This window comes from Juglans regia, chromosome 3, assembly GCF_001411555.2.
Source record: "Juglans regia cultivar Chandler chromosome 3, Walnut 2.0, whole genome shotgun sequence".
In the NCBI taxonomy this organism is placed as follows: Eukaryota; Viridiplantae; Streptophyta; class Magnoliopsida; order Fagales; family Juglandaceae; genus Juglans; species Juglans regia.
In genome coordinates this window covers 9699215-9770890 of record NC_049903.1, presented here as the reverse complement: position 1 = coordinate 9770890, position 71676 = coordinate 9699215, and the positions used below count along the sequence as shown (strand labels likewise).

The following is a 71676-nucleotide window of genomic DNA, read 5'->3' as shown; positions in this document are numbered from 1 at the left end:
TCTCTTAACATTTGAACCTCTTATTTTTCATTTTCTCTTCCTTTATTCCATCCCTCCATCTCAACCTCAAGAGGTGACATGAGAAGTACCAAGTGAACTCAAAGTTGTCTGTACTATTTGACTGTGTTTATTGTAACCACTCCAGCAACATGATCTTTGTTTGAATGCTAATAACTAGAATACAAGTTATCAGCTCTACTGCATTAATGCTGGTGACTTCATCAATATTGAATAATTGGAGATATTTCTACAGTACAAGTACAAAACACAAAACCCAATCTCTGAATAAACTAAACCAAGAAATCAAATAAAGATATAAAAGTGTCCAAAAAGACATATGTGAAAACCCATACCAGGGGTGGTCATGGGTTGCTAACAGAGCAAGGGAGAGAGAGAGGGCTTTGGGCTGCTCGGCTAGGCGTGGAGGAGAAGGGGGCTCTGACGGAGGACTGTCGACTGCGCCGAGGTGTGGGTGGTGGCGAACAGCACCCCTAGCAGCAGTAATATAGAGAAATCCGAGAGAGAGATGAGGATAGATTTGGGAAAAAGGCAAGAGATCGGCGTGGGGGCTTGGGGAAAAGGAGGGGTTGGCCGTCGAGGTGAGGTGGCGGTGGCGTGGTGGGGTCATCGATGACGGCTGTGCATGGCGGAGGCTTGAAGGAGAAGAATGTGGGGAGAAGGGGGGCAGCGGGGGGGCAGTGGGGCGGGGAGAGCTCGAGGGAAACAAATGAGGGAAAACCTAACCCGCGGCTTTTAAATTTTATGTGCTTTTTTCTGGCGATTTTTATTCACCGCTAATAAGTTTTACTTGCCGCATATTTTGTTACGGCGACAATTTTCGCCGCAAATGTCATTAATTATAGCGAATTTTCACTTCGACGGAAAATTAACACTGCTTGTTATAAAAATTATTTGTTGCGGCGACTTTTGATGGAAAAGTCGCTGCAAAAAGTCAAACTAAAATTATATTACTCCATTTCCCAACTTTACACAGGAAATTGAGCGGCGACTTGAAAATCGCCGGAAATAACATATATTTGTAGCGATTTTTTTGGCGACGATTTTAAAATCGCTGAAAAATGCCTGATTTCTTGTAGTGCCTTTGTCCGGTTGAAAGAAAAAAAAATTCAGAATATAAACAATTTATGTTCGAAGCAGATATTAATAGTACAAATTAATAATAAATAAATATGTTCATTACATTCAACACAAAAGTGTTGATATTAAAATTTCTGAATTAAGCTGTAATAATTAAGAACTCAGCTGATGATTTCCGATGCTCAGAGCAAAAAGAGCCTCCATGCTTAGAAAGTTAATTAATACATGATAAGATACAGCTGAAAAAGCTAGGGAGGAAATTTATAGGTAGATTAAGGTTGCGGTTAGATAAGGAGGTAATATCAATTATTTTATAAATAATAATAAAAAAATAATGATAAAATATTAAATAATAGTAAGTGAAAAATAATGATAAAATAATAAATAGTAGTGTAGTCTTCTCAGAACACTCTACTATCCAAACGGAGCAGACTATAAAATATCAATGAATGATGTTAATTGTAGATGTGTTTTACGAAGTCTTTGAAGAAACAATATTAATAGTTTTCATGTTCATACCTAAACCACGAGCTGCATGCATGCAACATTGTTGTAGTCATTATATATAGGACTCTTGCATGCCATGCCAGGCTTTAAACTCTGAGAGGACCCAGTCCCTTTCTGCTTGACTTTTATGATCTCCATGAATTGAGAGGGCTGGCCATGTAACCATCCATGCGAAGCCGTAATTGAGTGATCTGATCACATCCTTTTTCAATATCCATGAAGATCAGTAACCGACTGCCATCCATGCAGATATCCTCCATCAACTAATTTATGATCAATCTTAATAAAAATTAAGTTTATCAGTACGATAAATGCTTCAAATCATATATATAATAAGACTTCAATATATCGGAATGTACAAGAATATAAACCAATAAGGCCTACTTGTTAATTATATATTTATGATTCTCATAAACGATATTAATTGATGTCCAAATGCTGGGGTATGGCATGGTTAGTTTTCAAGGTCGGAGAGCCTATTATAATTTATCACCTACCTACACATGAAAGTCCTAGAGAGAACTGATTGAATGCTCCAACATTTATCCAGACACAAACATGATCATGTCCCTCCCAAAGTTTATCAATTACAAACCAAACGCATATATAATTAGTTATTTAGAATGAAAATAATTATTTTTTATTAAAATGAATTTATTCTTGTGACGGTCGATTCGAGTGATTTTAAGTAGGAGGAAAAAGGGTTTTTGCAGTTTTGTCGAAGCATGCTACGTACGACATAAGTTTATCTTGTAGGACGGCTTTATGTTCTTCCTTTTTTTTGACCATTTATTTTATTTTTTTGTCAAAAATTTCTAGGAGTTTTTTTAGGAAGCTTACGTATATTAGAGCATCTCTAAATTTTAGTAAGAATTTTTAACTTTTTGACAAGATCACCCCTGTCTCCGGTTAACTATTTTAGTAGAAAGTTTATTCCTAAATAATTTTTTACAAATATTTTATTCTAAGTAATAAAATAAATTTTTCTTCCAATCATCCATACTATACCTTTTCTTATATTTATATTTGTTATAGTTGAAATTTGAAAAAAAAAAATGTTACAATTGAGATGATCCAATTTTTTTTTTAAATAATATAATTGACCATATGTGAAATATGATTTTTTTTTTTATCAATATTATTGTTATGAAAGTTCTAATTTTAAAAATATTATTGTTTAGAAAGATAAGTAGTCTTAAAAAAAATCATTACAAATGAAAAATAAAAAAATATGGGTACAACAAATAATTAAATAATGACAAAAATGTAAAAAAAAAAAATTAAGTTAAAAGATTTTCTTCTGCTCTTTCCCAAAAAAAAAAAAAACAAAAGAGTAGTTAAAATATGTACAAAGAAATGAGTAGAAAAAATAATAAAGAAATAATAGAAAAAATATTATTTTAATAGAATAAAGAAAGAATATAAAGTTTTATAAAGATAAGGAAAATTTAAAAAACATTTAAAGAAATATGATTTTTAATTAAAATTTAAGAAAAAACTTAATTATCGGATTGTGAATGCTCTAATAAGAGAGTTTGACAAAACGGGAGAAGCTAATGTAAATAATAAATTTTATTTGCAGTTCTGAGCAAGGGTTTGCATGTAATTTTAAAAGAGGAAAAAACATTATTTTAAAAATAATATTATTTTAATTTTAAAAATTATTTAAACATAAATATATGAGTTTGCATGAACAGTCCCCATTTAGGAACTGTATGCAGACTTGGCTGTAACATTTAGGCAGTGCTATTATGTCACCCAAGTTTGCCCCTTTTTTGAATTTTTTATTATAAATATTTTTTAAATATATTTAAATATTTTTAAAAAATATAAATATATTAAGAGTCACTTATTAACTATTAAAAATAAAATTAAAAATAAAATAAAATATACGAAGAGTCAAATTGAGAAAGCAAGTTCTGGGACATAGCTAGTATTATTTTCCAAACATTTACGTTATTTCGGACGAGGAGTACTGCTCGTTCTTATTAGCCCAACATGTCACTATACAGTCCATTATTGGGCCGAAGTAAGCCCATGAGAGCGGCCCGTTAAACTCAAATGTTAATTGTTAATTCTCTTTCCCTTAAGGGCAAATTCAGCCCATTAAGCCGACAAGTCCGTTTCTTTCACACACTCTCGTTTACTATCACAGATTGAGCGGTATCGTTTTGCACAAGAGAGAGAGGAGGATAGAGTGACATCGCAGAAGATGAACACAGACATCACTGCATGTTGCGAAGCCAGAGTACCCCGTCATAGATCGGAACCCTCAGCTTGTTAATGTCGTGTCACAAACCCTTAATTGATTTTGATATAATAATGCAGAAGGGAGGGTGAGAAGTTGAGAACCTCCGAGAAGAAGAAGAAGAAGGATGGATTAAGGAAATATATGAAACCTAAGCCCACTACGGTCAAGACACTGGCGCATGGGCCGATCCTGGCCCTTCCTCTAAAATAATCTTGACCATCCATTACTCCTCTTCCGTACTCCTCGACATCTCACAAGACTTCTCTCCATCACTTTGCAACGAGTCCCTAGTACTATTCAATGTGAAACGAAAGTGCACATACTGATCAGGATCATATTCAGCTCAGAGATCAAAAGGGTCTTATTAATTTAATATCCTATCAGCATCAGTCGGCAGCTCTTGCAAAATTCACGCTTCTCCATTTCACCTTCAAAGGGTGCTTTCATGCACAGTTTCTTCTTTTCTGGGTAAAGAAGCAAGTGTCATCATCCCACCAGGTTGTGTTCGAAGCTTTTTTTGCCCTTTATTCCTGGCAGAAAGTGGGATGATTCTACACACGTCCACAGGAAAAAGGCACTAAAGATCAATGGAAGCTGCTTTGCAGACAATGATCATATCTATATATATGTATAGGACCCACTGGGAAGTTTCTTTATTTAGGTAAGTAGATGAGGACAAATCGTGATTGCCGATCAATAAACCCCTTATCGGGGTTATTCAAGAGTTTTGACTTGGTCGCCCCTACATGACGTGCTGGATGACTCGCTCTGGGTCCCATGCTGGCAGTGCTGAATGGATATTTTGGTCTTCAAAGTTCCCCAGATGAAATCTTCATTTGGCTGAGCACTAATCATGTTGATTATGAAACTCTAGATCTGCATTTGGCTTTCAGAGTCAGGCAGGGTATAGAGATTCCTAGGAGTAGTACTCAACATTCAACAAAGCTAGATTTCAGCACCTATCTTTCCTGGATTCAAGTCAAAACTGGTCCTGATAATTATTGCCAGCCCAAGCTTGTTAATTGCTGCAATAGAGATTCTCAAATGAACAGATCTTATGGGTTTTATATTATTTATCTCATTACATTAAAACACACAATCTATTATATATGCGATTAAAAAGATGTTGGTGGCACGAGGGAGGACTCCAAACAAAAAGAAGTCTAAAACGAAATAAAGAAGCTAGGCTGCCAGTCATGAATAGGCAACCTGGAAATGATTTTCCTTCCAAATAAACGATGTCGTACTATGACTCTTGTTTGTCCTTTTTTCACTTTTGATCCGAAGCGTAAAGCATGCACATACAGTCATGAGTTACAACTGATCTACCTCTAGTGACAGAAAAGGGTGAAAGAGATAGAGGGGGGCCAGGCTTCTTTGGTTCAATTCTCAATCCGGCCAGTAGTTTGTAGCTTTGGCATACTTTGTAGCTTTCATCAAATGCCAAAATATCGAAGATAAAGCTAGGCCAGGCCAGGCCAAGGCCGGGGGGACGTACGTAGGATGGTGGTGCTCTTTTTTTCAAAAAAGTAAAAGTAGGGAAATCATCAAGGTTCTCCTTTCCTCAGATTCCTTACCAACATCATCGTAGAAATGGGGCAACTGCTTGGAAGGGATGTGATTGATCATGACCTTCACGATAACGATTATAATTTTGTTACTATCTATAAACAATTAATTATTGATATTTTGGAATATTATCGGTTGTCCAAAATAAGTTTGTTTTTGGTTTTTAAATATTGCATGATTTAAGGTGTGACTGCTAGCTGCAAAGGTGCATGTGATCGATGATCAGTCATTGTAAATGAATTAGTGAAAGGCCAGCTTACTAGTGGCCCTATATATGGGGTAAAGGCTCCACTCAACTTCCACATTCCTTCTCAAATCCCCTCTCACGAGTCACCATTTTTCAATTTTGTCGGTCTTTATTTTTTGTCTTATCAATTCTAAGAGATACAAAGACGGGGGAGTGAGATTCATTATTTGTGTCCGCTTGTTTTGATATATATTATCTACGAATCTTTTTTGGACTGGTAGAATATGCCATCCGACTATCATCTTCTTCTTCCTTTTTTTTTTTTTTTTGTTCTTTCCTCTAGGCAAGCTGCATTCATTAAAAATAAACATAACTACAAAAGTATCTTAATTAACATTACATATAGGAGGGTCTTTGCCACTATGGAATTGTAATAGGCAAGATGGAATACGAGTGAGGGGATGCTTCCATAAAATTGAGTGGAAGCTGCCCATTGTGCAATATTATGCGTGTATCGATTTTGGGACCGATGTTTTTTTTTTTTCTTCCCATTCTTCAAAGGAATGTAACATATGATCTATATCTCTTGTGATGTTTTGCATTTCCCAATCTGTTGTGCTTTTTGCTTTGGAAATTGCTTGCACTACCTGTTTAGAATCGCCTTCAAGAATAATCTTTTTTATCCTCTTGTTTGAAGCCTCTTGGATTCCCACTAGTGCTGTTGTTGCTTCTCCAACATTAGGATTTGTACTACTGATGTGGCTTGTATTAACAAATATTGAAGTTCCATTTTCAAATCGACATATTGCTATTGTCATGCTTCCATTTTTTCTGACTGCTACATCGAATTGTATTGAGTGGAATCCCTTTATAGTGGGATGATCTTTTTTCTTAGCTTGCTCCGGGATTTTTTTGACCCATGCTATTTTATGTTCTGAGAAAAACTTTTGACACTAACTACATAGGTGAAGGTGTTGTGAAGTTATGGATGACCTGATTTCTAAAAAACCAAATGGCTAAAGAGGCAAAAAGTTGAAATGAGTGAATTTCTTCTTCAATTATATTCAAAGAAGTGGAGGGAATGAGAAGAATCTTGATCCAATCTATAATGGGCTGATTTGCAAATTGAGAGATGTTTAGGGGCCATTTTGACCATTGCCAAAGGATCCTAGAAAATGAGTAGTTAAAAAGAAGGTGAGGAAGTGTTTCTTCCTCAGTTTGACAGAGGGAGCATCAAACTTGGTCATCATTGAGATTTTGACATCTTGAGTATATTATGAATGACTTTCTAGATGAGGAGCTTGAGTCTATCTTGAATTTTTAACTTCCAAAGCTTTTTCCAATTGACATCAGTGAGTTGTAGAGTGCCATTATTCTCAGTGTTGATCAAAGCTACATACACAAACTTCCCTGAGAAGTTCCTAGAGAATCCATTTAATCTTATCCTTCACATTTGTGAAATTTTAGTTCGAGAGAGGGATTTTTGAGATTTCATTATCAGTTTCAGGGGAAAAAAGAGCTTGTAAAAGAAGAGTGTTCAATCTTTTTGGCTCTTCTAGTGTTAACTCAAACACTTTCAGATTTGTATCAATCAGTGTGTTGTTCTGGTTTGGTTGGGGTATAAGAGAATGAAGGGTGGAAACTCAGGGGTCCATCCAAACTCTCGTAGAGATTCCATTATTAATCTGAAAGCAAATGCTAGATTTAAGGAGATCTTGTTTTAAGAGACATTTCCAGAACCAAGAATTTGTTGGTCTACCATTGATCTCCAGAAAGGAAGAGCTTCCCAGGTACTTCTCAATTATGAAGTATTTCTAAAGGCTATCTACTTTGTGATTGTTTTTGGCATCCACATCGTGGTCATAATGTAGGAAGGAATGGAGCTAGCTACAAATTTAGTCAGGGTTGTCCTACTAGCTTGTGAGAGAAGTTTTGATTTGCATCCCTACAATTTATTCTGAATTTTCTCAATGAGATCTTTAAAAAAAAATTCTTTGAAGCTCCTACGAAAAGGGGTAGGCCCAGGTATCTAATCTTGGAAGGACAGGTTTTATAATTCAAAATACCTCTTATCTCTCTTTTGATGCTCATAGTAGTATTATCACTGAAATGGAGTGAGGATTTACCATGATTAATACGTTGACCAGACCAAGAAGTATAAGCATCAGTGCAATTGGCAAAGGATTTTGCTATTTCATTTGCCAATTGCACTGATGATTTCTCAAATAGGATGAGATCACCAGCAAAGAGGAGATGAGAGATTAAAGGTCCCCTTCTTGAGATAGAGATACCTTCAATGTTTTGGAGCATTTGTTCTCTTATGATGAGTCTTGAGAGAACCTCACTACATAGGATAAAAAGGAGATGGGACAAAGGATCACATTGTCTTATTCCCCTAGATGGATAAATGAAACCATGGTAAGAGGCATTAATTAAAAGATAATACTAGTCTTCCCGTTGGGAGCTCCCGCTGGGATATTTTTTATTTTTTATTTTTTATTTCTTGATTAAAAAATATTTTTTAATAGTGATGTATTTTTTTTTATTTTTTAAAATATTTAAAATGTATATGTAAAAAATGAAAAAAAAAAACTACATATCAAATACATTAGCGGGAGCCCTTGCGGTGATTCTGGAAGGATCCTTAATTAAAAGGGAATAAGACACAGCTGTTATGCATTCCCCAATCCAATTTATCCAAGTTTTATTGAAGCCTAAGCATTAAAAAATTTTAAGGAAGAATGGTCATTCCATAAAGTCAAAGTTTTCCATGTCAATCTTGTTGGCCATTAAACATTTTTTTCTCCTCCTTTTTTTCTAGGTGATGAAAACTTCTTGGGCTAGAACTGTGTTTTCTTGAATAAGTCTTCCAAACACAAAAGCAGTTTGGTAAGGGGGAATAAAGCTTGGAAGGATGTTTTTGGGTCTATTTGCTAAGATTTTTTAAATAATTTTATAGCAGACATTTGAGAGGCTGATAGGTCTAAAATGGTGGATTGTATTGGGGGAGTCATTTTTTGGAACCAGAGCAATATTGGTGTGGTTCGTTTCTTTGAGTAGTTTCCCATGAATAAAAAGGGTGTGGTTCATTTCTTTAAGCAATTTCTCATGAATGAAAAAGTTTGTGACAGCTGCTATGAGGTCTTTTTTTATCAGCTCCCAGTAGAACTTGTAGAACAGCCCAGTAAAACCATCATAACCCGGGGCATTTGTGGGTGGAATCTGGTTGATAGTGTTTGTGATCTCTTCTTCGGTAGGAATTTTGCTAAGGAAAACATTATCAGAGGTTGCGATTTTGTTGAGGAAGAGATTTTCTAAATCTTTAGGGGTTTCAGGGTTCGAGGACATAAAAATGCTTTGAAAATGGTCCTGAAATTTTGATTTGATGACAGATGGATCAGAAGTCCATTGCCTGTTTTTTATTCTGAGACTGTCTATGTTGTTTCTTCTACATCTAATGGAAGTGGAGGTGTGAAAGACTTTGGTCTTGAGGTCAGTGGTGGTAAGCCATGTTATTCTGGACTTCGGATGCCAAAGGGATTCCTCCTTTGGGAGTTGTTCATTGAGATTTTCCTTGAGATTTTCTTCCAATATGATTGAGGTGGGGGAGGGTAGATTGGACTTAATATACTTGAGAGAATTATTGAGAGATTTGATGGTGGATTGAATATGGAAAAAGCAATTGGTGTTCCATTGATTTAAAGCTTTCTTTGTTGCATTTAATTTCTTAATTAGGATGAAAACAAGGTTCCCAGCGAAATGAGTGTTCCAAGCCTTCTTAACAATGTCAAAACTAGAAGGATCTCTGGTTTAGAAATCCTCAAACTTAAATGATTTTTTGTTGTTGCTTAAATTTGAGGTTTCCATGATGATTGGGGAGTGATCAGAAGCTATTCTAAAAAGGTTCTTGATGGAGGCATATAATGAATTCCATTGGAGATTGATTACTCCTCTGTCTAACCTCTCTTTGATATTGTGATGACCATGCCTATTGTTTGACCAAGTGTGTTTAGGGCACGAGGATTTCAAATCAATCAAACTGTTTCTTTCTAAGTAAAGGTGAAGTCCTTTTGGTGAGGATGAGTTTGCAAAGGGTTTGCCACTAATTCTTTCTAATTGGTTAAGAATGGAATTAAAATCTCCTATAGCAAGCATTGGTCTAGGATAGACTTCTTTGATTGAATTTAAAAGGTCTCAGAATTGAGGTTTTTTCGAGTTTTGAGTAGGGCAATATATCAGATTCAGTAACCAAGGGCAATGGAGAGGATCCGAGTAAACTAACATTGCAATTATATTACTAGAAATATTAACAAGTTCCACATCCAACCCAAGGCGCCACATAAACAAAAGACCTCCCCACTTCCCATATGGGGGAATATGAACAAAATGGAAAAAACCTAAGCTATTTACAACATGATCAGTTTTATTATTAGACAAGAGATTTTCAGATAGAAAGATAGCATCAGGATTATGAATCCCAACGTTTGCCCTGAGATTTCTACGGGGACGGGCAATTCCCCAAGAACTCCATGGCAAGAGTTTCATGGATGTTTCGGTGGCAGATTAACCCCTGCCATATCGGTCATTGGATTTAAAGGGAATAAATTCATCACTTGGGTCTGAGAGTTTTTACCCGGCTGCTTCTTCTTTGCCTACTTATAGGGTGAAAATCGAGTCATCTTCCTTTGATTTTTGGCTGATCCATTCTTCTTGATTGCAATTAGTCATGCGATCGGCATCTCGACTTGAGTTTTGGATTGTTGGACCCAATTCTTGGTTTCAATTGGACTATTGTTGCTTGCGGTATCTTATTCTTCGTCAGTTTCCACTGAGATGATAGAACTGAAAAAACATTTCTTTGGTGGGTTTGGCTGAGCTCTAGTTTCATATGAATTTTCCTTCCTTCTCTTGAGGGTTTTGGCTTTTGGTATCGGTTTTGCCATTGGGATTGGTTCGTGTAGGCCTTATATTGTTTCGGTGTGGGTCGCTAGGTCCTTTGTATTGGTTGGGCCTTGTTCTATAATGTGGATGGCGTTTTGGTCTTGATGGTAAGGGTTAATTGAAATACAGGCTTTTCCAGATGGGCTAACCTGAAGGGAGATCTTTGGGTTAATGGGTTGGACTTTTGTTGGGCCTTGGGTGTTTGAAATTGAGCTATTATTTGTTTAAACACTGATGGTTCAAGGCTAAAAAGGGAAAATGTATTATGCATTGGTTGTTTACGTTGGAATGAAGGGATTATCTGTGTAATTGTATTTGAATGTTTTGGCTGTGGAGGAACAGTGTAAGGGGTAATTTGATGGGATTCTGGGGGGTCTACTTGTTTGATGGTGGGGTATTTACCGGTTGTGAACTGTTGCTTGAGTTGACTGGACGGTTATGAGAGCATATGATTGGTTGATGACTAGGACTAAAACTTTACATCAATGTTGCGGCTGCCAATTAATTCTTTTGAACGCATTGTTTGAGACGATGGATGTCTACCACGTGGTAGATTTGATTTGCATGGGACTTGTGCAGTCTCGCAAGGTGGGATTCCAAGTTGCTGAAGAACAGTGTCGAACGTAGTTGTAGTATAGATGTTTCCTATGGAGCTAGTGAAATTTGTCGGCTTGAATTATTGTTTTTCTTTTGTTTTGAGTTGCTCAATGGTCAGCTTACATTTTCCTTTGATGCTTGCTTGTTGCTCAGTTAGATTCTCGGAAGAGAGTTGCACTTCATTGGGTTCCCTAATCCTAAACGAAGGAAGAGAATTAGGTTTTTAGATGAAATGTGGTTTCGTTATTATTGACTCCTGCATGTATTCATTGGCTAGAGCCTTTATCCTTTGCTCTTGTCCTTTTGCTCCCATCCCTTGCCCATAAGCGAATTCACTGGGTTGACCATGGTTTAGAGGACATGATTGTAGAACATGGCCTAGACTTCTGTAGATATAAAAAAATTCAGAAATTCTTTTGTACTTGAATGTTATTTTTGCAGGGGGCCTGTTATGGCGTGGTAGAGAGAAACCATCTATCAGTAGTCTGGTGATGTCCACTTCAACCCTGATTCTTAGAAATATTCTGATGGAAAAGTTTGAAGTTACACTTTGGTCAATTTTTAAAAGGTTTCCCATTACTTTCCCTATCTTGATTGCATTCTCCAGAATCATAATCTCTAATGGCAGCCCATGTATTTGAACCCAAAACGCTGAGTGTTTGAGGTCAATTTTGTTTAGACTTAGTCTTGGCTGCCATTATTTGAGGATCATATGAAATTCTTTGAAGTTCCATGGTCTCTGGTTGAAGACTCTTTCTTTTTCTTGCGATGTTGGAAATGTGAATAGGAAGGTATGGATACCTAGGTCTTCGATGGTGAGTCTTGTGATGAAGCTTCAAACTGCTTTGATGGTGGTTTGTGATGTATGTTTATTTAATGGTTTTGATGAGATTAACCTTCCAATAAGTGCATGGTTGGATATTATTGCGGTTGCTTCTGTTGTGAGTTCGAGAAGGATGTCATCCCATGAAAGAGCTTATGTTTGCGAGATAAAGAGATCTATGTTACAAAATTTACGTTCGAACGTATTTTGTATTTGAACACGTCTTTCGTGAATGGTCGATCGATACCAGTCTGTTCAACCAAATAGGCATAAAGAAACGTTCGAACAAACAATTTGATGGTTGAACAATTAGACGTTCAAACAGACCACGATAGGATCGAACGATTTCATCCAGTAGACGTTCGAACGTTTATTTCATGTTCGAATGTTTCTAGTTTCCGTTTGAATACTTTATTATACGTTCAAACATTGATAACTTATTATGTTAAACGGTATAGTGATATGTTCGAACAGTAAGTCAATGTCCCGCTAAATTTATTGACTTAAATCACCAATTTCTCTTTTGATCCTATATAATATATGTTCGAACTCTGATTAACTTAGATGTTCAAACATTGTTTTATGATGTTCAAATGATAAGTCAATGTCTCACTAAATTTTTTTCACTTAATGCGCCAAATTGTCATTTGACCATATATAATTTATGTTCGAATGTTTATTATATTTTGTTCGAACGTTTTTTCTGAATGTTTGAACGTTTATTTTATTAGGGATAAAAAAAATTTTGTCCCTACATATACCGTTCGAACGGTAAACACCTTCTGTCATTTTTTAGGAATGAAATTTGAATTTCGTCCTTAGATCTCATTTTTTGGGACGATTTTTATTTCGTCCCAAACAAAAATCGTCCCAAAATCGATTTTTTGTTGTAGTGTTTGTATTTATTGACCTGTTTTTGCATAGGATTAGTATTCTATTACAATTGCATATCAATATCCTATTATAATTGTCTAGCTCTGTACTCATCACAAGTCACAAGTCTTATTCTGGTCGTATCTTATTGTCTTCATCCTAATTATATGTTTGAGTTTTGGTTCCATTGAGTTCTCATACAACCCAATATCTTCTATATGACATATGCTTAATGAGATCAACCAAATCTTGAATCCACTTCATTTCCAAGTGCATTTTTGAGAAGATCGTGCAAGATGCATGGTAGGTGTTTGATTCATTACTAAAATGTTTTTTTTTCTTCTTTCTTCACATCCAATTGGATGTAATTAGTTTGAGTTCAGTTCTACTAGGAGTTGGATTTATTGGATTAGGAACACATCTCCTGTTTTTCACTACGCACGTGACTCGTGTCTTTTATCTAACGAATCTAATTTCAAGAAAAAATGGACTTGAATCAAATCCTAATTTTTATTCTATGTGTTTCTCTAATAAGCTAATAAGAGAAAATAAAAATAATTTTACAATCTTATGTATTGCATCAAGTCACATCAGTTTGTTAATTTATTTTTGTGTAGTCCATTTATGGTTAAAATATTTCTCAACTAATAAATATTAATAATGAAGAAAGAGGGAGAGGGTAGTGGCCCTTAAAAAAAAAAAACCATTACATATGCTATTGTAGCACAAGTTTTTTTTTTTTTTTTTTTAAGGAGGACGGCACCTCTGAAATTTATTGGAAAAAAATCATTCACTTATGGTAGAGGAATACCATAAAAACAATTAAAACAACCAATACCCCTAACTAAAACGCCAATACAAAGAATAAACCAAACATAAAAGGACTAAAGAAATAATAAGAGCTAAAGCATAGCTCTAAAAAAAACTACCAACGAATATAAGGCAAACCCAACCTCTCCAACTGCAAAATTCCCTTCAACTCTTTAGGAAGCTAGTCATAATCTTCAAACAAACCACTACAAACTTCCTCACCATGTCGAGCCAAAAAGTCGGCTACCATGTTCCCTTCCCTAAATTGATGAGAAATAGAGAAAGAAAGCCTAGTTGAAATTGCAAGAAACTCTCCCCAAAAATCTCACAAATACCAAATTGTGCATCGTCGATCTTTAATCCAATCCACCACAATTTTGAAATCACATTCAATTTTAACATGCAAGAAACCCAATTCTTTACACAGTTTCACCCCCTCTGTCAGTGCCCTTAGCTCGGCTTCATTGTTGGTGCCATGACCAAAATGCTTAGAGAAAGCAGCCTGAAAACTGCCATGGCCATCTCGAATAACTCCCCTCCACCAATACTCCCCAGATTATCCCTACAGCCTCCATCAGCATTTAATTTAACCCTGCCATCACTCAGTTTCCTCCAATAAACCAGATGAGGTCTACGTATGAAACCCACCGGAACACAATCTTCATGTGCATCCAAAATCGTCGCATCAGCAGAAGATGCCTCACCCTCTTTTTTCAATCTTTTCGAAATACTTTTGAGCCAAGCCTTTACCACTAGCCATACACTTTCTGCAAAAATCTATCGACCCTCCATGCGTGCCTTGCACCTGCGGATCCACAGCATCCAACTGATCACACATGGTAGAATGCCAATTAATATGCCCTGCCTGGATGATTTTTTTGCATAGGAAAGCCAATGAGAGACCTTTGTCCACCACGAAGCATGCTATAATTTCAAAATTCCCAACGTAGACTCCGCAAACCCCCAAATGTGTTCTGCAAAGTCACGAGAACTCAATACATGATCCCTTGTTTCATTGTGGCCTGAAAAACAACAGTCACACTTGGAAGTAAGAGGGATGCCCACAAATCGGATATTATCATCCACTGGCAAACAGTTGTACTTGGCCTTCCAGACGCGAAGTGACAACTTCTTAGGTAACAGACCATGCCAAATCCAGTCCATACCCTGAGCTGTAGGAGCTTTGACAACTTTTTCACGCTTTCGACTCGCAACAATACTTTGATAAATCTCTGTTGCCTTAACATCCCCACTAACTCCACCAACTGATCTTTATCCCATGTATTCTCAACCCACAAATCTTTAATGAACAGAGTGTGGTTAATATCAGAATGCACATGCTGACTAAGAGGTCCACTCGAGAGCCACCAATCATACTAGAAAGATCTACTCCCCTTGTTAACCTTCAACCAGACATTATCAAGAACCTCAAGCATAACACACAAGATGGATTTCCAGAAAGGAGAACCAGACGAATTCGAAGTGGCCAACTCCACTTGACCCTTCTTCAAATACTTGGCTCGGAAAAAATTAGTCCATAAGTTCTCAATAAACAATAAACGCCACGCAAACTTCATATGAAGAGCTCTTTGAACCTCTAATGAATTTCTCAAACCCAAACCCCCTTCCCCTGGTGGTTTGCATATGTGCCCCAAGCTTGCTATTTCCTTTTATGTCTACCATTCGAACCACCACAAAAGAAAGAAGCCATAATAAAGTTAATCTTTTGATGCACTGTGTTCAGAATATTAAGAACGACAAGGAGATGAATAGACATACTCGAAAGTACATGCCTTAGAAGAATAAGCCGACCACCTTGTGAAAGTAAATTATACTTCCATCTTGCCACTTTATTCCTGATTTTAGCCACTAAAGGTTCCAAATCCCAAGTCGTAAGCCATCCCACAACAATTGGAACTCCAAGATAATTCACCGGGAAGCTCCCCTCCCCAAAACCCAACATCCTCTTCAAACCAGCTCTTTGGCCCAAGGTAATATGTTTAGAAAAGAAAATGGTTGACTTTTCTTTATTAATCAACTACCCCGACCACCTCTCATAAGTCCCCAAAACCTCAATAAGTTATCGCAAGGGCCTCTTTTCCTCATTAATGAAAACCAAAAGATCATTAGAATAAAGTAAATGAGAAATCAAATGTGCTCCTGAGGGATGAGAGAAACACTTAATCCGACCAACCTCAAAGTTCTTTCTCAAAAGCTGAGACAATACTTCCTCTATAATGATAAATAAATATGGAGACAAATGATCCCCTTACCTAAAATCTAGAGTCGACTTAAAAAAATCCTTGTAAGAACCATTCATCATAATCGAGAGCCATTAAGAATGCACATAATTTCCAACCAAAGAACGGAATTGATCAAAAAATCCAAAACACTCAAGAAGGTGTAAAAGGAAATCCCAATCAACTCTGTCATAAACTTTGGACATGTCAATCTTGACCATAAGATTCCCACCATTTGATCTTTTATTCAACGAATGAACCATTTTCTGGGCCAACATAATATTCTAAAAAATGCCATGTTCAGGAATGAAAGCGTCATGCTCTTGAGAAATCATCAATGGAAGAAAAGTAGTCAACCTATAAGGAAGCAAACATAAACTTATAGGCCGAAACTTGTTAAAACTCTTTGACTCTTGTACCTTTGGAATGAGAACAATAAAAGTCGACGTATAAAAAGGGGGAAGGGGATTCCCTGAAAATAAATCCTTCGCCGCTTCTACTAGATCATCATTCACCACCTCCCAACAACTACTAAAAAAAGGGGATCCAAAACTGTCAGCCCAGGACTACTATGCATCGGAATAGACAATAAAGCCTCCTTTACCTCTATTTCCGTTGGCTCCTTGCAAAGATAAAAATTATCCTCAGTGGAAATCACCTTATCCAGTAACGTCGAAAGGTCAACCTCCTCACAAATCCTCTCCCTCGAAAGAAACTCTTGAAAATAGCTAACAACACATTGATGCACTTGTTCAGGTGAATTAAGGAGCGTTCCATCGGAAAGGGTCATAGGTGAGTATAGCATTGTCCTATTGTAGCACAAGTTGAAAATGAGAAATAAACAAGTAAAAATGTCTCAAATTTTATTGGCTTATAAAGTAGGACTCACTAAAAAACTTACTAAGAGTGGATACAGAATATGTAATTTTTTTTTATTGGTTTTTTCTTCAAGCAATTTTTAAATTATAAATTTATTAAAAAATACTTCTTTAATTATTAAAAAAAAACAATTGATACCGCACTCGATGAATTTTCTCAATAGGACTATATTATCCTATAAAGTATATATCAAGAAAAGACAAGTATCCCTCAAAAAATGCAAAATGCTACACGTGTTGGTGGGGAAAAGGAGTAGAGATGGCCAAACCTGAGGAAACTAAGATCAATAAATTTGAAAGATGGAATAGCATGAGAGTCAAAAGGTCATTATTGCGTTGCTTAGGTGAGATTTGGATAATGAGTTAATATGAGATAAATTGAAATGAAAGATAAAAGTTGAAAATTAAATAAAATATTATTTTTTAATATTATTATTATTTTAAAATTTAGAAAAGTTGAATTATTTATTATATGGATAGTCCTACTTTCTCCCCTCAATTTGCCCACTTGATGTGCCCTTATTACAAATTGTATTTTGTTTTTTTACTTTTCATTTCAAATATTTTTTAAACTTGTTTAAACATTTAAAAAAAAATCATTACATAAATAATCACTTTCTTAACTATTAAGTAAAAAAAATTAAAAAAAAAAATAAATATATGAGCAGTCAAAATGAGGGCATACTATAGTATTCTTTTGTAAATCAAGCTTCTCAATTAGTGGTATGACAATTTTACCTTGGAGATCATCCATAGTTATGGGTGGCAAATTGTATTTTCGGATCATATTCGTGTCGTGTTGATGGGAAAGGGTTCCAAGCATTTGCTCGCTACTTGGAACCAAGGTTTAATATTCATTCTCACCACACGGTGGCAAAAGATATAAAAAAATATTTTTACACTAAAAAAAAGAAGTTGATAGGTGAATTGGTCGGTTAATTTGTTTGCATTACCACTGATACTTGGACATCAGTCCAAAATTTTAATTATATGCCTTTAACTGTACATTTTGCTGATTGTAATTAGACATTGCATAAGAAAATTATAAAATTTTGTCAAATCACCGATTATAAGGGTGAGACAATTGGGAAACCCTTAGAGGCCGCAATAAAGGAGTGGGAGTTGACCCAAGTTCTTACAGTCACAGTTAATAATGCCTCGTCTAATGATGTCGCATTGGGGCATCTAAAGACCTATCTTAAAGAGGCAAATAAGACAATCTTAAATAGTGAGTGTCTGAATGTGAGATGTACGGCACATATTTTGAATCTTATTGTTACTGATAGTTTGGGGGATCTTCATCACTTGATTGCTTAGGTCAGGACTGCTGTGAGATGGGTGAGATCTTCTCCTTCGAGGTTGGAAAAATTCAAGATTGTTTCAAGATATGCAAGCCTAACATCCGAGAAGGGCCTTTGTACTGATATGCCTAAACGATAGAACTCAACATTTTTTATGTTGGAGGCGGCCCAAGAATATAAGCTAGCATTTGCACTATTGGGTGATGAATACATCCAATATGTTAAATATTTTGATGATCACGAAGGATTGGAGAAACCCATAGATGATAATTGAGAGATTGTATCTATTTTTGTGGAGTTTTTTAGGCTTTTTTATTAGGTCACCACCACGATATCTAGAACTTTATACCTTACATCCCATTAATTCTGTCAACAAATATGTAGGATAAAAGAAGAATGAGATGACATGGTCGTGGGTGGTCACTATAGGCTGCAGGAGATGGCATTGGTTATGAGGTCAAAATACGACAAGTATTTGAGAGATTTTACTAGGACTAATATTTTGTTATATGTAGTTGTCGTTCTTGACTCGAGGTTTAAGGTGGATGGCATAGTATTTGGATCGGGCCTTGCGTACGGGTAAGCATAGCCAGAGCTTATTGCAGCAAGGGTTCAAGAAATCCTTAGTAAATTATTTGATGAATTTACCATCCTGCGGGTGGTAATATTGCAGCAACTACACCTAACCTCCCACCAATTCAAGAAGTCAATAGTGAGAAAAGACATAAATTTGATTGGGGTGAGAAACTTGAGCAGACCCCCTTAATGCGGAGTTATGTAGAGGCTCAGTCAGAGATAGACAAATACTTAGCAGCGGAGGTAATACCATTTTCACGAGATTTCGATATATTAAGTTGGTGGAAAGTGAATGCCGTGAAGTATCCCATCTTTTGAGAGAGCCCACAATTTTTTGGTCATCCTTATTAGCACCGTAGCCTCGGAGTCGGCCTTTAGTACCGAAGGACGTGTATTGGATTCATTTCGGAGTTCATTAGCTCCTACCATTGTGGAGACTTTGATTTGCATGTAAAATTAGATCAAGATAATTCCAATTCATGTTCCGGATGTTCTTGAGTATGAGGAGGCCGACATCGAGGAGGAGGATGGTGATCAATCTGGATCTGGTGTTTATTTTAATTTCATTTTCTAATTTCTTATTAATTTATTTATTTTCATCTAATTGTTATTCATTAATTTCATTTCAAATTTTATTGTTATAGTGATACATGAGACGGCGTTTACGGCTACTTCCGATGCAGTATGACTTTGTATTGGACCCACCATTGCCATGGTTTGTACAATTTGTCCTTTATTTATTTTTTGCATTTATAATTTTATATCATATTTTAATATCTAATTATTTTGCTTGTATGTTTTTTAGCTTTTATATTCTCAATATACACATGTCGAATCCTAATAATCGATCTATGCTCATCTGTCTCATCTTCATCTCAAATTCTAATTGACCAATATCAATCTCATCTTGGTTAGTAATTTTAATATTTTGTATTTTAATTTTTTTAATTTTTTTTTTCATTTTATAACTTTATAATTCTAATTTGTTTTATTTTTAACTTATTAATATTTCAGGTTTTATAACTTATTAATGTTTATGATCTTGATTTTCAGTCTTACAGCAATCGACATAACTCACCACTCAGTGAACTCACCGCCATAGCGCCATCCCAAATTGATCAAATTGAAAATTTATTAGTTATAATTGTTAATTTACAATTGAGTGTAATGTTGCTACAATAGTTAATAGTATAATTTGTAATATTTAATATTTTTAGAGAAGTTTGTAATATTGTAATAGTTTAAGTTTATTAGTTCTGTTAGAGTCTAAATTTGTATAATTGTAAATTGTAATTTGTAATAACTTAGTGATAATTATTACTTAATTAGTTAATAATTAAAATTTAGTATATAGTTAATAGTTCTATCTATATATATATATATATCTTTTTTTTTAATTTTTAAATATATTTATTTATTTTAGTTAAATTATGGATCCAAAGTGATCCAAAAATAGATTATGGGCCCAAATTGGCCTCAAAATAGATTCTGGGCCGCGGGGTACGGTGGAAACTTTGACACCCCTGCTCATGTGGGGGTGCGGGGGGCAGGGGCGAGGAAGGGGTGGCCCCAACCTATAGAGGGCGGGTATCACCCGTACTAAAAAAAATTAAAATAATTGTAGTGAGGCTAGCGATAAGATATTAAACTAAAAGTAAAGATATATATATATATATATTTACTGTCTATTATATAATTATATTTTAAATTGGATATATTTTTATAAAATCCTGTTATTATTTTTAAAACATATTTTTTATTCAAAACAATATTATGTGAAAAAAAACATACGTGTTTAATTTTTCTTAAAATTCAATCATACCAACAAAGGCGGCAGTTAGTTTTAGATACAAGAAATCAATGTACGTCTATCATGTGTCTGTATTTAGTACAAACGAAAAAAAAAAGAAAAAGGGTAGGAAATCCTATTATTTGTCTAAAAAATGATATATATTATATATATATATATATCTATAAGTAAAATTAGGTAAAAGTCTAGATAAATTTTATTAATAAAAATATAATTTTTTTATACTTTTTAAATTGATATTTATTTTTAAAATGATTTGTTTCAATATTTTTTGTTATGAATACTGCTATATCTAAAAATAAATTATATAAAAATAATTTTATAAATTAATATATTCGTCTGATTTGTTAAATTTATTTTATAATAAAAATAATTTTTTAATAAATTGTAATTAAAATATTTTATTTTTATATAAATAATGACGTGTACACGGTCTGACATTTCGTGGTCGGTGATTCTAAGTGAGATGCGCGAGTGGTCTCAACGTGTCGTACGAGGGAAACGCGCCGAATAACGTTGTCGAGCACCTGATCCCTTTCTCTTACCCTTTGCCTTGCCATACCGAATGGAAGAACTTGAGAAGACCGTGTTTCCTACGTCAGCGCGCGCACATAATTTTTTTAATTATTATTATTATTATTATAATTGAAAAAGGATAGGATGCTGCTTCGGCGAATGTGAGAACGGCAAACTTCCTGGTAGAAGGTGTGGTTATCAAAATACCCTCTATCTTTCCCTATTTACGAAAATGCAGTTTTGACTTTTGTTTTCTGAAAGTTAATAGTAAACGAAACCGTGTGTCAAACAGGCACGTGGTTTCGCTGTCCCGGGTGGAGTTTGCACGCTACTACAGTTCTTCCACAACAACTACCACTTCCAGTAGTCAGTTCTACTGCCTGTCTCATTAATTAAAGTATCAACATACTATTTTGTGTGATTCGTTCGGCAAACCTTTCTAAAACGATTAGGTCGGTTTAATATTATTAGAAAAGAAATTAAGATTGCAATCGTCTGTAAATATCGTATAATTATTTTTTAAAAAAAAAATTTAAAATTTATATTAAAAAAAATTAATTTTTTAATAATAAATTATCTTTTTTTAAGATGATTATACGATATTTATACATTTTATAATTATATATAATATTACTCCGATCTGAAACGTGTGAGCTTGCATGCATGGCTGATCTCAACTGAATTAATCCCAAATATATGATGATTTGATGATCTACATGATGACGATCAGGGCGTAAAAGGCTCGATCGGATATATATAATATATATATATATATATATATATCTTTTCAGAATGATTTTAAATTACTGTTTTCAATTGACTTTTTCTATTTTATGGGAAATTTCCATTTCTGTGGCTGAACCCGATCGAGTACCAAACGGCAAACTACTTTACCGTCATTAATGGAATTAGATAATTAATGCCCATAAAAAAATCCTGCAAATTGAAACATAATTGTAAATATTTAGTTATTAAACACATGTTGTATTTAATTGTACAGATTAATAATGAATTGAAAATACATCTATTTTAGAATATTATTAATGGTATACTTCAAATATTTCCTTTTGACCGTGTGTATATATATATATAGAGGTATGCTGGACATCAGTCGAAAACCGCAGCACACTTCATATATATATATATATATATTTTTTTCACTCAATATATTGAGTGTGTTGAACGTCCGGCTGATGCATAAATTAATTCATATATATATATATATATATATATTATTGGGCAATAATCTTGTCTGCTCACCTAATTAACTCTTGACTTTTTAATACTTGGGGTGCGCTGCAATGCGTACGTACGTACGACTGATCTTTTAACTTCATGACTAATTAATTAATAGATCATCTTAAGATTAATGTTAGAAAAGAAACATTATTTAAGTCTCGTGATCATGTTTCATTAGTAAAACGCTCACGAAAGTTATTCAATTTTGTTTTACAGTCTTATGTGTCAATTAATCATCTATATATTAAATTATGTAATTAATTAAATGCACTATATAATCAAATTAATCACGTGCGTCAAATGAAAGTGAGCCTATCTTAAACTATATATGGTTGATTGGTCCATTAGAGAAATTTGAAGTTTTCAACAAAAATTTATTTACTTTTTTTAATTGAGTCAGGGCTTTGCACATGTAATATTTAATGTTATTTACATAAATAAGAATCCTTTTTTAATTCTTAGCATTTGTATTAAGGTATGTTTGAGAAGTATTCTCAGATTATTTTACTATTATTCATATTAATTTATTATTATTCACAGATAATTTATTATTATTCACAGATAATTTAAGATACTCTTAATATCCAAACATAATCTTAGTTTATCTTTATTTTTTTTTTCTTGAAAGGATTAGTGGATCTTTGTTGTTATATAAAATGAAATCCATTAATGCAATTGAGAAACAAAACGATGGAGGATAACCGCCCAGGAAGGTTCCGAAGTTTTGTGTTCCTGAAGTCTACAAAGTACAGTGGTCAACCTCACCGGGCACGAGGGTCTTCCGCCTGAATAAGGCAACCGCAGGTTGTGAATAAAGTTAATAAACAAATGGTCACTCGCTTACAACATGGTTTAAACTTCAAAGCCCCATCATTTTCTGAGGTGGCAATATTGTCATTAGAAGAACAGTGGAGGGCACTTGTTATGCTGATGTTTCCATAATCCTTCTATAAACTCTCCAAATGCATGATTATTATCACACGAGTCGACAGAGCTGCTCATTCTGTGGTGTTGACTGAGTGATCTGTAAGAGACAAAGCGAGAGGCTCGGCTGAGATTTTGGGGTTAATATCTAAGGTATGAATAGTTGCTAAATACTCGTTGATTTGTGATTAATATCTTATATTGGTGTTGGCTTCGGTGTGGGTTTTTGGGTTATTTTTTAAGTATTTCGATTGGTTGGCTACAGAAGTTTCTGGGTCGTTTTTGGGTTTTTGTGGGCATGGGTTATTGTTGTTTCCGACTTTGAATTGATTTTTTTTTTCACTTTTTATTGATGTTTCGTGATTTGGGTGTGTGGATTTGTATTTGAATTTGAATTTGTAGAGATGGATCTTTTTCTCGTTTTCTGTTGGTTTGAATATCTAATTTGCGTTTTTTCTCATCCTTATTTGTTTTCATATATTGTATTATTGGTGGAAATTTGAAAAAAAAAATTAGTTCCTTTATTGAAAATTCTGTGATGGCTAATCTTACATATTATCATGGAATTCTAGGCTGTGTGAAAAGCATGCTTGCTCTTTTGAGGAGATTTTGATTGCTTTGAGATTGTTATATGTTTCTTAGCGAAAAATTGAAACGTTTTGGTTCGCAAATGAGGTGGATCTAGTAATGGACTCATTTTGTTTGACTCGAATAAAATAAATTCCAATTTCTTTTCAAACTTTTTTTTTTTTAAATCAATTTCTTTTCAAACTTGATAACTTCTGAACTTGGAGATGGAAGTATGGTCCATAATTTTTCCTAGATGTTAAATCTGATTTCCGTTTGTCATCCAAGGTCGTTTTTTTCCCCTTTCTGTTCTTTTTCATTCAATTCATCTGCACTTCCTCACCAAGGTTACTTTTATGTTAAAAGTAAAAGGTGTGCTTTTCATAGGATGGAAAATAGACGTATATAGAGATTTCTATGGTGAGATTTTATTCTTTTACATTAAACTCTTGAACTCACCGACATATATGCACTCACTGATGCCCAATTCATTGTTTATTGTATACTAAAACAGGTTAGATTTCATTTACGCTCATCTGATAGTTAGGTTAATGGAGTAGATTTAATCAGAGTTGTCATTCTATTGTTTTGTTCTCAACTTACAAAGTTACTGAGATAGGTGTAAAACATATAGGTTTTAGGTGTTGTTTATGTGTAAGATCAAGTGAATCGAGATGCATGTGTTGGATCTGCTCAAATTTCTATTTAGTACCTTGCGTAATATGTTGGAAACTAGTGACTACGGTTTGAAGGTGTAAGGCAGATTTGAAGTTATCACAGTTGTAGATTGTGGCTTAGTTGTGGGAGATTTCTATGGAGCACCAGTTACGCTTTATCTTCTGATCCATAAGTTTTATAATATTCTGTTAAGTAGGTGTCAGAAACTGTCTCGTGCATAGAAACGATCTTCTTTGGATAGATGTTCCACAAAACTAAATCCATTTTCTACCCTTTTTCTTCAGTTTGGGTTATCGATTTTCAATTTTCTGCCCATTCTAGGGACAGTCTATCATCTACACCAGCTAAGTCAATCTCAATTGTATTTATCCTACTACCTATATTCATTGGCGACTTCTTGCTCAAATGTTTAGTTGCTCTTAGCAACTCCTATCAAATACTTGACTACCCAGCCACAAAATCAAAATAAGAGAAAAGAAACGAGGTGAAGCCCTTGAGTTGTAAGTTGCCATCGTATCTTTTTATGAAGATTGGAAAAATAGAGTCAAACAACCTACTAGCAATGTGATTTAATAACCATGATCATGAATGGTTGCTTAAACTTCTAGGGAGGGGTTGGCCTGGCAATTATGCATGATCATCAATGGGACTTAAAGTCTAGGGAGGGCTTGAACCAGGGCATATAGAGTCTGAGCAGGAAATGAGAGCCAAGTGCTCCTGGTGCAAGAGCATTTATTTATCCTGGCACTCAAATGGCCCAGTTGCAATGTATTCATTGCTGGCCCAGTTTCTGTCCAAGGTATAATTTCGTTGGAGAGGCTTTTGGCCATAAGAAGTCTAAAAACAAGCATAAGGGCGGAGGCAGAGGTGACGGAGGTGGTGACTCAGCTGCAGGGTCATAGAAACTGTATATTATCTCATACCTTAAATCACAACTGGGTGTTACAAATTTTCCTCCCTGCTTTCGATTACAACAATTTATCACTCATGATCAACTTAAAGTTGAATTTTAATCTTGTACTTTTTGTTCTTAATTTATTCATATTTTTTGGTCTTTATAATTGTCTTCTGTATTGCATAAGCAGTGATTATACATGTTTGTCTAATAATGCAGCTGTTTGAGTGACTTCACAGACGATATTAATTGTTGTGGGCCTTTTACTTTTTCAAAGCTTTATTAAATTAATAGGCAGAACAAAAGAGAGCTATGTGCTACATGCTTTATAACAAAAGCTCCTGGATATTGCGTTTGAGTCAGTATTAAGACCTTTTCAGTAACTCAAACCAGTTGTCCATGATATTACTGTTAACATATGTTGCATGCACAGCAGATACAAAGTTCACTGACCCAAATGTTCCCCTTTTCTGGGACGTAGTACATCAATATCTCTCTTTAATATTTTACAGTAAATAAAACTGCCATCTCCTTTTCTTGAATCATTGCCCTTGGGTGATTTGCTTCTTTTTAACTCCTTTACAGCACAATAGTTGGTTGATTTGTTTCTTGTCAAAAAAGAGAAGGGGAAAAAAAAAAAAGCTTATTGACTTGGTTGCTTACTGGTTTCATCATTTTCTGTATGTTACCCTTCTTTTGATCCTTGATTACTTTTTTCTTGAACAGCTTTCTTGGTTCTTTTGTCCTTCAATATTGATGTTGCAATCATGTTTAATCAATTTCCTCGTTTGCAGATAATATGGTATGAAAATTTACCTCTTGCTCTAGCAGAAGTATTCGGTGACTGAGGTTGTTCCTGACAAGCAAATAATCTACCTGTTTATCAAGTCTTGCCATTTATTCTGTGACTGTCATGTTTTGATGAATGACTGATATAACCAAGTCCTGGAAACACTTATAGTGCCACCAGCAATCTTACATTTGTTTCTTGTATAAGTTGGTGACGTATCATTTACAGATGCAAACATCCCAGGAGCACCATAGTTCAGCTAGTTTCCAAGGGTTGTACCATCAGCCTTTGCAAGATCCCTATCGTTTGTCTCATTTCCAGATTTTGGAAAACAATGTCTCTGCAGATATGGGCAACCAAGGAACAAGTATTTCCTTTGAACCCGAACAATACTTCACCTTGGAGTCATCTCCAGCTACTGATGGTTACATTGTCTGTGATTCCCCGTCTATTTCTAGTGGCTTGTCTAATAGAAGTCCCTTTTCCCCCCAAGTTTCTCAGTCATATATGTCTGATCCACATCGTTCTCCTGAAAACAACTATGGGTCGCCAGCAAGTGGCTCTTCTGTTGCTGATAACGGAAATGAAATGAGGCACAAGCTCCGGGAAATCGAAATTGTTTTGCTGGGTTCTGAACCAGATATTGGCAACAGCTGCTATAACTCTCTTGATAGTGGAATCCACCAAGTCACTTCCACATCAAGGTGGGATTTGGATCAATTGGTTGAAATGATCCCCAGGTTAGACCTGAGAGAGGTGCTCATTTGCTGTGCAGAAGCAGTATCCAATAATGATGTATCAACTGCGGTTGCTCTAATGAAAGTGCTGGAGAAGAAGGTATCCGTGTCTGGAGATCCTATCCAACGTTTGGGTGCTTACACGTTGGAAGGGCTTAGAGCAAGGTTAGAACGCTCAGGGAGTGTAATCTACAAATCCTTGAAGTGCGAGGAACCAACAAGCTCTGAACTAATGTCATACATGTCTATCCTCTATGAGATTTGCCCCTACTGGAAGTTTGCTTACAGGTCTGCAAATGCTGTCATTGGGGAAGTTATGGCAAATGAACGCAGAATCCACATCATTGATTTCCAGATTGCACAGGGCAGTCAGTGGATGCTCCTCATCCAAGCGCTTGCACATCGGCATGGTGGGCCTCCCCTTGCCCTCCGCATCACCGGTGTTGATGATTCCCAATCAGCTCATGCTCGAGGTGGGGGACTTAATATTGTAGGGCAGAAGCTGTTAGCATTTGCTAAGTCATGCCAAGTACCACTCGAGTTTCATGCTGCTCCCATGTCCGGTTGTGAGGTTGAGCTAGAAAATCTGAGTGTTCGATCTGGGGAAGCCCTGGCTGTTAATTTCCCATACGTGTTGCACCACATGCCAGACGAGAGTGTGAGCACACAGAATCACAGGGACAGACTATTGAGGCTGGTCAAAAGTTTGTCACCCAAGGTTGTGACTCTTATTGAGCAAGAGTCCAACACCAACACTTCCCCATTTTTCCCAAGGTTCAAAGAGACAATGGAATATTATACAGCCATGTTTGAATCGATTGATGCAGCTCAGCACCCAAGAGATGACAAGCGGCGGATCCGTGCAGAAGAGAACTGTGTGGCTCGTGACATAGTAAATATGGTAGCTTGTGAGGATGCTGAGAGGGTGGAGCGTCATGAACTTCTGGGAAAATGGAGGTCAAGACTTTCAATGGCGGGTTTCACTCCATACCCATTGAGTTCTTCTGTGGCTAATGCTGTTATAGATCTACTTCGGAGCTATAATGAGAATTATAGACTCGCGGAGAGCGGTGGGGCTCTCTACCTTGGTTGGAAGAACAGACCTATGGTTACCTCGTCTGCCTGGTGGTAACAATGATTGCTCTGAAAAATCATGTAAATCTTCATTCTCTCTTTTCTTAACTTCTGTAGCACGAGAGACAGTAGTTTGTGTAGTTTTATAGAATCGAGAGTAGCAGTCTTCCAAGAACACCTATTTTAGGGCATAAAGCTGAATCTCTCTGAATTCATTGTACAAGTCCGCTAAAACTGAAAGAAAATATGTCTCATTATACTGCACTTGACGTGTTCTTCCTTTTGGCTGCCATAGCGACAGGTCTACATTTAGCTTGTGGCTTTAGTGCGTAGATAATAAAATTGAGTTCATGGTAGAGATTTTTCCATGCTTCGATCAGTGAGTTCATGCTGCCTGAACTGATTACAAACAGACCAAGCGTATACTAGCTGTTCCAAAATGGTAGCATTCCACGACCATAACCAACGTCACTGATATGCCGAGTCTCGTTTTTAGGAGCACGATATCAGCTTGGTCAGATAAGCTTTATGATCCCAGGCAGCCTCCATTAGAGGATGTTTTTCACCTTGTAGTTTGAACGTGGATTTAACATTAGTATGAACGTGTATTTTTTTTCTCCATACCCTCTAATTTATTCACGTCAGTGCAAAAGTCAGTCGGACGACGAATCAACTCAAGGTGAAAGTACATACCTTGGGATGAAATCACATCATTTTAGAAGAAGACTCCTTTAATAATAAAGTCAAATATTGCCCCACTCATTAAAGATATAATGATGAACTTCATAAACTGACTCCTAAAAGGTCTGAAAAATTCACATAAATGAAAAAACTACACCAAATGGGCCGCTTTCCAAAATCAAGCTAGAATCATTTCCATTCAAAACACTCCCCCTTGCATCCTTTCCCCCCTACTTATGACCCCCATGACCAAGTCTCTGCACAACCAAAAGAAAGATAATAATATTATCATGACTCGGGACCCAAAGAGACCTGGCATAATCACTCTTTTCTTGGATCTTCCATCACCAACGGCTCACACTTAACAAAATTTCCTTTATATGGCACAAAGAATATACTGCAAAACCCTGTGGTTGCCTCAAATGGTAATTGCCGTGATTTTGGTGGTATACTCCCTCCAAAGTCAAGTTTAGAATCAGAATTATGTTTTTTTACCTTAAATTATTCAAGGAGCTCTTGCGGAAAACTTATTGTCTAGGGTTTATATACTCCCGAGATTAGTTGGGACATTGTTTTGGACACCCGGTGCCAATAAAAAAAATACATACAACAAAATACCCATAAAACCACCCAAAATCAAATAAGATAACAAGTAAAGTTAAAAACATCCTATCTGAATCAATTTATGAAAATAAGCCTGGTTTGGATAGTGAGTTCAGGTGAGATGAGTTGAGAAGGTTTGTGAATAGAAGTGAGATACTTGAGTTGAGATGAGATGAATTAAAAATGGTTTGAGTTAAAATGTTTTATGGGGTTTTGAGAAATGAGAGAGAAAAAATTGAATAAAATATTATAAATTTAAAATATTGTTATAATATTATTTATTAATATTATTTTGTTTTAAGATTTGAAAAAATTGATTTTTTTTTTTTTTTTTACTTTGTTTGGAAGTTTGTAAAAGTTGTAATAATTAGGTAATAATTAGATGAAAAAGTTAAAGATTTGAAATTGAAAAGTATTTGTATTTATAGTATTTAAATATTAAAATGAGATGAGATGAAATCATCTCTAATCAAATTAGGCCTATTCTACTATATGAAAGACCATTTTTTGGGAGCCATAATTACAAAAAAATAAAAGGTAGAGAAATCTCATGAATGATGGTTTAGGAATTTTAGCTTCATATTATTGGAGTTTTATATAGTATCTATAGCTTTTCAGAATTTGGATCATTTTCGAACGATATCCTTTATTCTTTTCTCCGACAAAATTCCCTTCTTTATATTCTGCATTTTGCCTAGGGGTGAAGAAGTTTCAGTCTGGACCAAAAACATCGATCGGACCGATTGGTTTGGTCTGGACCAGACCTAAACTCATGCAAGTGGTCGGTTCTGGTACCACAGATGGTGGATCGAATGGGCTTCAATCTAGTCCCAGGTTATGTGATTTTTTAACTGAACCGAACCGAAACCAACTTAACTATATTTATTTTCTTAAAAATATTTATATATAATATATTCTTTTATATAATAATTTTATGAATTAATTATGTAATTTTCATCTAATCTATTATCATTGATTATATAAAATGTTAAATAATATATACTATTAATTAATAATATATAATAAATCATATGATAATTTATGTCATTATATGTAGATACACTCATGCATAATCTATTATTTACCAAAATTTTGAATACGTTTCGGTTAAGGCATTAAAACGAAATGTTTTGGTATCGATACCGTTTCGGGATAATCTATTTATAAATAAATTAAATACGTATAAATTATATTTCAAAATAACATCAATGCAAGTCTTAAAAAGTTATAACACATATTTATAAAACTCAATAATAGCTCTAAGTTCTTACTGCAACTATTAAAAAAAATAATCACTCATCTTCATCATGAAAATGGGAGTAAGGATTTGATTTTCAGTCTTGAAGAAAATGAGATTAAAAAAAGTTAAGAAAATAATTTTCAAACGTGAGAATTAAAGTGAAAATTACGAAAAATTCAGAATTTTTACATTAATTACAAAAATTTATTAGTTTTGGTTGGTACATCGAAAATTGGCCGATATTGACCGAAACGCATCGAAAACTGGCCAGTATTTGACTCGATACGAAACACCTACCTCCTCCGTGCCAGTTATTGTTCCAGCACGATAAATTCTTGTCGTACCAACTGGTACAATACGGTACTCAAAACATTAATATTTACACTTAATTAAAGTAATATTAATTAGGTATTTTTTTTTAAATACCTAAGTTGCAAGCAAGAATGAATTATTTATGTACAATAAAATTATTTGACATACATTAACCATATATAAAATGCAAGACACTGGACATTATTAATAATTATGCATACTAAAAAGTAGAGTCTAAGTTAGTAAGTAGTAACTATCAACATCATAAATATAATTATAGTAAAATATTTTTTTAAAGAGTTAGTTGCATAATTCATATTAATAATTCACTTAATTTTAATTTTACTAATTTAAATAATTTTTTTATCAATTTATTTGAAAAAAATGATGAAACAGAATAATTGAGCTGAACCGAACAGACCGACTAGACCGATAGCTACTAGTTCAGTCTGGTCTACTAGGAGTGATCAGTCTGATCCGGTCCAAAAAAATGATGGATAAAAAATTATCCCCCATCAGACCAGACCGATTTACACTTCTAATTTTGGACAAAAATTTTGCCCAAAAGAAAACTTCGGAAAGGATCGAATACAGGAGAAAATTAAGGGTGGCAATATGTGACAAGACCCGTTAACCTAACATGAATATGACACAATAAAAACGAGTTTGAGTTTGGGCTTAACAGGTTCGAGTCAAAACGGATTGACTCGTTAAGACACGATTATTTAACGGATCACTAATGGATTAACCTGTTATAACATGCTATGACTAATTAAGAAAATTGAATTTACATTTATATCATATTTAAAATTATAACATTAATATTTTACAATATGTGTTTATCATATTTGAAATTGTAACTATAATATTATGACAATGCATGTTTATCATATTTGTATAATTGTGTGTTTATCATATTTAGTACTGTTGAAATTTTAATGTCGGTATTTTTATTGTTTAAATTGTAATCTTGAACTTGTGGTTAATTTTTTATTTTTTAGATATTGTTTATATTTTAATATTTATATAAAATTAATCAGGTCAAACGGATTGAAACGGGTCTGTTCAACGCATTAACATAAACGAGTTGAAACGGATCGGGTCAATCTATTTCGTATTTAGTCACAGGTTAAAATGAGTCGTGTCGTATCAATCCGTTATCTTAATAGATCAATTTGGGGTTTAAAATTTTGATACAAAATTCTTAAGGAGTCATGTTTGGATTAATCTATTAAATATAATATATATATTTTAATACGATATGAATACGATTTAAACCCCGTTCCGAAAAAACGAAGTTTTGATGCATTTCTGGCTCGTTTGTTTTCAGAGATGAGATGAGATGAGTTGAGATTAAAGTTAAATAGTTGAATAAAATATTGTTAGAATATATTTTTTAATATTATTGTTGTTTTGAGATTTGAAAAAGTTGAATTGTTTATTTTATTTTGTGTGGAGATTTGAGAAAATTATAATGATGAGATGAGATGAGATGAGATGAGATGTTTTTGGAAAACAAACAAGGAGTAGGACGGTAATGTGGATAAAGTTAAAGTACTCGTATTTATTGTTCGCCGATGAAATGAAACGCACTTAAATTGGCATTTCACGAAATTCTCCCCCCTAATCAGACGCGAAATTAGGTGTCGATCACTGATTAGGCGAAAATAGCTGATGAATCGGTTACAAAAGGTCCGCGAAACGTACAGGCTATGTTCAATGAGATTCATATGACGATGCAAATTGCTCGGTCGCCGACTACCGAAGGCCACAGTCGGAGAAGTCGGAGGTACAACAGCTCGATTCTCTTTCGATCCCCCCAAAATATCTGTTTTGTAAAACGGAACAATTCTTAAGCTGAAGCCTTTTTGTTTTTGCTTGATCAAATTTTCAACAAACAAAATGTCCCCTTAATTTTTTTGTTTAAAGATTATTTGTGGGTTTCGTTTATCTTTTTTTATTAGTGTTGTAAATGGGGTTCGGAGGCGAAAGGCCAGAACTTGGAACTTGTTGAATCGTTGGTAGGTTTTTTGTTGCTTTTTATCGATAAAAAAATTATTCCTTTTAATTATTATCTTTGAGAAAATGAAACGAATATAATTACACTTCTTGACATTTAAAACTGTTTTTTTTTTTTTTTAATGTTTATCTAGAAATGCTGTGTTTATTTTTGTGTTTATGTTAATGGGAGATGGCTTTGTTTGCTTGAAATATGGTTAAGGTCAATTGGGTTCAGTGTTTCTTTTCTTTTTCGAATTTGGAAGTTGATAGACAAATAAAAATTCTGTAATTATGTATTTGTGTTTTTGGATCGCCATAATTTTGGGTATGCTTAAGGTTCTTGCCACGCTTGTTACTTATCTGTTTGGCGTTGGAGCTGTTGAGTTTTGAAGGTTCAGAGGGATTTGGGAAATACTCATTCTCTTGTGTATTGTGTGTGTTTTAGGGGGTGAACTCAGAATAGGGACCTGAATGTGAGGCGAATTTGTGAAACTTCTTAAGTTTTCAAGTCTGGGTATGGAAGAGGTATCAGAAAGGTCAGAGCTGCGCAGAATGCAAAGGGAGCAGGAAAGAGAAAGGCGCCGGATGCGGGACAGGCAAAGAAGACAGTCAATGACGCTTGAGCAGAGGGAGAAACATCTTGCCAGGCGTCGTAGAAACTATCAATTGAGAAGACTAAGAGCTGAAAGTGCAAGGTCAGGTTCTCAAACTGGACAAGCCGGCATGGTGAGTAGAGGTGAAACAATCACAAGCGATGAACATCAAGCAGTAACTTCTTTTTCAGGACTGAGTGTCAAGTGCAATGGTGTCACTCATGTTGGAACTAATAAAGATGAAGAAAACCTAACTGTTGACTGCAAAGAGTCCGAGGGTGAGTATTTATGCGTGACTTTGGGACATGGTTAGTCCTTGGAAAGATACATGCATAGGCGTTGCTTCTGCATGAAACTGATTGCATATTCACAATACTTCTGCAACTACTTCTATAGGTTTGGAAGCTCTAGCTTACAAAGGAACTAATTTTCCAAGAAGGCTACGGCTAAGTCATATAAGACATCTTGCAAGATCATTGAATAATTCTATGGGTGAGCTTGGTGGCAACCACCAAATGGTGGAGGCAGTCATAACCAAACGGGATGTTGCTAGTAACTGTAAGTTATTTGATTTAATTTTACATATTGATATTGATAATCCTAAGAATTTTTCGCTCATAATTTATGGTAAATATTTTTTAAAAAATGTTGGAGAAAATTTTATATCGTGGTGCTCAAAATTTATTGATTATCTCAAGGTGGATTATTAATTGGATTGGAAAAGAACTTATATAGAGTTCCTTCTCCATATTATAGGTTTGCAAGTTGGACGTTCTGATTCTGGCATATCGCCACAAAGTTTACGTTTGAATCGTGTCAAGCGTCTTGCTCGTACATTCAACAATTCTGCAAATTCTGCTACAAGAGAGGCTAGTGATCAAGACCACAGAAGTGCCACAGAAGGTATAGGATAATCGACATAATTATTTTTGCTTGCAACTATATTAAAGACTTGCGTATACAGTTTTCAACAACACCTTTTACTTTCTGTGAATTTGTCTAAATGCATAGCCAATACCCTTTGTTTTCCATGATTTTGTTTCTAAGCATAGTAGATTTACTCCAGTGGAACAGAAGCTACCATGTGGAGAGCTGCAGCTGATAAGCAATGATGAACCAAAACTTGTATGACCTATTAATGTTAAAGGTGAATATAAACGAAGTTGGTTGAATGGTAATGGCTATTAACTGTTTGATATTCTTAGACCAATAGTTATTTTTATGATGCATTATTGATCGTTTTTGTTTTTTGTTTTTTTTTTATGAGATTATCTACTTCAATATTTTTTTGGTATCACATTTCAGGACAATCGTCTGTCATTGGCTATCGAAGAGAGGGAACCTTTTACTTGGTCATGTGCACAAATGATGTTTTCTTAGCTTTTCTTAACAGGTTCTTGATTGTAGAAATGTAAGTTAACAAAATTATTGTTAATTTTTTATTGGCCCTCACGTCTAGTGATAACCATCAATCCATGTAATTGGCTTTAGAACAATCAAATAGAATCTTATCCCCACTATTGAGACACAGTTGCAGAGGATAAAAAATGGTTTCGCAGAACATGTATATAACATTTAGACACGGTTTCATCAATGAAAGAAATGACAGGTTAGAGTGTTAAAATTTAAAACTTCAAATGGATTCACTTTCGTAAGGGTACAGTCTAATGCTTTATCATGCTCATGGAAACCTTTGAATACATAGATAAATGGTCCTATCCTTCAAAATCTGAGGGATTGGAAGCCCAGGAGAAGCGAAGCATGTGCATTTGAGTTTATCGAAGGGGCTTGACATTTTATGAGTTTTCAGAAAGTTTTTGCCTTGAATTAGCTTAATGATGACAATAGCTCTGTTTGGCAACATTCAGTTATGGAATTCAGAGCATGTATCCAGAACTAGTTGCGTGGTTGTTATTTTAATAGTTAAGCTTTCATATTGTTTTCTTTAATTCGATAGCGAAAATATATTCCAAACCACCCGTTGATAGCTGTATGGTTCTTTAATTGGCTCAGGCTATTATGTTAATCACACAAGATTTCTCATAAATCTTCATAAAACTCATTTTCCTTGAAGTCTAACTTCCAGAGCACATTTCTTGAGAATGATTCCTACTAGCCAATGGCTTTTCTTGACTTTTTTGGTCAATACTTGAACACCTTTAATTTATCAGCGCCTCTTACTCTGGGTGATGGTTGATTGATTTTTTTTTCATTTTCCAGTGTTGCAGGACAGAGAAAACAAGAAAGAATTATCCGCGGGCATAGATTAATTGTTGGACAAGTCTGCATGATGTTACAATTACATTGACTGTAGGAAAAACCAGAGACTGAAAGCTTTGATACTGCCACCCAGCAGCTGGGTGAATTGTTTCGGTTTCTTTTAACAAATCTAGGAATTTTGGGTGCATTGATTTACACAGATTTACTGATATGCCAATGTTTAATTGGTTTTCTGGGTTGATTCGTGCTCTTGGATATGCTGTAAATGGCTTACTCTCATCAGCTGTATGTGTTGCCAGGCCTTGAACCATATCTTATCAGTGCCCCCCGCCCGCCCCGCCCCTACCTCCTTTAGATTTCACAATTATCTGTATTGTATTCTAAGATCATCTTTTCCATATACTTCTGGGTCATTTATTTTTCCACATTTAACCTATGGCTCAAAGTGAAGCGAGTATTGACCATGTCAATGTATGTACATGATATTTGATTAAAACAGCTTTTACCTACTTCTTTTCCATTTTTTTGAACTGTTGTCCCTAAAACCTCTTCACTTATCTTGTAAGCTGTGGAACTTTCTGAGCTGCGATTCTCTCGGTAGAATTATGGGGTTCAAAGGCCTGTTTACAAACATACAGTTATGAGAAACATCAATTTGCTGATTTGGGTGGCAATCTAGATTAAGATCATCAGCCTCTGGTTTGGGTGGATTTTGTCTTCTTTGGCATTGAGGAGGCTGTGTACCCATAAATATCCTTATCATAAATATATTAAACAATTTTTAGAGGTCCAAAATTCGTATCAGATCATTGACATTCTGAAAATTAGCCTCCTTAACCTGTCTGCTCATGTCTGGTTCACTAAATAAAGGAGCTGATGCGGAAAAGCAACTGTAATTTTGAATTTCAGTGATAGTGTAATATTTTGTAATATTTAGATTGTTGAAGTCTGCATATTGTCGGTACGTAAAATGTTCCAAATTACAAGAAAGTTGAATGAAAATAATTACTTGGTTCCTTACTAGAATTTCGCCAAAGTGAACACCAAAGTGAAAAGACTTGTATTAAAATTCTAGGATCTGAATTGAGAAAAATATATTGTCTCAAAAACGTAAATGGGCAACAGCAAGATTTACACACTGAATTTATCTCTTTCCTAAATCAAAATGTCCTAAAATTACAATGATTCATTCTAACAATCATATTTTACAAAAGATAAGCCACAATTTAATTTAAGTTTCAACTTTTTTTTTTCTTTTTGAAAGGAAGTTATAACTTTATTCAATCAAAATCTATATCAGAGTAGCAATACAGTTGGGAATTTCCTCTAGCTCAATAAGAAAACCATCAATCTCAAGAGCTTTCTTAGCAAGACAATGTGCTATCATATTAGTTGCCCTCTTAGTGTGTTGTACAGACCAGTACTCAAACCTAATCAGAATCTTCTTTCACGTCTGTGATGATCAAACCAATTTGGCCCCAATTATCTCCTTTTCCCTTAATATCATTCACAACCTTAAGAGCATCACCTTCAAGAACTATCTTTTTTAAGCCAATATTTGATGCCAGTATTGCAGACTAAAGAGCAGCATAAGCTTCTGCCAAGTAAGGGCTAGGAAAGAGTGATCTTTTCATTCTCATTGTGGCAATTAACTCACCCTCCCAGTCTCGGATGATAGTACCTATGCCAATTTTGCACTGTTGTTTGTCCACTGCAGAATCCCAATTGATCTTATAATAACTATTGGAGGAAGCTTCCCATTGGACCAAAGTTGTAGAGTCTGTCGATGGGATACCAGGGCTCTTATGGTGCAGCAGCCTTAATTCCTTCAATTTTTGTGTGGCTTGTTTCAGTAGAGAGTTAGGACTGATGAATTCTTGCTGAAAGACAACCTCATTTCTTCTCTTCCAAATTCTCCAAGCCACCACAGCCATCTCTTCCAATACCTCCTTATCCAATTCATCAAGCATTTTGATCATAAGCTCTTTAAAAGTCTGTTGCCTGATGCTTCCCTTCTGCAGCTAGATAGAACATTGGCTCCATACATCTCTCACAGATTCACATTCCCATAAAGCGTGTTCAACACTTTCTTCATACTAAAAATAAATAGGGTAGCTAGAGTCTGCTACAACCTTCTCTTTAAGCAAATTAGCATTTGTAGGCAGTTCATTATTACAAGCTTTCCACAAGAAAAGCTTCTCAGCATTAGGAACTGGCAACTTCCACAATCTATTCCATCTTTCCTTATGTCCAGCAGGGTTAGAGGGTTGGCCCTGAGCCCTCTGTTGGATCTCGAGTTGCAAGTGGTAAGCACTTCTCATAGAGAAGATGTCATTTGTTGTACACCTCCAAGAAATCCTGTCAGAACTGTTGCAAGACTAATAAAAATTTGACTAATAGTAGCAGCTTCTTTTTCAGAGAAAGTTTCATTGATTAGCTCAATCCTCCATGAACTTATAACTGGATCAATAAGAGCATCCACAATTGCCTCTGGTTCAAGATTTTTCACTGGACTTTAAACTTTAAAGGATGTTGGGCATGGCAGCCATTTGTCATGCCATATTTTAGTACTGCAGCCATTCCCACTATGCCAAAATAAACTCTCCTCAAGTAAAGGCCTAGCAGCCATAATACTTCTCCAAATGAGAGAAGGGTTTCTGTTAAGACTAGCCTTTAAGAAATTGCAATCAAGAAAGTACTATGTTGAGAAGACCTTTGCAGCTAGAGAAGAAGGGTTCTGAATCAGCCTCCATTCTTGTTTGGCTAGCATAGCTAGATTAAACTGCTCAAGATCTCTAAACCCAAGCCCACCACTTGCTTTAGCTTGTCTCATCTTTCTCCAAGAACACCAACGAATCCTCTTTTCTTCAATTTTCTGACCCCACCAATATTGCTGCATTAATCTATTGAGCTCCATTAAAATATTTTTGGAAATCTTGAATACTCTCATGTTGTATGTTGGGATGGCTTGGATAACAATCTTGATGAGAATCTCTTTTCCAGCTTGGGATAGGTATTTCATTTTCCAATTGCTAATTCTATCTCGCACCCTATCAAGTATATTCTTGAATCCTTTTGATCTAGACCTACCAACTAAAGTTGGCAAGCCTAAATACTTTTCATTAGGCTGTGTGGATTTGACCCCAGCAACTTGTATGATAAGATCCTTTACTTTTGCTCTTGTGTTTTTGCTGAAGAAAATTGAGATTTTGTCTTTATTAAACCTTGACCAGATGCTTGCCCATATATTTCTAGCAAGTGCAATAATCTGCTCCATTCCAAAGGGTTGGGATTACAAAACAGTAGGCTACATCTGCAAAGAAAAGATGGTTGATGTGCAACTGGTTCCTAGCTAATTGCACCCCTGTGATGGCACCTGAAGCTTCAACATTTTGTATGAGATTGCTTAGTGATTCAACACACAATATAAGGAGGTAGGGAGCGAGAGGATCACCTTGTCTGATACCTCGAGAGGGAGTAAAAGAATTTTGAGGGATGCCATTGATAATAATAGAGTATGAAACTGAAGACACACACCTCATTATAACCTCGACCTAACTGTGTGCAAACCCCATTTTCACCATGACAGCTTGCAAAAAGTCTCATTCAATCATGTCATAGGTCTTGCTCATGTCCAACTTCAAAGCCATGCGTCCTTCTTTGCCTTTCAAATGACTGTGTATAGTGTGCATTGCCTCAAAAGCCACAATAATGTTATTAGTGATTAATCTGCCAAGTACAAATGCACTTTGTGTAGAGGATATAATCGCAGGAAGGAAAGTCTTCAATCTATTGGCCAACACCTTAGCAAGGATCTTATAAATGACATTGCAAAGACTTATGGGTCTGAATTATGTGACTTTAGTAGGATTTTTTACCTTAGAAATTAATGCAATGTGAGTGGCATTAAATTCCTTTGGCTAAGAACCAGACTTAAAGGCTTCTTGGACAACAACACAAATATCAGGTCCTGCCACATTCTAGTGGTTTTGGTAGAATGCAGCAAGAAAACCATCAGGACCTGGAGAACCTAGAGCATTCATTTGAAAAATAGCACTTTCCACTTCAGAGGCAGAGATGTTTTGGGTCATTGAGGAATTCATCTCATCAGTTACTATAGTGTTTAAATTCTGGATACAATCCTCAATCTTATTAGGGTTAGAGGATGTAAAGAAAAACTGAAAAAAATTTTGAAACATGAAACTAACCTCATCTGGTGTATCAGCACCCTTCCTATCCTCATATGAAATTTTCTTGATTGAGTTAGTTTTCCTCCTCTGATTGGCACACATATGGTAAAATCTAGTATTTCTGTCACCATCCTTAAGCCATTGTTGCTTGGCTCTTTGCTTCCATTTCACATATTCCTCTTCAAGCAAACTGTTCACCTCCTTCTTGAGTTGATGGAAGCCCTCATTACAATCCCCTTTATTAATCTCTTGCAACTGTCTAATCTGAGTTAACTTTGTGTTAATAAGCCACCTCTGGTTTTTAAAAGCAGCTTTGCTCCATATCAAGAGGTTCTCCTTGCACCTTTTCAAGCTATTGGTAGTTTCTTGTATCCTAGGCAACTAGTTCAGTGTGTTGCCTAGGCTTTCCTAATCATTTCATCACACTCTTCTCAAGTATCCCAGCATGCTTCATATCTAAAAGGTATTGTCTGCTTCCTTACTATATCCTCCCCACAACCTACAGTAAGTAGGATAAGAGAGTGATATGGGCTCTGAGCTGCTAGTGAAGTAATACAGCTACCTGAAAACAAACTGAACCATGCTTGGTTTCCCAAAGCTCTGTCCAATTTTTCCTTAGTAAAATAACTTCCTTCTCTTTCATTGCCCTAGGTGAAAAAGTCCACATGAAAAGAGATATCACTGAGGCCACACTCTTCAGAGGCTTCCCTAAAATTCTCCATCAATCTATAAGGTCTCTCTACCGCCCCTTGTTTTTCATATTGGTGTAATATCTTATTAAAGTCACCAATGCATATCCAAGCAGTGTCATCATGAGGCTTTAATCCTCTAAGGAGATCTCAGCCGGTTGCTCTTTTTGAAGCTTCAAGGTGTCCATAGAAACCAGTTAGAAGCAAATCCTAGCCAAATTCAAGTAGAGTCACTTTTATAGAAATATGGTATCTAGTGTAAGTCTTCAATTCAACCTCTTTATTATCTTTCCACAAAAAAGCAATGCCACCACTTAGCCCCTTACTGTCAACAATAAAACTGTGCTAAAAACCTATCTTGTTCCTTATAAACTCCACCTTATTTCTGTTACACTTTGTTTTCCATGAGAAAAATAAACTTTGGGCTCTTAACACACACACACCCCAAATGGTGCAGTTCACGAACTATTCGAGGCTTTCCAAGCCCTCGACAATTCCAACTTAAGTAAATCATTGTTATTGGTGGGGCTGCAAAGCAGCCTCCACCTTAGAAATGTTTGTATTGCATTCATCAGAGCTGATTTGAATCTTTGGTTTTTTAGCACAGTAGGGTGATAAAGGTCCTTTCAAAGATGTGCTAGAGTCCCTCTTTTTAGTCCCATCACTTTCCACAAAGTGTTCAATAGGCCTTTTGTGAGACGCCTCTCTGGCCCTCCTTTTCCAGCTAGATTTCTTCTTAGGGAGTACTTTCTTTGAATTTAAAAAAAAAAAAAAGTTGTTAGAGACAGCACCACTAATATCAAAGTTCTTTTTTGATCCTACCATGTGGTCCCCTCCACTATCCACTGCAGCAGTATCATCCTCATAATCCATGTTAACGCCTGGTAGTTCACCTCTAAGAGTGGAGATTTCCTTTGGAGATATCAACTGAGCTGGCACCTGACTTACCTTTTGAGTTGAAAGACTTTCTTTGGAAACTACTTCTATATTGGACTCGTTGCCATTCATAGGGATAAGTTGACTACCAGCCTTGAATCTGGTAATCTTAGAGATACCAAAATTAATAGCATGATCTTCTACTTCCAAGTCCACTATTTTTTCCTATGATTGTGCCTAAAAAATCTCCTCAATATCTGACTTTCCTTTTATTTTCTCACCACCCTCCCCCACCATGGCATGGTGCAGATGTCTGAACTCTAGCTGCTTTGATTCCAATTTGCCACCATACTTCCTGGACTCATTCAAACTGATTCTGGTTGGAGATGCTCGCAAACCAAGGCCCAAAATAAGCTGAGGAATCATGACCTTGTTTCTATAAGGGACATCCTCTCCCTTTGTGCCTCAGGACACCACACTTAAAGCAAAATTTGTAGCCTCTCGTATTTGAAAGCAACCCAAGTCTGTTTACTCCCCCCTTTGATCCATCTACCACGAGCTAGAGGCTTAGTAACATCGACTTCTACCTTCACTCTGAGGCACCTTCCCCATCCCATCCCTTCTTTATCTATTTCCACATTTGGAACTTTCCCTATAATAGAAGTAATCAATTCCCCATACTTTTTGTTCATGCCTGCCAAAGGAACATTATGGAGTTGCACCCAAAATGGTTCATGGGAGAAAATGACAGCGCTTAGGGGGAGGCTACCATCAATCTCTTGAAGGGCTATCAAGGATCTATCAATGGTCCAAGGTCTTCCTTGTAGAACCCTTTCTTTGTCTGTAACTTTTTGAAACTCTATAATAAACTTATTGTCACCAGCATCAATAAAGTGAATCCACCCTTCCAATTTCCAGACTTGTGGCATCGTTGATCTGAATGCCTTTTTGTTAAAGTTTTTTTTTCTGTGATAATCATAGCCATGAGACTATTTTTCCCTCTTGTATCAACCCCTTTAATGGATTAGTCCGTTAATAGAACAACATCTTCTTCATCCTTAGTTAGTTTCAACCCTTCCCACAACATAGAAAGGTCTTCCTTAGCCACGCATGCACTCCACAGGCAAAGTCTGAGAGACGATATTCTCTGTCAAAACAGAGAAACCAGCCTTACTCCTCAGAGAAGGGCCATTTTTCATAAAATTTATAATTTAATTTCTATAAATACACCCCTCTTATAATTTTATAATTGTTAAATGAAAAATATTGGATTTAGTTATATGGACTTTAATATTATGGGTCCCAAGGTCAAACAGACATTATATAATTAGTTTTTTCAATGATTGATCATATATACAAATTAAAATGGTTGAGATTTATCCTCGAGATTTCATTGAAGGAAAAAATGTATATATTTTTTAGATTTCAAGAATAGCATTATGAACTTATGTTCCAAAATATCTAGATTTTATATGTAGTTTGTAAAAACAAGTAGACAAGTCAAAATGGAAGATGGTTTTTTGAACGATCATTTGATTGTTTATAATAAGAAATAATTGTTGAAAGTTTCACTATATATATAGATGATAATGGATGAATTTTATCATTCCAACACAAACTATCCTACGTCAAGCATAATTTGAAGAAAATGATAAGTTATTTCTTTTTGTTTCGGAATTTTGTTGGTCTATTATAAACTAGAACAGTTTTTGTATTTTTTTTTAAAAAAAAGCTCTTTTAAAAAAATGAATTTAGAGAATAATTATAACTTACTGTTATGGACATGTTTCACACTGCCACACACACAATCACATGCAACCAAAGGGAAAAGTGGCTTGGGAGTGCATAGAAACGCCTCTAATGCTTAAGTTAGAAAATATAATAGGGATCTCTTAGGAAGTAGAAGATGATCTCATTGTCATACCTGGGCAGGTATAAATAGAACCTCACAATGCCCACTTTTAGGTGTAGTAACTGCCTGATCTCTCATTTGAAATTCAAGTAACAATATAGTTATATGAACTTCTCTTGCCTTTTGGAGCGGTTAACAGATGATAGCTTATTCGAAATTTTAGAGTGATTATCACCATATTATCTTAGTAGGCTGACTTATTGGCTCAGAGCTTGTTGACCTAGGCTTGGGCTTAGGCCCAAAAGGCTGTCCAATGGGCTTATGAAAAGAGGAAGGGATTAAACCCCTTCCACTTACTATTTAATTTAATGTAAGACTTAATTAATTATTTGTTTATATGATCTTTTATAAATATGCAAATTAAAATACCATATATATATATATATATATATTTAGGTGGCTAGCTTACAGGTCTCCAACACATAAGATCGTAGCTATTTATGCCCTTGTTAATGACCATATATGCGTAGTGCTGATGAAACTAGCTAGGGAGTAATTAATTAGGATAATAAGCTTTAAATTAAGGAACTATATTTAATTAAAAATGAGTGCACAACCCTAAATATACATGGAAGAAACAGTAAATAAATTAAACATCACTTATATATGACTGATTGGTAGACATTATTGTGAGTTCTTATGACAAGTGTTAACGCCTAAAAATAGTGCAACAGTCCGGAAGGGAAGAGAGATCCATTCCCAGCCCCGCTGAGGTTGTTCTGAGCCTCGATTGATGTTGTGTGAAGCCCCCGCGGTGGTCCAATCAGGTTGTACGGTGTCTGTGCGTTCATCCATGGGAGTGAACAATGAATGAATACAGAGAAAATAAATAGAGAGAGATACAGAGATTTATGTGGTTCGGCATTGGGCCTACGTTCAAGAATGAGAGAATCCACTATAATATGTTTGTTTATAGTCTCTCATGGTCTCTCGTCCTCATTGTACAATGACGATCTCAGTTCTATCCTCTCGATGTAGTCTTTGTAGTGAGGCTGAAGAAGGTGAACTCTTGAAAAATCCTGGCCAAAAGTCCTTGAATTTGTATGTGTTCGTCCCTTTTATTCTTGCCCCCTTTGTTTTATGTTACTTTCTTTTGCTTTATATCACATCACCATTTTTCCCTCTTGACACTCTGCACTCCCTCAACCCTTTGTCTCCTCATTCCCTCTCTCTTTCTTCCCTCCTAATGAATCCCCCTCATTGGACTAGGCTTAGAAAATACCATGGGCCCGTTATATTTTATTCCTTACAGTTATCTGTGTTTCTTAAGGGAAGTTTGCTCCAAAAAGAAGATCTTGACTATTTTTAAAGATAAAATAGGCAATCGAAATAATCTGCCAAAGTCCATGGCGAAAGAAATTTCGGGTGCGTGTTCCTGGTTATTCGTTCCTCTCGCGTTGAGCAATAAAGATTTTCGAGTGCGAGATTAGGAGGGATATGGGCTCGACCGCATGAAGTACGGGCGTGGGACTTGGCTTGGCAAGGTGAGCAAAAGATAGGCTCGACCGCATAGAGTGGAAGTGCAGAGAGCTCGTCTCGTCTTGGCGAGATAAGTGAGAGGTTGGCTCGACCGCACTAGGTGCGAGCACGGGATTAGGCGGGAGATGGGCTCGACCGCAGGGCTCAGCTTAGCGAGATTAGCAGGAGATAGGCTCGACCGCATAGAGTGCAAGCCTGGGGCTTGGCTTGGCCAAGTGAGTTGAAGATAGGCTCAACCGCATAGAGTGGGAGTGCGGGGCTCATCTTGACGAGGTAAGTGGGAGATAGGCTCAACCACATAGAGCGTGAGCACGGGGCTAGTCTTGACGAGGTGAGCAGGAAATGGAGTCGACCGCATAGAGTGCGAGCGTGAAGCTCATCTTGGTGAAATAAGTAGGAGATAGGCTTGACCGCGTAGAGTGTAGGCGCAAGGCTCGACTTGGAGAGATAAGCAGGAGATGAACTCGACCATATAAGGTGCGAGCGTGGGGCTAGGCATAGCAAGATATGTTCTCTACCGCGTAAGGTGCAAGCACACAGCTCGGCTATGCCGGGAGATGTGCTCAATTGTGTAGCTTAGCTTTGGCGAGAGATGTACTCTACCGCGTAAGGTGAGTCTGTAGCTTGGCTATGGCGAGAGATGTACTCCACCGCATAAGTCGTGAGCACGTAGCTCGGCTATAGCGGGAGATGTACTATAATGCATAAGTTACGAAGGTCGAGCAGTAGAGTGACTTGCCCGGTCTATTGGGCACTAGAGGGGTCGAGGGCCAGGGGAGGTGGTTATGGCTCGAGTGTAAACACTCTACATTTGCTGGAGGAGATGTTGTCTCTAGAGTAATTTGGGGCAGCCGAAAGATTGGACCCTTACTTTGCCGTGAGGTAGGCCAGGCTGCCTTAAGGCAGGACCCACCTGTTGATCCTCAATAGGAAGGTAAGTAGGAGATGTTTGACCATGCTGCAATCAAACCAGTCAATGTAAATATTCTCCAATTACAAGTGCAAAATTCGCAAACCTGAATTGTTGTCCTGGTGTGTGGCGAAGGTCAGAGGCTTGGGTCAGACTGGTGCTAATCCCGCTTTTTACAGTGGCAGAGATCGGGGTAAGTTGCTTAACAGCCGAAAGGCTGGACCCGCTCTCCTTCGTGAGGGAGGTCGAGCCACCGACGAGGGGCTAGACCTGCCTATTGACCCTCACGGGGAGGTAAGTTGCTGGGCAGTTTGAGACAGGCCTGCCTGTTGACGCCACAAGGAAGGTAAGTGTTGGGTCAGACTGGTGTTTATCCCTCTCTCCACCGTGGGAGGGATAAAGCAGCCTTAAGACGTAACACACCCATTTGGATCTCGTGGGGAGTTAAGTAGGAGAGGTGCTTGTCCACGTTCACGTGAATGCCAAGGAGTTTATTCCGATGGAGGCATATTGAGACGTCCGAACGGTGTCCGAGTGTGGTGGGGTGTTTAGCCAATGTTTTGCACTACAAAACTCAATTATGTTAGTAAAAATAAACTCCACATAAGTTTTGAGGGAGACAAACCGAATGTTTCAGTAGCTATAGCCGGGTCCTGGCTTGATTGAAATTGGCACTGTTGGTTGTAGTTTCTTCCCTTTCTTGCCTTTCTTCTTCTTCTTCTTCTTTTATTTTTTTATTTGTTATTTCTTTTACACAACTTGCCGGCACAAGGTGTGTAACTTTGAGCACCCAGGTTTACTGTTGCATGGGACATGCAACGCGTGACCATCGTTGCATCTCCATGGCCATGCAATTTCATGGGAGGGTAGTCTTGATAGTGATGCCGAGGGTCTTCGTGTTTGGGCCCTGTCGTTGTGGAGTTGTGGCTGGAGGACTATCGACGTCGGGGAGGATGTGTTCAATCAGCGTGCAAGAAGTTGTGACGGGGAGTGGTGGCCGAGGTGTATATGCGCGAGATGTTGGAGGCGGAGAGGTACCAAATTGAAATTCTAATAAAATATTAGATTAGTGGACAATGGACATATTACTGTTAAGAGATAATTAAATATTAGAACTATAACTGACATTATTGATTACAAAAACTAAGATATGGTAATTTGAGAGAGAAAAAAAAAAAAGCGAATTTCCATTGAAAAAAAAAAAAAACGCAAGGTAGTATGGATTGTATTGGGAAATCTTGTACTTATTTAATTGTTTGTTCAAGTCCTCTCCTTGTTTGAGGAGGCTTTTGCACTGCTGATCCTAGTCCTACTATACTAGTTCAAGTCCGCTCCTTGTGCAATAATTATTATAAATATAGCAGAAAGCTGCGTTTTTTTTTCCGAACAACTCTTCCCCACCTTCGAGTCTTCTTCTTATTGTCGTTCTTGTTTCGTACGTTTCGCTCAAGAGTTATCATGGAAAAACACGTTAATATTATAGGTGATAGAGATAGAACTGATCTTCATCTCGATAACGAACTAGCTGCCATCTGGGGAACAATTCTTCCCAACAATGGAGGTATTGGTATGTCTACATGCAATAGCTATGTTTTGTGTGTTTTAAAACGTATTGTGTATGTTTGTATGCGTGATATATGAATTATTATATGCAGGAAATTTTCTGGATGATTGCAATGGTACTACGAACAATCAACAAAGCTATGATCTTAATGTTGAAGACCTCAGAGAAACATTAGCAAATGCTTCTTTGGGTGCAGCAGCAGCAGCCTTCCCAAATAATCCTACTAGATTGAATGCAGCAACTAGTCCAGTGTCAGATATTGGATGGAGAGAGACCCTGAGAGAAGCAGCTACTGATTTTGATGCAGCAGCAGCAGCCACCCGAAATACCCCTGCTAGATGGAATGCAGGTATTCGAGGGTTACAAATTAGAGGGGGAGAGACCGTTAATCGAGAGGGAAGAGTATTCCAGTTGATGAATGACTTCGATAAGCATCCCTTCTTTAATAAGCTAATCGAGTCGGCCGATGTCTCTGAGTTGCGGCGGATTGTAGCCAAGATAGTTTCGCAGCCTGAATCACTTATCAAGGCATCTCTTAATCCACATGGGTAATTTACCCTTCATCTTTAACTTGTTTTTTCTTTATGTGGCAGCATCTGTATGTTTTGTGCTTGTCATTTTGCGGAATTGATTGTCATGCAAATTTCATCGTTTGGGCAGCATAAAATTAGTTCGGAAGCTTATCAAAGTGCTTGGAAAGACAGGCTTGGTTTCTGATATGAATACAGCTATCTGCACTGGCAATGGATTCTATAGATTGATGATACATCCAATCGGATCTTCTGTTATATTTAGGTGTCTTGATGTAGCTAGTTCTGAGCATAACAAGGTAATTCCCATTTATTATTTGTTGAAATTACTGACTTAGATGCTATATATATTATATACACTTATTTATTTAGTTTCTTGAGAAAATAAAGAAACTTGAAGTTTGACTGATGAAATTCTGTAAGGATCTGCAATATTGTGTTCGAAACATTTATTCACTACCCGTTGCCGTACTTGTAGTGTTTGAGAATTTCACATCCCAGCTAGTTACTCATCATCGCCAATACTCGTGAGTTTTATGAAGCCATACTGCATAATTTGTTCTAGTTTATTTTGCATCAATGTGACTTCGTCTTCCCTGTTCAGTTGCTATACGAAGCAGCCATAACGTACTGTTTCGAGCTGGCCAAACATGAAAGAGGATGCATAAACTTGAAAAAGTTCATCACATCTTGCAGAGGCCGAGGCAGACAACAACTCCTAGATTTTATTGCAGAACATTCGTTGTACCTCTCTCAGGATCCCACTGGGTACTTCCCATTAATCACTCATCTTCTGATCTATTAATCCTATTTTGAACATAATTAATCTAGGTTATCTAACCCGGATTTTTGTGCATTAAGTTCTGTGCTTTTTTTCCTATTGAGTTGTTTAAATTTCGAGTTTTTCAGGAACTATGTGTTGCAGCATGTCTTAGCATTTCATGATCCTGCCTTGACCGATAAGATCTGCTCTGTTTTGAGCGGCCACTATTTACAAATTTCTTTACAGAAAGGTGGCAGTCATGTGGTAGAGAGATGCTTACAATCTCTTGGCATGGAACATGTGCTACAAGAACTTCTCAAGAGTGACAATATTCACGAACTCTTACAACTTGCTCGAGATCGATATGGGAACTACGTGGTCCAAACAGCGCTGACGGCTACCAAGGTATTATACATTTCGAATTGCATAGTCAGGGATGATATTGATGGTGGTCTTGCACCTCTTTCAACTCCAAAAACTAGCTCAAGAGGTGAGGCTTTCCCTCACACTTATAAACTGACCACTAGTTCATTGTACAACTGTTGTGGGACAATTTCAATAATCTCCCCCTCACACATTGGGCCTAGGTCGGAGAAGCGACAACCCGTTTCTCCCGCGGACTGTTGGGCCCGACTATTGGTAGGCCTCTGATACCAGTGTTGGGTGGTCATAGGCCTCCCTCAATCCCGAAAGCTAGCTCAAAAGCTGAGGCTTTCCCTCACACTATAAACTGACCACCAGCCCCTTCCACAACCGATGTGAGACAATCCCAACAATCTCTCCCTCACACATCTGGCTCTGGGTCAGAGCAGAGACAACCCGTTTCTCTCGCACACTGTTGGGCCTGACTGTTGATAAACTTGGGCTCTGATACCAGTGTTGGGTGGTTAGAGTATTTTCTCAACCCCAAAAGCTAGCTCAAGAGGTGAGGTTTTCCCTCACACTTATAAACTGACCACTAACCCCTTCCACAACCGATGTGAAACAACCCTTACAATCTCACTCTCACACATCGGGCCCTAGGTTGGAGGAACAACAACCTGTTTCTCCCGCAGACTGTTAGGCCTGAGATTGTTGGTAAACCTGGACTTTGATATTAGTGTTGGGTGGTCATGAGCCTCTCTCAACCCCAATAGCTAGCTCAAGAATGAGGCTTTCCCTCACACTTATAAACTGACCACCAACCCCTTCTGCAACCGATGTGGGACAACCCCAACAGATATTACCTATTGAGAAATGTTTGTTTCACAAGGAGATATCATAAAAATAAAGTTTACAAACTGATATAGGGTCTGTTTGGAGTTGCATTAGAAGTCTTAAAAAGTGTTTAAATAGATTTAAAAGCTCATTAATAACAAAATTGGGTTGTTTGGGTATTACATATTAAAGTACTTTTTAATCTCAAATAAGTCAAAAAATACGTTTGAGGAAAAGTATCAAAATGACATGTTTTTCCGGATAATGCGAAACGTTATTCAGATTTTAAAAAAACTATCAATGGGCAAAAATATTCATACAACTTTCAGATAATACAATTTTTAAACTTTCAACATATAATATGTTTGAAAGTGCTTTAAACGTATAATTATCAAACAGTAAATAACTTTTTAGTAGTTGAACTTATTACTTAACCTATAAGTTACAAGCCCTAAAGATATCAACTATATTTTTCACCGCAATCCAAAATCTGCACATGGTATATCATGATACATCAAGTTGTAAAACTCTTATTGAAGTAAATCAATAATATAATGTATCGTATTTAGTATAAATAGCTTCCAAATTAAAGTTGTGAATTTTTCCATTTTCTGTCCTCCAGCGTGCAGGTAGTCCCTCCCATGGAAGTCTTGTATGGCTCCTGAAACAGCATTCGAATGCTCTCCAGTCAGGGTACGGATGCAATGTCATGAAGCTGATTTCAAGTGGGTTTCCTTCAGATGACTAAGCCTGATTTGATTGCAGAATAAAGATACAACTTTGATCGTGAAAGTAGTAGTGTTCTATTTTTGTTGAGATTCTCTGTTATTTGGAGTAATGCTACATATAGTCATAGAGTACATAAGCGTCGTGCAGTCGCTTTGAAAAAGAGTGAGATCTACTATTAAAAAATTAATTTCTTTTCATGTAAGTCTCATATTTATTCACTTTTTTCAAAGCGACTGCACGGCGCTTGCACACTCACGACTGCAAGTATCATTTCTCTTTTAGAATTAGTTGAGTTGCTTCTTTGTAACTGACTAATATTTTAGTGTGAATACTATTAGTATGTCTGCGTGCTCTCAAGGGGACTGTATAGGTTGAAAGGTCTCTCAAGTGTCCATATTTTTTTTTATGTTTCTTTTCTGTTATGTATTTGCAGTAAATTTGGGTATAAATATATTTCAAGATGTTATCTTTAATTTTGTTATGGATATAAGATTTGTTCTCCTCTGATTGGGAACATGAGAGAATTTTCAAAGATTAAGCGTGGAAATCAGATTATAAGAAATCCTGTTATATATATCAAGCTATCTCCAAACGTGAATTTAATCATGTTCTTACAAATTTAGATTCCCAAACATTTATATTAATGTAAATAGCAAAGAGAATGTTGGATTTAACTAGCCAAACTAGGTGCACCTAGAAGGTTGAATACATTCTTTCCGAGTATAAAAAGTTGGGCCCCTTTAGCGGCAGCACAACGGCATAAGTGACATTTTTACTAGAAAAAGTGATACTGCGGTAAAGAAATTTCATAAAAATAAATTTATTAAAAAAATTATTAAGTAATTTTATAATATGTTATACCATATCAAATCATATTAATTTTATTATATTCAAATCTTTTATGGCTCCTCAAACAGCATTTGAATGCTCTCCAGTACTATTGCGGGATATTAACAAAAGAAAATTGTTAAATATATCTAAGAAAAACTTACTCATTCACATGTCAGTTATTGATATATTGAGAATCATGAAATTTGAAATTCAAAATTCAAAATTTGAATTTAAAAAAAAATTAATAAAATAAATCTTGTAAGTAAAAATATAAGTATATGTAGCACTATTCTTAACGAAATGATTCGGAGATTTTGATTTGTTGAAGACATCAAGAAGAGAAGAATAAATTGATTGTGTCGATCATTGGGCGAGTAGGGAAAAAGACACAGATAGTTGAGGTCTCGGATTCAGGTATGCGCAAGTTTTCAGCCCCAATATTTTGTGGATGGTGTTGGGTGTATTTATGGAAGCAAAACTTGGTAATTAAAACCATCCTACGCAATGAGAAGTGTCTGGGGGGAGCATATATAATATCTTTTGAGAGAACTGAGTACTGATTCTAACACCAAGAGCTGGAAGGAAATTAATTGATTCACACCAGATTTAAGAAATCTAATGCCACTACAAAAAAATTAAAAAAAAAACATTTATGACGAGTTATTTATGACGAAAATTATTTGTAATGATAATAAATTCATTTTAATAAAAAATAGTCATCTTAATCAGAAATAATTGACAGCAAATAAGCAGTTTTCTTATAACGTGCAATATATTAGGTCACCTGCATTCCACTTGTAAGTTTACAACCTTTTCAACGGTGAAGACTGCATGGGAGTATGGAGAGGAACGGGGAATTGAGTTTTCTCAGTAAGAAATGCGTACATGATCCACAAAAATAATTGCTAGAGAGAGATAAATTCAATAGCAAACACAGAGATGTTTGGAGAACAAAATGGATAGAACATTCTCGTGAGTGTGGTAAGAATTTTCATGTGGAGAGCCCACGATAACGCTTTGCCAACAAAAGCTAATTTGGTAAGGAGGAAGGTGGTGGATGACCATCTTTGTCCGCCATGTGGACTTTGAATTAGTAGAAAAAGCATTTTGGACAAAGATGTGTGTGATTCAGGCTGCAAGAATATTGGCCTGGAAAAGAGTAATGTTCACGGACAGTCTCCATTTGAGGATCTTGCTAAAAAATTTTATCTTTAAAATTTTTTAAAATTACAAAAATATCATTCCTAAACTGATATTTTTTTCTCATTTAATAAAAGGTCTGCACATACAATCTCCAAGTGAGGATTACAAATAGAATTTCTCAAATCGAAAGTATGTCATGTAGATAGTGTGTAGTGTAAAAGCCTTCAAATAACACTATTCTTTTAAAATGTAAATCTTACCAATCAAATTATACCATTTGAATGATGTGTAGTGTGAAGATCTTCAAATAACATTACTCACAAAACCTGATCATCTCTACTACTCACTAGAATTCGACTTGTTCGCACCCCTAATTGAGAATACAAAATGAAAGAAGCTGATTGGCACAGGGCCGCAGTTAGAAATAGTGATTGTGGATGAGACTATGGTTGCACCTAAATTGTGGTCTTTTATCGTCATGGAGAGAGATGCCTTAATTGATTTTGGAGAAGTTACTGTTGTCTTGCTTTAGCATAATATATAGGAAAATGCTAAATGTATTTAAGAAAAATTTATAAAAAAAAATTTACTTCTCTACATATCACTTATTGATATGTTGAAAATCATAAAATTTAAAATTTGAATTAAAAAAAAAACTAACAAAATGAATTTTTTAAATAAAAGTGTAAGTAAAATTATAAGTAAAATTGTAATTACATATAGCACTACTCTAATATATATATATATATATATATATGTCCTACTTGTAGTTTAAGAAATATCTGGTGCATCACCTCCTTAGTGATAGAGGTGGCAATTTGTGTTGTATTATGTCAAGTTATGAATATTATGTTATATATATAGGTTAAAGAACACGATTCATTTAATTAAACGGCTCAAACCCTAAAACTCTATTACGACCTATATAAACAATAGATAACATGACACGACATGCTTAACCCATTTAATAATTCACTTTTATTGAGTTAACATGAATACCGTTCAGCCAATTTAACCCATTTCATATAAACAGATTGAATTGACCCATATATTTATTATTTAACCCAACAATTAATATAATTTCATATACCAAAAATTAATATAATTTCACATACAATGCAATGATAACTATATAAATTATTGCTAATTACAAATGGATTCACGATAAAATATGTTACAATCAATATCCAAACGAATAATATATAAGAAAATGAAGATTTTTATAAAATAAAATTACATATTAATAAAAAGATTTAATAGTTTGAGATATTAATTAGTCAATACTAATATTAATATTACATGAAAATAGATTTTATTATTGTTACACGGCTTGATTGGAATTAGTTTTGCAAGTTGACTCGTAATTGATCCGTTTATTAATCATGTTTTATTAGATCAATATGTTTTTTACTCAAACTCATTAATTTAACTCAAACTCAAACTCAAACTCATTCCTTTGTGTTAAAATAATTAAAAGAAAAAAGAAATTGAGGTTGGAACTCGGAATTCGTAGAATCGTAGATATATATATATATATATATATATATATATATATGAATGAAAAAGTACTATAAATTTATTAATTAAGAAAACAAAATCAGCTGGTAATTAATTAAAATAAATTTTATATATATATATATAGAGAGAGAGAGAGAGAGAGAGAGAGAGAGTTTCCCTTTATGAAATCGAATTATGATTATATATGCTAAATTAATGGTTGAAGAGTCCTATTGGGACGCTTATATATAATATATATATATATATATATATATATATATTACCACGCGTAGAAGGATTAATCTCCAAATGGCATGCATAGTACCACGCGTACGTACATGATCAGGCGATCGAACGAAGTACGTACTACAGATACATTTGAATTACGTTCAATATATGCATGCCAGCCAGATCGATCATTATAACAAATTCTATACATACCTGCAAAATCAATCCCTCTAAGTAAGGATCGAAGATCATCATGATCATGATAAGATATATCATACGATAAGTTAGAACGTATTCAAATCTTAAGTCAGATTCTATTGCTTAAGTTTAGCAGATCCTCCCAACTGTCCAATATTATCCACCCACTCCCCCCATTAAGCCTTAATTTCCCTTCTCGAATTCTAATTATTATTCAATCTTTCCATCTGAATCAAATTAGATTTCGGATCTTCACCAATAACGAATTAGTAGATTTCTCAAAAAGGAAATCCTTGATTTATTAACCCTAATTCTTTTCCTACTAGAACTGGTGTGTTTGTGTGTGTGTGTATATATACATATTCACGAGCCTTTAGATCTTCTTCCTAAAAGCTTCAATCTCCATTGTTTATTCTGGTCTTTTGTTCATTCTTTCGCTTGATCTCTTCGTTCTCTCATTGATCGATCTCGTAAACATGTTTTGTCACCGTCTGTATCTGAAGGAAGCTCGCACTGCTTACTTCTTAGTGATTTGTTCTGCCTCAGTGTTCATTTAATACTCGCGATCATCAGACTCACACATATTCCCTTTCCTCGTTTTCGATCTCCTCCATTCTTAAACACATAAGATTTCTTGCCTTGTATGTTTTCTTCTTGTTGTTTGTTTTCTTGGGCTTGACGGTGGGTCGAGTTTTTTCTCATCAAACATGCCGTACGTTAGATCAGATCCGTCCGACAAAGACGCCGAGCCGTTCGTGGAGGTTGATTCAACGGGACGGTACGGGAGATACGGGGACTTGCTCGGTGCCGGAGCGGTGAAGAAGGTGTATCGAGCTTTCGATCAAGAAGAGGGAAGAGAGGTGGCTTGGAACCAGGTTTTGTTGATAAGGTTCTTGGATGACAAGGCGATGTTGGACAGGATACGCAAGGAGGTTGTTTTCCTGAGAACTTTGAAGAACGACAACATTATCACATTGTTCAGTTCATGGATCGATCAAGAGCACAAAACGTTGAACTTCATTACCGAGTTTTGTACATCCGGAAATCTGAGGGAGTATAGGAGGAAACATCCGAACGTCTCGATCATGGCCCTGAAGAAGTGGTCAAGACAGATTCTGAGGGGTTTGGAGTATCTCCATTTGCATGAGCCATGCATAATTCACAGAGATCTCAATTGCAGTAATGTTTTTATCAACGGCAATAATGGGGAGGTGAAGATTGGAGATTTGGGGTTAGCAGCAGCGACGGGGAAGGACCATATGGCACATTCCATTCTCGGTACGCCGGAGTTCATGGCACCGGAGATTTACGATGAGAATTACACGGAGAAGGTGGATATATACGCGTTTGGGATGTGTGTGCTCGAGTTGGTGACAATGGAAATCCCGTACAGTGAATGCGACTGTGTGGCCAAGATATACAAGAAGGTGACTTCTGGGGTGAAGCCTAGGGCAATGAACAAGGTTAGAGATTTGGACGTGAAAGGGTTCGTTGAGAAGTGCCTTGCGCCACAGTCTGAGAGGCCATCTGCCTCTGAACTCCTCGAGGATCCCTTCTTTGCTGGACTTGATGATGAAGAAAACTAATGATATAATTAGCTTTAGATTTTTGCTTTCAAAGTGTACAGTATAGTCAGACTTTGTAGCCGTTCCCTTCATGTTCATATTTAATTAATAATAAATTAAAGTTTGATGGTCTCTGTACGTAATATATAATTCCTGTTGCAAAGCACAGCTCTGCTAGATTTCAATTGCGAAATCTATGAAACGTTTCACTTATTGCAGAATGTAATTGGTTGGTTATTGGTCGGATATGCAGTGAAGAACCGAACATATTTAATGATCAGGCGCTTAACCAGTTGTCACCAAAACCTTAATCTATAGTTCTTTTATAAAAGAAAACGTGAATTTCATAGACAGACTGAAAGTTTTGCATGAGCTCATAAAACTCCATCTCTCAAAGGCACTCTCATTTTTTAGGACCAACAGATATTGAATGATCTAACTTATATAATTAGAATATTATATATAGTTCCAATGATTATGAGGAACTTATTATGTGATGGATCTCAACTTTAATTTCACAAGAACTCTCTCTTTTCAATATATGTTTATTGATGGATGTCGGGGTCTGAAGGGAAAGAGGTTGAAGGGGACTTGGAGAGGGTGGTAAGGCAAGCTGTTGGTGGGTACTGATTGAAGATGGACTGGCTATCTTTTTAGTTTGAATTGGTGATGCACAAGCGAAGGCCGGAAAGTGGAAATCCTCACAAGGTCTTGAAGCAATCTGGAACAGAAGTATGAACTGTAACATTGATTAATATCATAAAAAAAGACAAAAAAAAAAGAAAAGAAAAAGAAGAACTTAAACATGAATGTGAAATAAAACCTGATCGTTTGAAATCCACATTCACCAGAATCTTCAATTTCCCAGAACGTCTATTGATGGTAGTTGAAGTTTCAATCAAACATTCTCCACATGAATAGATTTAAACATATGTACATCCATAGTATGTGCCTAAGAAATAACGTTCTTAACGCCAATGTAGTTCCAGGGTCTAACAAATTGTGAAGACTACTTGCGAGAGCATATTAGGAAATCCCGATTCCTACTAAGTAGTTTGCACTACGCAAGAGAGACGCAATCATCTTTCCGAGATTCCAGCACGGTCCTTGCAGCTTCGATGACTACTTGTCCACTAACATAATGCTGTCGACAAACAGGCATGTAGACATCAGCCCCGCCAATCAGTTCTGTCTGTTTCTCCTCTGTTTTCCTTAAGGTGAAGAAAGCACGTTTTTGACAAAGTTCACAACGAGCAGTTAATTTGGTCACAGAATCAGCAAGGGGAATTATATCTAACACAGAACCAAAGCTCCTCCTGCCAACAATATATTCATTCACCATCAAAGAAGTTTCAAGCAATGTAATTTACATGAAAACAAAAAAATCGTATGAATGTTGGTGTTAGGGTTCCTTAGGGAAGAGATAGAGGAAGACGAAGGGATGACTCTGTGTAAGGGGAAGAAGATTCGGGACTTTGGGAAACTGAAGTGGAACTGAAGTGAAGTGAAGATATGAGGAACTCGATACGCACCGTTTGCTACAAGACTCGGAACACACCGTTTGGGAAGAAGACTTGCCGTTTAGTATAGGTTGCAGGAATGCCGTTTAATGTCTTTCATTACCCTTTTTCAAATGCTTTGTATTTACTTTCTGTTAGAATAAAGTACACATGTAAGCAGCTTAGGAGATGAGTTTGTTAGGCTACAGAGTTATGTAACCCGTAGTGGTACGCATAGGGAATCATCTGAAAATGCATTTGCAGAATTGTTCTTCTTTTTGGAGGTTAAGGGATCCCTCGAAGCACCCTAATGGCTGACTGATTTTCTCAGTGCCTTTTATCAAACAGCTTGTCCACATTTCCTTTTCCCTTTTTATTTACGTTCTGTTCAATCCATTTCATCCATTCCAGTCATACACACAACAGCATCCTTACAGTTGGTAGCTTGTACTTGGAAATAAATGCAAAAAAGTAACGAACATAAAAACTTCTTTATGTTAATGGGGGGCCTATTTAAATCATACCTCAAATAGTCACCATCTAGTCCAGCAACTATTACTGTTTTTCCATCACGATCAGCAGCTACACGGCAGAAGTCATAAAGGTCCTCAAAGAATTGAGCTTCATCAATACCAATCACATCTAACTGTCACCATATACATGCAATGATAAAGTATCACTCCTAGAGTACATGAAAGACTGATGAAAGTTAATTGCAATAATCTAAACAAGAAACCCCTTGAGGTCAAGACGAAGGCTCATGATCTGTGGACGATTGCACACAGCTATGTCATTTCAAATTGAGATAATACTAGGCCACACAAATCACTAACACGTTGAGACAGAACACGTATTAAAAACCGCAATAACTTCATTTCAAACCTTTCTCTTTATCTTTGGATGAATGCTTTTTTCTTCAAACCAAAAACATGTGTTTGGATGAATGCTCATGTTCCCACCATTTTTAGTTTTCAGGACTTTATTGTTCTTGTTTCTTTTGTTAATTGGGTGTATCTTTTGTATACTCTCTGTGTACTTGGCAGTACCCTCATAGTTTTCCATTAATAACATTATTAACTAAGGAGTAGTTTGGATTCAGAGATGAGTTGAAATGGTTTGTGAATAGTAAAATAAAAGTTGAATTGTTTATCATATTTTGTATGAGAATTTGAGAATGTTGTTTTGGGATTTAAAAAAGTTGAATTGTTTATTATATTTTGTGTGGGAATTTGAGAAAGTTGTAATGATGAGATGAGATGAGATAAGTTGAGATGAGTTGAGGTGGGTTTTGAATTCAAACGAGGCCTAAAACAAAAACAGTATGTCATACCAATCAAGCTAACAATTCTGTACAATTATTTAATATAGTACACTTTCTCCTTATATGTAGTTTCACCAAATTGTGGCATTAAAGTACCTGATCATATGCGTCAGGACCAAACTTTTGTCTGAATGATGATAAATCTGCTAAGGCCCAACATGGCAGTTTCACCCCATCATGTGTCACAATTGCATCCAATCCATATCTCGTATCCTTATTTGATTTTATTAAAGCCACACTTCTGCACAACAGGCAGCATAAAAGGTGAGTAAGGAAATCATAAGAAAAATACTATTTTTTTTTTTTTTATACAAATAGGACAATTCTAAAAATACTTGAAAATTAGCATCAAGAAGTAGGGTAATGTTATGTCAACAGAACTTTTGGCGTTTGTCAAGTTCCCATCATTGTGCAATGGGATGCTTCACGTTCTTTAAATATCTCTTGAAGTAACAATAGCACCTACGAGCTATGACTATAATAGCTCCCACAGTTGCGTATTTGTTCAAATCCCAAGTGTTACAGAATATGTGGAATGCCTGCCAAATAGAATACTGATCTCTCTCTAACTCTCAAAAATATAATTCCATTATCTACATAAGATCCTAAGGTGCTCAAGAAAATAATATCAGGCTCAAGATTCTGGCCCTGAAGCATTATCTTCATCTTAAATCAAGCAGCATAATATGAAAGGGCCCGAGTTTAAAGGCTTAGAATAAGAAATGGGATCGCAAACTCATTTCCACTTTATCTAATCTCCCGACCTATTTATTATATCAATTTCCGTTGCCTGTTGGGGTGACAAATAGGATCAAGAAGTTATTTCGGACTTTCCTATGGAGTGGTCTGGGGGAGGAAAATGAATTCCATCTTGTTAATTGGAATAAAGTTTGCTCTCCAATCTTGAGTGGAGGATTGGGTGTGCGCAATTTGAAGACCTTCAATAAAGCGTTATTGGAGAAATGGCTATGGAGGTATCACTTGGAGAGGGAGTCATTGGACCAATGTAGTTGGGGGCCCGGGGAGAGGGGGGGGGGGTGTGGTGGGGAATGGCTATACTAGGGGGGGCTAGCAATGTTTCGAAAACAATATCCATTTCGTGGTTGGACAGAGCACTAGAATCAGGTTTTGGCAGGATGTTTGGTGTGGAGAGTCCTCTTTGGAGAGGGCCTTCCCAGCTCTCTATAGTATTGCAGTTAAGAGGGAGGCTTTGGTGGTGGATTTGCTTGTGTTTACCTATGGTTCTCATCAGTGGAATATCCTATTCACTTGGGAAAACCATGACTGGGAATTGTCTACCGTTTTAGAATTTTTCAACTTGATATACTCCTCAAGAAGTATAATGACACAGGGTGATAGGATTCAATGGAGGTACAGTGGCAGCAAGAAGTTCACAATCAAGGCATATTATAAAATATTGGTTTCACAAGATAATGTATCTTTCTTGTGGAAAAGCATTTGGAGGTCTCGCGTACCTTCCAAAGTGGCTTTCTTTGTGTGGACTGCTGCTCTTGGGAATATTCTAACCACGGACAACTTAAAGAAGAGGAGACTCATTGTGATGGATTGGTGTCATCTATGCAAAAAAATGGAGAATCAATGGACCATCTATTATTGCATTGTGAGGTGACGAGCGTTGTGGAATGGGATATTTAGTAGAGTGGATTTGTAACGCCCTAATGGAAGGTCCAAACCACATGGCCTATATTTCAAAAGGACTAGTCAATGATACAATTGGAGCCCCATTGGAACCTTATAAAGAGTAAGAACTTCTTCTTCTCGAGTAATGTGGGATCTCATACACCACTTACCCTTATCCATATTATATGGGATATCACAATCTACCCCCCTTAAATTCCCGACGTCCTCGTTGGGCCTGTCCATTGTAGGTGGGCCTGTCCATTGTAGGTGGCATGGCTCAAATCCCACATTTTTAGTTGGGAGTCTCTGATACCATTTGTAACGCCCTAATAGAAGACCCAAACCACATGGTCTATACTCCAAAAGGACTAGTCAATGATACAATTGGAGTCCCATAAGAACCTTATAAAGAGTAAGAATTTCTCATTCCCAATCAATATGAGATTCCATACACCACCTACCATTATCCATATCATATTGGGTATCACAAGATGTTACTTGGGTTATGCCGTCAAAGGTGGCTGATCTGCTTGCTTGCTGGAAGGGTATCCAAGGTTGTCCCCAGGTGGCAGCAGCATGGAAGAGGATCCCGTTGTGCATTATGTGATGTATTTGGACGGAAAGGAATGCGGGTGCTTTGAAGATAGGGAGCGAACAATGGCAGAACTTCAGAATTTTTTTCTACACACTTTACTCCTATGGTTTTCAGCCATTGTGCTTAATGGAAACAATGTGCATGATTTCTTTTCTTTAACTTAGAGCTTTTAGAATGTATTTAGGCATTTCTTCTGTATACTCCATGTGTGTACATGGGCCATACCTATTTTCATTCATATCAATAAAACTTACTTCTTACTTATAAAAAAAAAAAACTCATTTCCATCTCTCTTGCTTTTAACTTGTGATCTATAGTTGGAGACAATTAGAAAAAATGAGTCAAAGATCTGAGAATGCTTCAACTTGTTGCTTACCATGCCTCTAGCAATCAGAATCTTTTAACTGAGAAAGTGTATCCTTGAATGACTCCTAAATAATATGGAGCCCACAAGGAGTGACTCTACACAATATATCTTTATTAGATACCACAGCTATCATGGGAAGGAGTGTCTAACAAAACTTAAAAATTTCATAGAACTCCAATTGTATCCATTATTGTGCTGTAAGCAGGTTGACATATATACTTGAACTTGCAAACATTTTAGCTGAATTGTTTCTGTACACGTGCTCATAAATTGGAAGAAACCAATTTTCTTTGGCACACATCAAACAGCTTTTTACAGTCCTGCCTTGCCTGTTAAAGGATCGTTTGATTCTTTATCTTTCAGAAAGAAAACCCAAAGGTTTTAGGCGTACAGCTTCTATATCCCTCAAATAGTCATGCTTTGCAAGAGATAGAACTGCACTTGAAAAATGCTCCTTTTCCTCACTTGAATCAGGAACATAGTCTGTGTCCTTTAAAATTAAAGTCATTCCCCTAATCATCTTGTATAACTCTGGAGATTGTTTAGGAGATTTAAAGAAAAATTGCGTCCCATTTCGAATTTCTATCCTGCTATCACAGGGCTCCTTTATGACCCTTGATTCCCTAATCACGGTCCTAAACTCTGCAGCACAGTCCCGCAACCCAGAGGTGCCATAAGCATTAGCCAAAACCACATACTTTCCAGGACTTCCTGGTTCTAATCCAAAAAAAATTCTTTGCTGCAAGCTTAAACAAGTCCAGCCTCCATGAATCCTACAAGCCCCAAGCAAAGCACCCCACATCACTGAATGCCCTTTACAAGGTGAGTTTAGAAAAAAATTCATATACCTAATGCGATCTGCTGAAAAAACAATAGAATTCCAAAATCTCTACAACTCTTTGATGCTGGCCATAATCAGAACTGAAGGCAGTCAATGTAACAAGATTCCTAGTTAAATACTTGTCAATTATTTGATTTCCATAACATAAACTATTGCATTTAAGTACATGTCCATGAAAACACCATTGACAGCAACAATTCCCCATTCGGCGCTTTATCATAATACGTGAGCCTGCTTCCCATGATCCAGCATTGCCAAAGTGGCTCAGGCTTTGACGACTGATGCAAAGGTATATTGGTCTGGCATAAAACCAGTCGATCTCATCTTGCAAGATGGATCCCTTCTTCAAGCCCTCTTTGCACATACCCTGCAATCATTGCATTCTAAGAGACCAAGCTTGTCTCCAGCAATTTACAAGACAGCACGTGAGCAGTTACTAGGTCCTCTGATTTCACATATTAGTCTTCAAATATTCTTTTTTTTTTTTTATAAGTAAAAGATCAATATTATATATATGAATGAAATAAGCATAGCCCATGTACACAGGAAGTATACGGAAGAACACCTAAATACATTCTACGTGCGATAAATTAAAGACAAAAAATCATGAACATTGCCCCCTTGCAATACAATGGCGGAAAGCCAAGACAATAATGTGTGGAACAAATATTTCTTCAACTCGGCCAGTGTGCGTTCCTTATCTTCAAAGCAGTGCGCATTCCTTTCCGTCCAAATACACCACATGATGCACGACGGAATCATCTTCCACACCATTGCCACTTGATGACAACCTTGCATCTTCCTCCAACAACCCAACAGGTCCACCACCCTCATAGGCATAACCCAAGCTAAATCAACCCTTTGAAAAATCTCATCTCACAATGCCCTTGCTACCTCACAATGTAGTAAGAGATAGTTCACCGATTCTCCATTCTTTCTACACATGTAGCACCACTCCATGACTACACATCATTTCTTTCTCAAGTTATCCGTGGTCAATATCTTCTCAAGGGCGGCACTCCAAACAAAAAAGGCTACTCTAGAAGGCACACGAGACCTCCAAATATTCTTCCAGGGAAACGGAGTATTATCTTGAGATGTCAAGATGTTATAATACGCCTTCACTGTGCATAACTTGTGATTGTTAGATCTCCATTTCAAACGATCACGTTGTGCTATAGGGGTCCTTGTAGAATATAGTAAACTGAAAAAATCTGCAACAATAGATAATTCTCAGTCATGTAAATCCCTACTAAAGAGAATGTTCCACTGATACGAGCCATGAGAAAATAGTAGCACTTCCGCTACTGACGCCTCCTTATTAACTGCAATACGATATAGAGCCGGAAAAGCCCTTTCCAAAGTTTGATCTCCACACCACATGTCCCGCCAAAAACTTATTCGATTGCTCACCAATTACAAAACAAATTTGATTTGCAAAGCATGGCCACCCCTTCCATAAACTTCAAATATTCTCAAGGAGAATACCTAACAACAACCATTTGCACACGCATTATCTTCTCCCCTTCTTATACTCCTTCCTAAATATGAACTCCTGCAACAGAGCATAGGTCTCTGGCTCCACTCGCACTCTAGGAGTCCACAAAAGCCTGACAGATTCCTTCAATCTTCCCAAGACAAAAAGACCCTTTATTTTTTTATCCAATTGAAGATAACCTTTGTACGGCACAATATATAAAGTGAGCAAGTACATTGCCAAAGTCTACTCCTTTTCTGTTGCAAAGAATAATAAACAGATGGCAACCCCTTAAACAATGAGATTTACAATAATGATGATACATACCACGATATGCATATAAATATGTAAAATTTTCCCTCAGATGGTGAAATATTTAAATTACCCAATCCAATATTGAACTTAGATATCTCATCTTTGACACAAACACAAACACCACCCACCGAGAAGAGCAACATTTGATAAACAACCCACGAAAAATGAAGCTATAAAATTCAGCATTTAACACAGAAACCGGTATAAAAAAAGGTCCAAAACCTGCCATTGCTGCTCTCAGACTGAATCCTGCGAAGAAGCGAGGTGGTTTTTCCGGAGAACATCGGGCCAACGATCACGTGAATCTCACCGGTCGACGACGGCGGAGCCACCTCCACGTGCATGCCACGATTTTGGATTGAAAGAAATGCGGATTTGGGTGAAAATATCGCGGATTTTAGAGGGAGAAAACTGGGGTGTCGGAAAGTTGTGCTGTTGCATGGATGGGATTTGGAGGCGAACGAGAATAGTGCAAGAGGAGTGGGTTTGGGGATGGCTGAGAACGTTGGGGTTAGGAAGCACTTCATTACTGAAACAGCAAACATGTATTTTGCTGCATATGGAGGAAGAGAGACGGAAGAGCCTGAAGAGGTTTCTAGGGGTTTATGCTTCTACTATTACAAATCAATAAGAGCATTGGCATTGGCTTCATCAAAAGCCTAGCCAAATGTAAAATTTGATGAATTTGATCAAAATCTAGCTGCATTGGATTCATCAAAAGGATAGATGGGAAGTTGTGAGCTACAGTAAATTCATAGTATCCTTCAAATTTGAAGTGTTACTATTCATCAAGCAAATGTATTTTTTATTGTGTTTTAATCTTGCAAGTTGAATGCCATTGGAGTAAAATGACTTGACACTCTTCCTCCCATTTGTCATTGGAGTAAAGTGTAACCGAATGATTTTTTTTTATATATTTTAAATTTCTATTTGAATAAGAATTAATGATTTTTCTAACTGATTTTCTATTTCAAGAAAAAATTGATTGAAAAAATGTATTTGTTGGATAATTAAGTTGAGGAAAAAAATTAGTTGGGAAACAATAATTTAAATATAAATTAAATTATTAATTAACATATGATTAGTGTAGTTCCAAAAAATTAAAAAATAATATTATTAAAAAAATAATATTATATTATTATTTTGATGAATCAAATGACTAATCCAATGTGGAGTTTTGGCTAAGGAAGTTTTAGATTTATGCAAAACATGTAATTTTCATCAAATTTTGAAGATGACTTTGATGAAGCCAATGCCAATGCTCTAAGACAATATCAGTTAGTATGTACGCTTGCTGTCTGTATTTGTAGTAGAGATGATCTGGACCGTCCCTCCATACCTTGCCAAGTAGGCTATCTGATTGTTCAACACCACGTGTTTATTTCCTGACTTTTCTTTTTTCTTTCTTCCTTATATTTTAACCAACAATCACAAAGATTAGTCTCAGACTCAGTAGAACTAAAAACAAATCAAACAAGAAAAATAAATGTCTGATCTATGCATAAGTTTTACTAATGAAATTTATAAGTTTAATGTAATTTGTTAGATATATATATTATTAAATAAATCTAATATATTATATTAATTAAAATTACTTTTTATAAGAGTTACGTGTAGATATAGCCCTTCTCGACCAAAATATGGTACGAGAATGGAACCTGAAAGCTGTTGTGGTGTGGTCACGATTGATATTTAATTTAATTATTTGAAATTGTTCCTGTGTTTGCCCTCGAAATGGTGTGTATGAGTTCACCTAGATTGACCCCCCCCACATCCCTTCTATACAGACTGCCACAGCCATGTCCTCTTTTTTGCCCCCATTCGAGACAGTATTTATTAATTGAATGATCAAGTTTGATTAAATCACACCAATACTTCCCTATTTGTAAGTTTTAACTACAGACTCTTAGATCTCGCAATTAATACGTTTTCTTATTTTGACAACTTTCTACAACACATTTGGTAAATTTCTTAATTTAGCTTTAACAGTGTTTGTTTAATCAGACAGGTATTTTTTATATGAATTCTGCTACATACAATCATTTTTATGTATTTTTTACACATATCATTTAGACTAGATAGCGGAGGAGCCGAGTCTATTCTTTTGAGCCAAGAACAGTGCAAGTTTACAACCTATCTTTATGCGTAATTGTACGATAGCAATAGATGTGAGGTTTCAATGTTGTTGTGTTTTAAGTGTCACATTTTTAGGTATGCATAGAGAATGACACTATTTGATTGTTGGTAGTAACTTAAATAGATGAGATGATGTGAAGTGTAAAGCCACCATTAAGTGGATGGCAGAAAAATATATTTTCCCCTATGAATTTTAAAGCCACCATCAAACTTTATAGATGTTTTTTTGGGTTTTGATAATATCATTGATGTAATTAAGGATTAGGTTTCGGCTTTCTACAAGCATCATACATGAATGAATTAGTGTGTAAGTCTCGTGTATTAATAAAAATGAGATGGAATTAATTATAAACATATTGATCGACAACTAAAAAATATCGGGGTGAAATGTGTTTGTGATAGCAATAAGGCGACGTGTGAGGCTCATGAACAGTTTTAATTAAAATTTAGATGGTAAAAAAATGTTAGATCGATAACAGAGGATAAATGATTAAGGTGCATAAAGCATGATAGAAAACTCAAAAGCATTAGCTCTATTTGCAACTATTCAAGAAGGAAAAGAGAAAGAAAAATGTTAAGAAAAAATTATTTCTTCAAGTGTCAGTTATTGATATACTAATAATTATAAAATTTAAAATGACAAATTTAAATTTAAAAAAAAAAAAAAAACTAGCAAAATAAGTGTTGTAAGTAAAATTATAAATATATTACAGCACTAATAAAAAAAAAATTGAAATGGTACTAGGCGAGGAGAAAAAAGAATGGGAAAAAAATAAAAGGGGATCAAGGGCATGGCTCAAAAGTTTCAATTTTCTTTTTTAAAAAAAAAAAAAAAAGCGAGAGAAACAGCAAATACTAATTATATTCGATCTAAAAGGTATGATATTAATTAATGAATTAACCAGTAATTTTTGTTACTGCACGGTAAATGTCGACCTCGTGAGTCGAAATTCTACCATTGAAAGAAAAGAAAAGCTTACCATCTCTTCATTTTTCAACTACATGTAGTAACACTCTATATTATAATCTCACACACAAATATTATATATATACTGATTAATAATGAAGGGTGATATTCTCAAGTAGATAAGTGTGAGAATAATTCTATAAGATTAACTGTTTCGAAGGTGATATTTTATTGGCCAACCCACTCTCCTTTGCATTAAAAAAATCCCAAGAGGCTTTGCTCATGGATACAACGTCATGCATCTATCGATCTGCCCTTTGGTACTCTCTCTCTCTCTGATTTGATACTGCTCAAGCAATCCCTTCTATCTTTCACACATCTCCCACTTTTATTTTTTTATTTTTTTTATATCTAAGCAATATTTTAAATATAGTACTGGACGTTATACTAGTCAAGATACTAGAACGAAATATTTCGATACTGGTACCGTTTCAAGATAGCATTTCAGAATAACATTTTAGAATAGTATATATATAAATTATATATAAAAATTATATTCAAAAATAATAGTCTATATATAAATAAATTATATATAAATACATATATATAAATTATAAATAGTCTAATTTGAATTGGAAGTTAAAAAATAAGCTTGTAGTTTGAAAAAATGAAAAAAAAAACACTGGCCGAAATATCAGTCGGTACAGGCCGAAATTGAAGCCGGTACGTCCGGTATGGCCGATATTTTGACCGATACGAAATAAATATAGTACCTATACCGGCCGGTATGGTACGAAATTCAAAACTATATATCTAAGAGTTTTATTATATATCAATCACCGTTCATATCATACATCTTATATTTATATTTTTTTTATAAATTATGAGAGTATTTTCATAATATGTAAGGGTGTAAAATGAATAATAGGAACTGATAAGAAAAAAATTTCTCACAATAATATTTCCATAAACATGCATTCATGTGATTTTGAAGGTCCGTCTATCATTTTCAAGAAAACATTCTTTACTTCAAAAGATAAAATTAACAACAAATCCTATCCTTTTAAGTAGCAAATAAATCCTTAAAAAATGAATTCTACCAAGAGATTAACAATAAACTCTATTTTCTCTCTCGTTTATTTTTAATTCCCTCTCATCAAAGCATTTGATTGCTTTTTTATTTTTCCTTGATCGGAATTTATTTCAACATGTTCAAACGCAAATAAAGAAAGGGAAACACCATAAAATAATTTCATCAATATATCTTCGAACCTTCTGGAAACCATTTTTGGGAAGTGTACTCGAAAGTCAATAAGTATATGTGGGAAAATAATAAGAGTCAAAAACTATAAATAATAATTAAAACATTTATAATAATAATAATAATAATTTGTTCTCAAAATCAAAAGGTGAGGATCGAGGAAGTCACCATCTTCCCATCGCTCCTACCTTGTAAACTTTGTTACGCGAAAGGATAGATAGCCAAACATCTCTCTCTCTCTTTCTCTCTCTCTCTATATTTGTAAATATATATAATGCAAATTCCTTTCCTCAGACTTGCTATCTATACAGCTTTGGTTCATTGCACGTAATATATATAATCAAGAACAACTAAAAAAAGAGAGAAAAGGAGGGCCTCACGCCCTCTTTCTGCTTCTTATGCCTCTCCTCAGATCTTAGATTCTCTCAAAACTTCCCATCTGTTCGTCTTCATTGGGTGGTAATATTTTTCTCTTCAAAATGCATGCCTTTTTAATTTCCTTTCCAATAATAGTTCTGGGTTCTAAATCTTTCAGTCATTCCGTGTTAATTTTATATTGTTTTTATTTTGATTTTTAGGTGTCCCGGGTGGTCGATCGGTGATTGATCGGTGTATGCTCGGAGGTTCCTGGATTGAATCCAAGAAAACCTTTTTTTTTTTTTAATCTTAAGATTAGAGCATCCGAGTTTTCTGTGAATTCTGCGAGGAGGTACAGTCTTTTATTGTTCAATCTGCATTACGTTGTTTGTTACATGGCTTGTATGTTATATAGAATTCTGTATTCCTCGGAAAGCGACTTTTGGTTTGTGTTTTACCCGGTTTTCAGTAAATTTTGTATTGCTAATTAGATCCGGTGCGTGCTCTTTCACATCTTCATTTGCTTGTTGGAAGTAGTTTTGGTTGGCGAAAAAGCATTTTTATTTTTTTATTTTTTAAGGCGAGCATCTTCATACCAATTTATTGGATGTGCAGATGGATATGGAGCCTGGAAAGCTTTTCATTGGTGGGATATCTTGGGACACAAATGAAGACCGTCTTAGAGAGTATTTCCAGTCTTTTGGAGTAGTAGTTGAAGCTGAGATAATGAAGGATCGAGCCACAGGTCGTGCCCGTGGTTTCGGTTTTGTTGTTTTTGCAGACCCTGTTGTTGCAGAAAGAGTTGTTATGGAAAAGCATGTGATAGATGGCAGAACTGTAAGTTTGCACGTTTGAATTCATATTTTTATTTCTGCTCGCTTTTGGCTCTTTGAATTTAGAATGATACTGTTTTATTGGTTCCCTTATGACATCGTGAACCAGAGTGCCCACTGCATATTTTGGTTTGCGAGTTTATAATTGCAATCCAGAATTGAAGCGCACCCGGATATTCTTTTGTGCATCATGATTCAATGATTCTTTATGTGGGTTTTCTTAAAAAATTAATTTAATGAAACGTTCTCTATTGATTTTGGAAGCTTAAGTTGTAATGTATGTTTTTGTTCTTTCCTCTTTCTAGGCTCATTCGCATTAGGTGTTGGTTTTGATTGGGCTTGTCTCAATATTGAGTTCCTAAAAGTATGAGACTCTAGTTTCTGGGTGTATGTGAGTTTCAAATAAATGGGATTACAGAAACTGCTGAGAAAGAAGAGACAATCAAAGTGTTGTCACTATCAAGTGCCCATTTGACAACTTTAGTAACCTTTGGGAAGCTGTTAGTTAATCAGACAATCAATTCTAGAAAGAAGATTATAATTTTAAGAGGGCTTTTGGGCCAAGCCAATCTGTTTGGAAGGGGCAATTATAGAACAGTCATAGGATGGTGCTGCATTTGCATGAGGACTATCCCTTGGAAAATTGAGAGAGAACTGTAAGTGCTAAATAAATTTGACCAGGGAGTGTTTGTTAGTAGAAATTGTAAGAGGAAAGGAAAAGAAGCTTGGTTGGACAATTGCTGATGGTATAATTTGGCCGGCAATAGTCCGGTGATGCTCGCAAATGCTATGCTTACAGTCACTGGCTCATTTAAGTTCAGAAGGTAACTTCTGGAGTTTGTGAATCCTAGTTTGAAACCTTGGAACAATGAGCTTTAGGTTGCCTAGAATTAGAAAATTTAGAAAGAAGATAATTTAGTCTGCCAATATTCTTTCTTAAGAAGATAATTTAGTCTGCCAATATTCTTTCTTGCTCCTCTGAACCTAAGCCTAATTCTTCATACAGTTAAGCATCGCAAGTAATGCAAAGGGACAATAATTTATGCAAAAGGTATCACGCTTAAGAAGTTCATCAAATCTTTAGATTCAATCTTTCTCTAAAGATACGAAAGAATAAAAATCTGAAAGCTCTTCTTTGTGGTTATAATGCCAAACTATCAAGTTGGCTCATTCGTCTTTATGTTGATGGTTACAGGCCTCTTGAATCTTCTATTTACCTTTTTTTTTTTTCTTTTCTTTTATTTGTGTGTAATGCAGCTTTACTTCTGTTTTCTTTATGTTGGCATTTGTAGTCACCAATGTCTTCTCCAATCTTACGCTACACGTAATTGAATTAAGATTTCACTGTTTCTCTTTATTTTAGGCACCCTCTTTAATTAAGTTCATTTTTCATCCTCTTGCTTTCCATTCTCAGGTTGAAGCAAAAAAAGCTGTTCCTAGAGATGATCAGAACATTCTGAGCAGAAACAATGGCAGCATGCATGGGTCTCCTGGTCCTGCCCATACAAAGAAGATATTTGTAGGAGGATTAGCATCCACAGTCACAGAGAGCAATTTTAAGAAGTACTTCGATCAATTTGGTACAATAACAGATGTGGTGGTGATGTATGACCATAATACGCAAAGGCCAAGAGGATTTGGGTTCATTACATATGATTCAGAGGAAGCAGTGGAGAAAGTATTGTACAAAACCTTTCATGAACTCAATGGCAAACTGGTTGAAGTTAAAAGAGCTGTCCCCAAAGAACTATCTCCAGGGCCAAGTCGGGGTCAAATGGGTGGATATAACTATGGTCTGAGTAGAGTTAGAAGCTTACTTAATGGCTACGCTCAAGGATACAATCCAAGCTCAGTCGGAGGCTATGGACATAGAGTGGATGGTAGATTTAGTCCAGTTACAGCTGGTCGTATTGGATCTCCTTCATTCAGTCCTGGATATGGGACAGGATTGAATATTGAGCCCGGATTGAGTCTAAGCTATGGGGGAAATGCAAACCTTAGTTCTAACCTTGGTTTTGGACGGGTTTTGAACCATTTATATAGTGGAAATTCGAATAGGAATGTCAACCCTGTTGGATATGGTGTGGGAAATGGGGGGAATAGTTCAGTCTTAAGTTCGGTAAGCCGTAATCTGTTGGGGAATGGGAGTCTTAATTATGCTACTAACTCTGCAAACTCCACTGCTCTGCTGGGCCTCAGAAATGGAAGTTCAGGAATAGATTCTTTTGGCAAGATTGGAACACTTTGGAGTTCCTCTCCTAACTCAGGTCAAGGGGGAGGTGCTGGTACCACCT

The 71676-nt window shown here is 36.0% G+C and overlaps 6 protein-coding genes across 13 annotated transcripts in view; 4 read left to right on the top strand and 2 right to left on the bottom strand.

Annotated features, from left to right (window-relative positions):
- The first annotated feature begins 23183 nt into the window (after positions 1-23183).
- On the top strand, positions 23184-28255 carry LOC108996812 (scarecrow-like protein 13). Of its 2 annotated transcripts, none has more exons than XM_018972827.2 (2): positions 23184-23293; positions 26075-28255. In XM_018972827.2, the coding sequence occupies exon 2, from the start codon at positions 26299-26301 to the stop codon at positions 27937-27939; it is 1641 nt and encodes a 546-aa protein (XP_018828372.2). In that variant the 5' UTR covers positions 23184-23293; positions 26075-26298; the 3' UTR covers positions 27940-28255. The 2 variants fall into 2 exon arrangements, with proteins under 2 accessions (XP_018828372.2, XP_018828374.2); XM_018972829.2 differs by lacking the exon at positions 23184-23293 and adding an exon at positions 25942-25960.
- A 4036-nt stretch (positions 28256-32291) lies between these two features.
- On the top strand, positions 32292-36394 carry LOC108996843. 7 transcript variants are annotated; one of them, XR_001997095.2, is made up of 6 exons: positions 32292-32506; positions 33164-33589; positions 33708-33869; positions 34068-34214; positions 34364-34485; positions 34617-34694. XR_001997095.2 is itself a non-coding variant. In XM_018972880.2 (6 exons), exons 2-5 carry the CDS (start codon positions 33235-33237, stop codon positions 34411-34413), a joined length of 714 nt encoding a protein of 237 aa, XP_018828425.1. In that variant the 5' UTR covers positions 32292-32506; positions 33164-33234; the 3' UTR covers positions 34414-34458; positions 34617-34694. The 7 variants fall into 7 exon arrangements, 6 of the variants coding, with proteins under 6 accessions (XP_018828425.1, XP_018828421.1, XP_018828420.1 ...); XM_018972880.2 differs by having other exon boundaries at positions 34364-34458; XM_018972876.2 differs by lacking the exon at positions 34364-34485 and adding an exon at positions 35532-36394 and having other exon boundaries at positions 32293-32506; positions 33177-33589; positions 34617-34722.
- Positions 36395-37108: 714 nt separating this feature from the next.
- On the bottom strand, positions 37109-38808 carry LOC108996747. Its single transcript, XM_018972767.1, has 3 exons — positions 38231-38808; positions 37664-37898; positions 37109-37552 (listed from the first exon to the last, which is right to left on the bottom strand). Exons 1-3 carry the CDS (start codon positions 38806-38808, stop codon positions 37109-37111), a joined length of 1257 nt encoding a protein of 418 aa, XP_018828312.1.
- Positions 38809-54479: 15671 nt separating this feature from the next.
- LOC108996787 (probable serine/threonine-protein kinase WNK11) lies at positions 54480-55976 on the top strand. The gene has a single exon (XM_018972798.2). The coding sequence runs from the start codon at positions 54975-54977 to the stop codon at positions 55851-55853; it is 879 nt and encodes a 292-aa protein (XP_018828343.1). The 5' UTR covers positions 54480-54974; the 3' UTR covers positions 55854-55976.
- Positions 55977-56656: 680 nt separating this feature from the next.
- Positions 56657-64532, bottom strand: LOC108996815 (thymidine kinase a-like). The gene is made up of 4 exons (XM_018972835.2): positions 64111-64532; positions 58749-58893; positions 57856-57977; positions 56657-57148 (listed from the first exon to the last, which is right to left on the bottom strand). The coding sequence occupies exons 1-4, from the start codon at positions 64431-64433 to the stop codon at positions 56893-56895; spliced, it is 846 nt and encodes a 281-aa protein (XP_018828380.1). The 5' UTR covers positions 64434-64532; the 3' UTR covers positions 56657-56892.
- Positions 64533-68382: 3850 nt separating this feature from the next.
- LOC108996814 (heterogeneous nuclear ribonucleoprotein 1-like) overlaps positions 68383-71676 on the top strand; it is a 4938-nt gene continuing 1644 nt past the window's right edge. Inside the window, exons 1-4 of the mRNA XM_018972834.2 lie at positions 68383-68651; positions 68771-68901; positions 69165-69386; positions 70797-71676. The exon at positions 70797-71676 is cut by the window's right edge and continues 303 nt beyond it. Of these exons, the coding sequence (XP_018828379.1) occupies positions 69165-69386; positions 70797-71676 (1102 nt within the window). The 5' untranslated portion in view covers positions 68383-68651; positions 68771-68901. The remainder of the gene's footprint in view (positions 68652-68770; positions 68902-69164; positions 69387-70796) is intronic.

Excerpts from the sequence above, each read along its gene's own strand:
- LOC108996815 (XM_018972835.2), bottom strand. The coding sequence starts at position 64,433 with ATGTTTGCTGTTTCAGTAATGAAGTGCTTCCTAACCCCAACGTTCTCA. Across the intron at positions 58,894-64,110 it reads TCTGAGAGCAGCAATGGCAG|AAGTGTGGCTTTAATAAAAT; the intron begins GTTTTGGACCTT and ends CCTGTTGTGCAG. Across the intron at positions 57,978-58,748 it reads GTCCTGACGCATATGATCAG|TTAGATGTGATTGGTATTGA; the intron begins GTACTTTAATGC and ends ATATGGTGACAG.
- LOC108996843 (XM_018972876.2), top strand. The coding sequence starts at position 33,235 with ATGGAAGAGGTATCAGAAAGGTCAGAGCTGCGCAGAATGCAAAGGGAG. Across the intron at positions 33,590-33,707 it reads TGACTGCAAAGAGTCCGAGG|GTTTGGAAGCTCTAGCTTAC; the intron begins GTGAGTATTTAT and ends CTACTTCTATAG. Across the intron at positions 34,215-34,616 it reads CCACAGAAGTGCCACAGAAG|GACAATCGTCTGTCATTGGC; the intron begins GTATAGGATAAT and ends ATCACATTTCAG.
- LOC108996787 (XM_018972798.2), top strand. The coding sequence starts at position 54,975 with ATGCCGTACGTTAGATCAGATCCGTCCGACAAAGACGCCGAGCCGTTC.
- LOC108996812 (XM_018972827.2), top strand. The coding sequence starts at position 26,299 with ATGCAAACATCCCAGGAGCACCATAGTTCAGCTAGTTTCCAAGGGTTG.
- LOC108996747 (XM_018972767.1), bottom strand. The coding sequence starts at position 38,808 with ATGGAGCAGATTATTGCACTTGCTAGAAATATATGGGCAAGCATCTGG. Across the intron at positions 37,899-38,230 it reads GCAAAGGTCTTCTCAACATA|TTCTGACAGGATTTCTTGGA; the intron begins GTACTTTCTTGA and ends GTCTTGCAACAG. Across the intron at positions 37,553-37,663 it reads CTAATTTGCTTAAAGAGAAG|CTGCAGAAGGGAAGCATCAG; the intron begins GTTGTAGCAGAC and ends TGTTCTATCTAG.